This window comes from Enhydra lutris, unplaced genomic scaffold (genome assembly GCF_002288905.1).
Source record: "Enhydra lutris kenyoni isolate GAN:26980312 unplaced genomic scaffold, ASM228890v2 scaffoldscaffold19, whole genome shotgun sequence".
Taxonomy (NCBI): domain Eukaryota; kingdom Metazoa; phylum Chordata; class Mammalia; order Carnivora; family Mustelidae; genus Enhydra; species Enhydra lutris.
This window is the reverse complement of record NW_019154103.1, coordinates 1,580,649-1,652,737: the sequence shown is the minus strand read 5'-3', so window position 1 is coordinate 1,652,737 and position 72,089 is coordinate 1,580,649. Positions and strand designations below refer to the sequence as shown.

Here is a 72,089-nt window from a genome sequence, read left to right as displayed (position 1 = left end):
CATTTCACATTTCTTAAATTAAATACCTTTACTTAAATACCTATTATTAGACGTTCATGGTATTTATACATTTTGGCTTTCTTAAAAAAAAAAAATACTTCCGGGGCACCTTCCTGGTTCAGTTGGAGGAGCATGTGACTCTTGATCTCGGAGTCACAAGTTTGAGCCCCATGTTGGATGCAGAAATTACTAAAAGAAATAAACTTTAAAAAAAAAAGGTTAAAAAAAGTGCTTCAGTGACATCTTCATGAGCATAACTTTTTTCCTCTTCCTAAAAGATTCCTTCAGAAAGATTTCCGGGAGTAGTATTGTGGTAACACATTCACATTTTCAGAACTTGTGATATGCATCACTAGTTTGCTTTCTGTGAAGTACAGAATCCTCATTCTAATTTTAGGAGCCTTCTCTAAATCCTGATTTTTCTACTTGTTTTTAATTAAAAATGAAAACCATGATTTTACTTTCCCTTGTATTTTTTAAAAATAATTTATTTACTTGTTATCTAGAGAGAGAGAGAGAGAGAGAGCATGAGTCTGGGGGAGCGGCAGAGGGAGAGGGAGAAGTAGAGGGAGGAGGAGATGCAGACTCCCCACTGAGTAGAGAGCCTGACAAGGGGCTCCATCCCAGGACCCCGGGATCACCACCTGAGTCGAAGCAGAAGATTAATCGACTTGAGACCCCCAGGTACCCTTTCCTGTGTATTTTTTATGTATATTGTGTGGTGATCACTTTGGCCAGTAACTTTGTTTCTAGATGATTATAGTCCTTTGTCATCCTTTCTCACAGTGATAGTAGAGACTGAGGTCATGTACGAAATATGTTAAAATCAAATGCACTATATATGATTAAATATAAGATACTCTTGGGGCACTTGGGTGGCTCAGTCCGTTGAGTGTCCGACTCTTGATTTCAGCTCAGGTCATGATACGGGGATCGTGAGATTGAGCCCTGCATCAAGCTCTATGCTGCCTGCTCTCTTCCCCTCCCCCATTTTTTTTTTTTTTAAGATTTTATTTATTCGACAGAGAGAGATCACAAGTAGGCAGAGAGGCAGGCAGAGAGAGAGAGGAGGAAGCCTGCTCCCCACCAAGGAGAGAGCCCGATGCGGGGCTCGATCCCAGGATCCTGGGATCATGACCTGAGCTGAAGGCAGAGGTTTTAACCCTCTGAGCCACCCAGGCGCCCCCCCCATTTCTAAAAGAAATAATTAAAAAATAAGATATTCTTTTCATAGTCAAAAATTGGTGTTCTTTCTTTCCCACTGTTAGGTAAGTCACAAAGAGCACTCGTTTCTGCAAAATGCAGTTACTTAATACAGGAGCAAAAATCAAAGAAGAGTATTATGGTTATATACTATAGAAGAATGCTTATTTTTATTTATTGTATTTTTAGATATATCAAGAAGATAGTGTTTAACTTTGACTTCTAGTCAGGACTGCATTTGTTGGCAAGTAACAGAGAAGACTTGGAGGTAGGCAGTGTGCAGCTTGTGTGGGCAGCTCCGTAATGTCGTCATTGTCCCGGGTTCCTATCTCTTGGCTCTATACATGGATTTCATTCCCATGGTCAGCTCATGGCTTCAAGATGGCTGCTCTAATCCCAGACTTAAGTCCTCCTTCCAAGCAGGAAGAAGAAAAAAGTACAAATGGCAAAAGGCAAAGGGATATCTGAATCCGTCTTTTTTTTTTTTGTAATCAGAAAACATAGCTTTCTTGGAAGCCTTACCTATGATCTTCTGCTTATATTCCACGGGCCAAAAATGATCATATAGCTATCCCAGTTGCAAGAGGAGTCTGGAGAGGAAAATAGTTTTAGTTGGGCACATTGTGAACAAAATTGGGCTGGTCAGAGAAAAGGGGAGAACAAATATTGACCAGGCAACTTTGTAGTATCTGCCAGAGATGTAAATATGTAATTTTTCATTAGTAATATGAAAAAATACCATGTTTTTTCTTTTAAACCTAAACTAATCAAATACCCTGTGATTAAACTTCTGTTTCATATTAGAACAAACCAAAAGAAGAAACAAGTATAACCTAGCTTCTCAAACCTGTTATTTCTCTTGTTCTTCAGGTTCCTTCTACATTCCTCCAACCCACTGTGCAGAGTATTACTCAGGAATTTGAAATCTGTAGATAGTTGTAGTGCCTGACAAAGAAAACCCAATCAAACTGCTGCATTTAATCCTGAAAGCATTCCTGTGACATATTTTATACACTGGAGAAAGAAACTAAAGCATTGTAGGATATGGAGTCTTTCTTCTAGTGTAAGGAGGAAAGATTGCGTTCTCATTTCTCCTTTGCCTTGGCTGACATTACGAGCTATTTAACTAATTGGCTAATATTTTGGATCTGTAAGTCCCCAGGCTGCCTCAATCATTAAAACTTCTCACTGTAATTTTTATGAATTTAAAACACAGGTATTCTATAATTAGATCCTAACTCTACTCATGAAAATTTTTTGAGAGAGACAACACAGAGAGGGAGAGGGAAAAGCAGACTCCCCACTGAGCAGGAAGCTCCATGCGGGTCTCCATCCCAGGACCCTGAGACCATGACCTGAGGAGAAGGCAGATGCTTAACTGACAGAGCCTTCCACGTGCCCCATCTACCCATGTAAATCTAATAGAGGGTTAAAGACGGTAACAAATCTCTTCTGGGGAATCGTGTTTCTTTCATACACTAAATAAATATAAATAAAACTTATAACTGTGCTCTGGAACCTGAAAAGAACTTGGAGAGCAATTACCCTTAAATGATGTGAAAAGTGGGGCACCTGGGTGGCTCAGTTGGTTAAGCTCAGCTGAGAGCCTGCTTCTCCCTCTCCCTCTGCCCCTCCCTCTGCTGGTGCTCGCTTTCTCAAATGAACAAATAAAATCTTTTAAAAAAATGTGAAAAGCTCCTCCCCCTTTCAAAAGCCAACAGATTATACGATTTTTCTTAACATATATGAAGTCTCACAGGTTTTCTAACTAAGGGTTTAACTTCTCTCTTCACATCCAGGAATATACTAGTAGATCTAAGAAATAATTCAACCGTGAAGGCATTGAGTATTTGCTGTGTTTTAGGGATTCAAAAGCAAAATCCAATCATATGGTCATATGGCATAGGATTCTATGCACATGAAGGGTGGGATAGGATCCTGGTTAAGGGAGTATGCTCTTGGGCCAAACTGCCAGGATTATTAGCTGTGGGATCATGGGCTGTTTACTTAGCTTCTCCGTGCCCCTCAATCTCTATCAGTCAAAGGGGTATAACATTAGTATGTACTTCGAAGGATGATTATGAGTTAATTTCCACAAAGAAGTTAGTACAGTGCCAGGCCATTTGTTAGCAGTGAAAAACATTAGCTATTATTTTAGCCATTAGAGATTCCCGTTTTCCAGAGCAATTTAAGGACCCTTCTCTGGGTCATTTATGTCAGAACCTCCAAAATCCAGTTGTGGCAAGTTTCTCTTAACACGGTTCCATTCCCCTTTTAACATATACTGAAAATACAATGGAAACTCTTACTGCGTTTCCTTCTACTTATAACTTAAAATAATTAAAGCAAACATATGCAAAACAAAAAACAAAATAATAATCCTTTTACACTCTACAAAACTTTTCAGACAAAAGCCTCAAACATATTTCAGAATGTTTTGGTAGTGGTTTACAGCAGGTATTAATCTGATAAAGACTCACTTTTTTATGGCTTCGCCCAGTAAGGGCTCATGGATCCTCAAGAGTATGAGTAAACAGACCACCAAGATTTAATGAATCTCTGCCAAAATGGTGATTTTTTTCCCCTTAAACACTCAAGGCCACATAATGTTGCAAGTAGAGAATGTTGCAAGTAGAGAAAAGAGAAGGCAGAGTGTCCTCATCAGACACTCCTCACATAAGTAGGAGACAGCAGTTCTTCAGTGGGTCTTAGATGGTAGGATCCTTGCCATAGGAAGAGAGCTGAGTTTAGCTGCTTGAATGGGTTGGGTTAATGTAGTTCTGATTCCCACCACAGTGGCCAGACATGACAGGCCTTTCAGGCGCAAGTACTCACCTATAAAAATTATAGCTAAAAGTCAGTCACTCCCATGCATTTCAAACATGAACAGATTGCTCTGGTAGCTTTACACTGAGACCTACGGCTTCAACAGCTGTAGCCTCTGGTAGCAAAAACAAACAAAAAATCTTCCCAAAGTGGCAATTGTTCGGGATTATCATGGGAACTCTTACTTACATACAGCTCTAGAAATATAAATTCAAAAGTTTTGTGAGTTCAGTCATTCAATATTTGCTGTGCATAAAACCCAACTCTTCAAAATTCCTGCTCAAGTAGGTCTAGTCTATTAAGGCCCACTACAAATGGTAAATGTTTGATGTGTAACATTTAAGATTTCTGCTAAATTTTACAAATTAAACAGAGTAGATGTGAGGTTAAGAGAAACTTGAGGCAGCAAAACCTATTTGATTTAAAAAATCTGAGTCCAATATGTCTCTTTCAACAAGTATTCTTTGAAGTATTTATTGATCTTATTGATCACTATTAAATTTGTTAAAGATTAGTATTGTGATTGCTAAATATCTCCAAAAAGTTGATTAATTTCAAATTTACTGGATGAGGTGGAAAGAACGCTATGGCTCCTGGAGGATGAGTTTATTTTCCAAAATTTATGTATAAAAGGAAGTCTTAAAATTACATACAATACTGTTTCTCAATACGTTTCTTAAACATACTTAAACCATGGCATGCATTACTTTTAAGAAGTCTACGATGCTTTAAATGCGAGAGTGTATCTTTCTTCCGTGGGAGGGTAATTAACAAAAGGGCCCTTAAATGGGGTGGGAGGGGAAAGGGAGGAAAGGAGGATGGGGCCGCCTTCCTTCTGGGTCACTGTTCGTTTGCGCGTGCTAGATTCCGAAAGAGAAAAGGTCAGCCCAGGAATGTAGTGATTCCTTATTATCTCAAGATGGAAGTCGGGGCTCTTGGGCTTGTCCAGGTTATGAATGGAGAGCTCGACTTCCTTCTCCCTGGCGTCCTCCTAGGTGGCAGTGAGTTTAGAAAGGAAGTGATAGGGCGCAGGCCCACAGTCCTCGCCCGCGCCCCCCGCAATCGAGTCGCGAGGCCGGGACGGTTCAGCTCACCCCAGTGTAAATTCTGGGAGGGCCCGCTGGAGGAGAGCTCCGCCGGGGTGTGCAAATGTTGACATTAAAGGAATACGCAAATTCAACGTCGTAGTCCCCGCAGCTTACCCGCACCTATTTTTATATCTAAGCCAAGGTCACTCCTTAATACCGGGCCACAGCCCTGAGCTGGGGCGTCGCGCTCTGCCTAGTGACGGCTGCCCGGGCGGAGAGCGGGCTCCGGGGGCGAGGCGGGAGCAGTGCGGCGCCCCCCACTCCGTCCCGCTGTCGGAGCCCGCACCTGCCCGGCGGCCGCCTGAACCCCGGGCCCGGAGGGAAGCAGGGCGGCGTCCCCGGCGCCGAGGAGGGGCCGCGCGGCGCGGGCGGGGGGATTCGCGGTGGGCGCGGGCGCAGCGCGGCTGCAAAGGCTGGAGGCGCTGCGGCGCGAGTGCGTCACGCCGGCGGAGGGCACGGTGGGCTGCGGCCGACCCGCCAGCGGGAGCCAGGCGTCCCGGGCGAGGGGGAGGCGGCCGCACCCGCCCTAGCAGCCGGGAGCTGCGAGGCCCGGGACCGGCCGGGGGTCGCCAGCGAGCAGCCGCCGGCTCCATTCATTCCCGCGGCTCCGCCTCCTTTTTCTGGCTCGGGTAGCTCCGGAGGCGCGTCCGAGGTAAGTGCGCAGCCTGTCCCGGGCGGGGGCCTCGGGCTGAGGCCGAGGCTGCAGCGCCGGATCCCGCGCCCCGCCGACTCTGGACCCGCGTCCCCGCGGGCGGCGACGGGAGCCGCCGGCTGAGGGCCGCCCTGAGGACTCGGCCGAGGTGCAGGCCCACGCCGGCCTCCCGGGCCCGGGGCGCGCGTCCAGCTGCCGGCGGCTGGCCGGATTCCCCGAGGGGCGTGGGGCGCGCCCCCAGGTGCGCCGGCCTCCTCGTCAGCGCCACCATTTTGTGTGAGGGAATGCCGCCTTCTTCCCTGGCCGGCCTCGGATCGCGTTCGGCTCCCCAGCTGCTGCGTGCCGAGCCCCCTCCCCTCCCACTGCGCCCCACCTGGAGCCTGTCTGCGCTCGCCGTTGGCCCTGGCTGGGTGAAAAGCGGACCTGGTGAGGCGGCGCGCCGAGGCGTTTAGACTCGGGTTCAGCCACGCAGGTGGCCTCCAGAGATGCTCTGACCACCTCCCTTACCTTCAGCCTCTCTAGGAATAGATATCGTATAGGTTCTCTTCTAGAATGCTGGTCGTTGCAATTTAGTTCTAATTCTTAGGTGCCCATTGTGCAGTTTTTCGAGGCCTGTGCCCCAGGAGATCGATGGGTGAAGCAGTGTGCCCTGGGTTGTTTATGCTTCAGGGACCTGGATTACATTTACTCCCATTATTGTCCTTTGGGAGAAATGATGAAACCTCTTACTCCATTTTCGGCTCCTGGAGATTCGTGTGGGTATCTTAAAATTATTTTAGATTATTAGAGTAGATTCCAAAATAACCACCTGATGCAGGCCCCCTTCCCCCTTTGAGAGATTATTTCGAAACGTCAGTGAAAATGCTCCCTTGTGAAGATTTTTGAGGGGTTTGGGGCTGGCGGAACAGATTACTCGAAGACTACCAGGAGAAGTTGTAGTTGTGATTCAGAACTGTCACACAATTTGTCATTTTCAAGGTTCCTGAGAAATTGGTAATTGGGTTTTGATTTATCTTCTCACGAATGTACCTAAGTACCTAGTGGATTATACTTGAGCCATTTGTATTTTATCACTGCATCACAGGGATTAAAATCTGGTATGGTGGCTGTTGCATAATACACACGTTTGGGCCTTGGAGGGGATTCACCAGACTGGATCCAGGCTGATGTGCCCTGTATCATCTGCTTATGTTGATGGATTGATAGCACCTAAGGTGTACTGGCTTTGTTTGCAGATTGTATAGCTTGTTTTTCTCCTACCGGAGGAGAGAGATTTTAGTGTCAATATGGACCTGGCTAAGTTTTCATGTTGTGGGGAGGAGGAGGAGGCCGGGGAGTGAAATAGTGAGAGGAGCCTGGGAAATGACCATTTGTTATAAGACTTCTAGTACAAACAAAGATAAAACGGGAGTCTTTCAGTGAAAGCTTCTAGGTGTCATAGTCACCTCTTCTCTTTGAATTTATGATGACGATTGGTTTAGGGAACTTAGAAATAGATTATGAGTAGCAATATTAGCTTGCTGCATGAGTGATTATGATAACCCAAGATGCTTTACCTGTGGATTTAAGGTCTCATATTAGTCTGACCTGAAATTAGTCCAAAAGAGTATTGGAATCATTATAAGTGGTATCATTTTCTAATAAAGGTACAGTATATGCCAAACAGAGGGCTTAACTCTGATTTGGATAAAACAAAGTATTTTATAATAAGCTTTTGAGAGTAAAATTTTATTGTTACCCTTCTTAGGAAATCACTTTTAACTTTTTTTTCCCGAATAGTTGAAGACTCTTCCAATAATTCTTGTGACAAACAAGTAATATTTTTTCATGGACCGTTCCTAGCAGAAATGTCGTGCCTCTCATTAATGACAGGTTCCAGGAGGAGAATTATGGAGGTGAAAGGGACCTTGGACATGGAGAGATGAGTCTTGTTTTAGGGAACTTAAGCAAGCACAGATTGTCTGCTAGGGGGTTGTAGTTGCCTTGATTGGATCCGTCTTGGGTTCGAGGGGAACATGATTGATCCTCCCAGAAACTTCATATTTGAGCCATACACAGTTCCCACACCTTTGCATTGATTCTGTTAATACACGGATTACAGAGGTTCATTGAATCGGTACTATTGTATTTTATTAACTCCAAGTTGGACTAATGTGCTTTGAGATTTTGAGCATCAATTTACCAATGTTTGAGAAATTAAAAAGGAAAAAAAAAACCTTTTAATGATTACCTCCCACTGCCCCCCCCTCTTTAAAAAGATTTTAAAGATAGTGGGGGGTGGGTTGAGAGAGAGAGAGCAAGCATGAGCATGGGCAGGGGCAGAGGGAGAAGCAGACTCCCCACTGAGCATGGAGTCCAGAGAGGGGCTCCATCCCAGGACCCTGGGATCATAACTTGATCCAAAGGCAGATGTTTAACCTTACTGAGCCACCCAGGTGCTGGCTGGCCCCCCTAGGAGAATTATGGAGGTAAAAGGGACCTTGGATGAGGTCTTGTTTTAGGGAACTTTTACTTTGTGGAGTTGAGGGGGAGGGTCAGAGTGAGAGGGCAGATGGTCTCAAGCTGAGTCCCTGCTGAGTGGGGAGCTGGAGGCAGGGCTCATCTCACCACCCTGAGGTCCTGACCTGAGCCAAAAATCAAGAATCTGCCACTTAACCTACTAGCACCCAGTCTAACTCTTTTAAAACCTTATGTGTGTTATGTTCAGTTACGTGCCTAAAGATGCAGAGATGTACTTTTTAAAGGTAATTAGAATATAAGAGGATTGAGTATTCAGGCACAGGTTCCAAAAATACTTATGAAGGATTCTGTAGAAAGGATTGTTGGTTGAACAGGAATTGAAACAAAACCTTCATGTTTCTTCTCATTTCTAAAATTTTGTGATTATAACATGAAAAAGGAATTGTGTGATTACTGTGTTCAAGATGATTTTCTCGGGGCGCCTGGGTGGCTCAGTGGGTTAAAGCCTCTGCCTTCAGCTCAGGTCATGGTCTCAGGGTCCTGGGATCGAGCCCCGCATCGGGTTCTCTCTGCTCGGCGGGGAGCCTGCTTCCCCCTCTCTCTCTGCCTGCCTCTCTACTTGTGATCTCTCTCTGTCAAATAAATAAATAAATAAAAATCTTTTAAAAAAAAAAAGATGATTTTCTCTTCATACATCTTAGGCTTTTGATTCATTGTATATTTAACACTGCAATTAAAAGTTCTAAATTTAGTATGCTTCATGGGTAGTAGGATATTTCACAATTCTTTCCAGCAACAATGACAGCAAACTTACTCAAAGTTGAATTTATTAAGAAAAAGGTGTCATGGCTTAAAACAATTAGGGAAAAACTGATAATTTACTAAGGACATCCTAAAATAATTAGACTTATTCAGTTTCAGAGCTGGTATATGAGACCTTAAGGGTTATCTGCTTTGTGGGGGGGAATTATTCGTTTAGCTCCACCTATTCTTTGTCTAGAAAGTTTGTGACTTATCACATATTTTTAAAAATATGTATCGTTTTTAGGTACTACCTGCTCCAGTGAATGTTAGTTTTATGCTACACCAGAGGTAGCTTTCATTTTATTCAGTCAACACCAAGTGTCTATTTTATAGTTAAAGGAACACAAAAACAAATAGACCTCACTTTCATGGAGTTTATAGTTAAGTATTGTGGATTAAAATGTTAAAGAGTCCTTAAAATTTAAATACGTACAGAGTTTTGCAACTATGGATTGTGCAGTGGAGGTGGTTTATTTGCTCAAAGAAACTGTAGAGGGAAGGAACGAAGAAGTAGAACTGAGAGTGTGTGTGTCCTGGGAAGGAGAGGAATATTGATGCATCAGATAGTTGGTTGGCTTTGGTCTGTCACAAGGTCAGGAGGGGTGGGGGTGAAAATAATCCACTGGGTGTTGGTACTGGAAGTCTTACGAGGAGTATTGTCAGGGCACCTGGGTGGCTCAGTTAACTATCTGCCTTCAGCTTGGGTCATGATCCCAGGGTCCTGGTATCGAGACCCCCCTCATCAGGCTCCCTGCTGGGCGGGAAGCCTGCTTCTCCTTCTCCCAGTACCCCTGCTTGTGTTCTGCTCTCACTGTCTCTCACTCTGTCAAATTATAAAGAAAATCTTTTTTTTGGATTTTATTTATTTATTTGACAGAGCGAGACACAGCAAGAGAGGAACGCAAGCAGGGGGAGTGAGAGAGGGAGAAGCAGGCTTCCCGCTGAGCAGGGAGCCTGACGCAGGGCTCGATCCCAGTACCCTAGGATCATGACCCAAGCCAAAGGCAGATGCCCAACGACTGAGCCACCCAGGTGCCCCAAAAAGTAAATAAAATCTTTAAAAGTAAAAAGTGCTATTGGGGCGCCTGGGTGGCTCAGTGGGTTAAGCCGCTGCCTTCGGCTCAGGTCATGATCTCAGGGTCTTGGGATCAAGCCCTGCATTGGGTTCTCTGCTCAGCAGTGAGCCTGCTTCCTCCTCTCTCTGCCTGCCTCTCTGCCTACTTGTGATCTCTCTCTCTGTCAAATAAATAAATAAAATCTTAAAAAAAAAAAAGTGCTATCAGTGTCATGATGAGGGGAGGAGCCAATTGAGGAATGAATAGGAGTGTTGAAAAGGTCAGAGAGCTTGACTTTTTGTTATACAATGATTGATAAAGACTATTAAATAATTTTATAGTGTAAAATCTTTTACACATAAATACCAGTGCTTTCAAGTTATTAATACCTGATAAACTTACTCTCTTCACTTAACAGTAGTTGTTATTCAGAGGCAGTATAATCAGAATTCAAGGCAAATAGACATGGGTTTGAAACCTGGCTTTGGTGTTTCTAGCCACCTTTTAAAAGATACGAAATCTCTCTGGGCCTCTGGTTCCTCATCTGCGAAAGAGTAGTTATAACAGAGCCTGTCTTAAAGTGTAGGCAGAAATAAGTGTGATCATATCTCTAAAGGTGAGCTATTAGTATTAGTATCATCAAGGAAATTAGGATAGTTTTCAGTACCAAGTTCAGCATTCCTCATTTTTTTCTCCCTTTTGCTATCTTCTCATACTCACCCTGTGTATAACACAATACTTTGTTGAGGTATATTTCGAAGCAACAATTTACTTTTTCACCTTTAAAATTAATTGTGATCTGCCGCTGGTCAGAGCTTTGGCACTGCATAAAGTATAAACCCTTTAAACCCTTTGTAGCTTTTGTGGATTCCAGACTAAGAAGCTGTCTTGTTTTTTTTAATTTACTTATTTTTTTAGCAATCACTACACCCAAAGTGGGGGTTGAACTCATGATCCTGAGATCAAGAATTGCCCGCTCTTCTTACTGAACCAGCCAGGTGCCCCAGAACCTATCTTCTAATTTTAAATCTGGTCCTGTTTTCTATTATTTGTGCTCAAATGAAAAATACAGCTAAATTTAGCAAAAAGCAAGCACGTTTGAAGTCTCGATATTTGGCTTTGGGATAGGATGTATATCTAAAAGTACTTGAAATTAATTTTAAGGCTGGGGAGGTTTATTGATAATGTTTTTTAAGCTATAAAAAAGAAATTGAAGTGATTCTGAATAAATTTTGTCCAGAGAATACTAACTTTTTGTATCTGAGCTGCTTCTCAGAATGGCCAAAAAAAGAGCGTAGTTTTTATAAAATGATTCATATGGTTTTACAGTTCGATGTACAAATGACTGCTCAGCTGGGATCTGTGCTCTCTCTGGTGTCCTTTCTAGAACTCTGACACTGGCTTGGATGGAGACAAGGGACAGACATTCTTGTGCATGCACTTACAGAGGGGTGGAGAGAGGTTTCTACTATCCTGAGGTTGAGTATACCTCAGGATAATTGAGTAACTAACAGTAGTCTTTGATTAGCTAGTTGGCTGTGCTTTCCTGTGGGTGTAATACATTTGTGGGTAGCATTTATTTTGGAATGGCTCCTTCTTTTTACCCTAGAGATACATGCAGAAGAACTTTTCTACGTTTTCATCTGCGTGTTGACTCTTCACGTTATTTGAAGGGCAACATTTTCTTGCCTCTCTTCCCCAAGACTTTCCTTTGCTAATTTCTCCCAATTCCTGTTTCTCATCTATTTTACCATGGTATCTAGATCCTTTGCCATCCTGGCTGTTTTCCATTGGAGGCACTCCAGTTTTTCAGTGTGATTTTTCTTAAAATGTGATCATCCGAATGGAATCAAAGACTGTCAATGCTGTCTGACCCATGAAGAGTGCAGGGATATTTTTCCATCTCTGGATCTGGACAGTCACAGCCTTAATAGAGAAGTTCTATTTTACGGTTATTTTGCTTTCACTTTAGAAAAAGTTGCTCTTGGGGTGCCTGGGTGGTTCAGTAAGTTAAGCATCTACCTTCAGCTCAGGTCATGATCCCAGGGTGCGGGGCTTGAGCCCTGCATCAGGCTCTGTGCTCAGCGGGGAGTCTGCTGCTCCCTCTGCCTCTCTCCCTGGCTTCTGCTCTCTTTTACTCACACACACTCTCTCCCTCTCAAATAAATTAATAAATCTTTTTTTTTAATTTTTTTTTAAAGATTTTATTTATTTGTCAGAGAGAGAGAGAGAGGGAGAGAGAGCAAGCACAGGCAGACAGAATGGCAGGCAGAGGCAGAGGGAGAAGCAGGCTCCCCGATGTGGGACTCGATCCCAGGACGCTGGGATCATGACCTGAGCCGAAGGCAGCCGCCCAACCAACTGAGCCACCCAGGCGTCCCTAAATCTTTTTTTTTTTTTTTAAGATTTTATTTATTTATCAGAGAGAGAGAAGGAGAGAGAGCGAGCACAGGCAGACGGAATGGCAGGCAGAGGCAGAGGGAGAAGCAGGCTCCCTGCCAAGCAAGGAGCCCGATGTGGGACTCGATCCCAGGATGCTGGGATCATGACCTGAGCCGAAGGCAGCTGCTTAACCAACTGAGCCACCCAGGCGTCCCAAATTAATAAATCTTTAAAAAAAAAAATAACAAACTTAAAAAAAAAACTTGCTCGTGGTTCATGTTGAATCTACTGTTGTCTAAAGCTCAAGGTCTTATTTTGTCTCTGTCCTTCAGCAATGAATAATTTAAAAACTATAGTGTAACTAGTGAATTTCATTTTTTCTTTAGCTCTGTTTTGTTGTAATTAAAGAAATATTTGATAGGCATTTTACTTTGTCAGTTTTTATGTTCCCCCCCCCCTTTTTAACTTTAAAACAGTTGGCTTTGTTTCTTATTTTTGAATTTTTATTTATTTAATATTTTATTTATTTATTTGACAGAGAGAGAGATCACAAGTAGGCAGAGAGACTCGATCCCAGGACCCTGAGACCATGACCTGAGCTGAAGGCAGAGGCTTTAACCCACTGAGCCACCCAGGCGCCCCTTATTTTTTTGAATTTTTAGAAGCTATTTCATAGCATTTACATCCTCTGAGGCCTGAAGTTTTTACTCCCCATTCCTTCATGTGCCCATTGTGAGGTGTGGCGGCACTGACTGCATGAGTTACCTACCAGCCTGTCATATTACTCTCAAGTTTTTGATACTGCAGAGTGTTGCTCAGAATATTTTCATGCATGCACCTAGAATATATCTAGTTGTGTACATGAGCAACATAATTATCAAAACCATTATTATTTCTCAAGTGTTTGAATCCATTTACATTCTTACCAGAGTGTCTCAGTGGTCCTGTTGATTCACTACCTCTCCAACACTTGATAGATTTCTTAATTTTTGCTCATCTAGTGGGTGCAAAATGGTATTTAATTGTGGTCCCAATTTATATTTATATTTTACTGATTATGAATAAAGGAAAAAAAAGTTGGCTTTGTGTTGTGTAATAACCATTTAAAAATTCTCAAGACAGTGGATCATAGTTATTGAAACAGGCATTAAACTTTGAGGACAGAATATTGCAAGATTTAAAAAAATCTTAACTCCTGAGGAGTGACTAAACAATATGTTTGATGTATTCTATGGTATTTGTGTGATCAGAAATATCCTGGCTTATACCGGCCTATTGTCTTGACCTGGGAGTCTGGGCACCAGGTTAAAGCCTTTGGAGACAGATTGCCTAAGTTTAGAGCTTGATTGCTGATTACTAGCTGTGTGATTTTGGGCAACTTATTCAACCTCCCCACACCTGAGGCTCCTCATTGAGCCTCCTCATCTACAGCCTCGTGGAGTCATTTGGAGGAATCCGTGAGATAACGTGTAGTGCATCATGCCTGGTGCAAGGCAAACAAGCCAGAAATGATTGTGCTGTCATCATCATTGGAAAACATGTTTGAGTTTTAAAAAATAATTATAAATGAATTTTTGATGATAAAAATTATAAATTGACCTTTTTTCCCCATCTTTTTTCTTCAAGTAATCAAGTATAGACACATAAGCTTTTTTTTTTTTTTTTTTTTTAAGATTTATTTATTTGAGAGAGAGTGAGAGAGAGCATGAGAGGGGAGAAAGTCAGAGGGAGAAGCAGACTCGCCGACGGAGCTGGGAGCCCGAAGCGGGACTCGATCCTGGGACTCTGGGATCATGACCTGAGCCAAAGGCAGTTGCTTAACCAACTGAGCCACCCAGGTGGCCCAAGACACGTTAAGTTATTAGTTAGAAGGCACATCAGGTAATTTGACCCAAATGGATTATGCTTCCCTGGAGTTCTGAGCCTGGTAGTATAGACAGATGAAGAAAAAGAAGTCACATTAACAGGTGATAAGTATGTTAAAAAGAAATACACACAAGATACTTAATCAGAGTTCCTCAACTTGTCTCCCTTAAGTTCTACCTATAAATCCATTTTGTACAGCTGTGGGACAGATTGTCTAAAAGTATAGCCTTGAATGTCTCTTTCCTGCTCAAGATCCCTTAAATTGCCTCCTGTGTCCCAAATAAAGTCCAGTGCTTTAGTCTGGTGTTCTTGGCCTTTTATGTTCTGTCCTCAGTTGATTTTCCTTGTGTTCCTTCCACTAATCCTAATACATCTTAAGTCTTCTGGTAAATCCAACTGCTTGCAATTTTCAGCATGTTTCCTGGCTTCCACTTAGTGTGTTCCCATCTTTTCAGAGGGTTTTCTGTGCTCTCTCTACCTGTTGAAGCTCCATATATCGCTTTTCATCCAGCAGCAGAACCTTACCTGTCTCATCTGTGGCGGTTCCTCCTCCTAGCACCATTGTGTGATTTGTTTTTACAAACTTTTGTTCATTAACTCATTTGTTCATTTATTCAGTAAATCTGTATTGAAGTCAGATAGGAAAGCTACTACTGTCACCTCATTCTCTCCTAGGCTTATTGCCGGTGAGAGGTAAGAAAACAAGTTTTCTCAATCTGGGTGAGCAGACACGTCTGAGGTTGCAAGAGGTTTCCAGGGACAGGTGTGTGGGGCCATGGATTGAAGTGCAGAGTCGGAGAAGCCTGAAGGGGAAAGAGGTGTGGGGAGCCTGTGGTTCTGAATCTGCTTTTTCCAAGTTGGTATTGTACTCTGTGTGTAGTGGCAACCTTTGGTTACATTTCTTAGTTGCCTAGTGAAAATATTAGGCGGTGGGGTGGTGGTCGTGGTGATTGTGACTCAGTAGAATAGTTCATAAATTGTATGCCAAAATTAAGCACCATGTTTTGTTTTGTTTTTGCTTTTGTCTTGGGCTCTTAGATGTATTTCCTTCAAAGTGAAAGCATCAGTCTTCTTTGTGGTTCGAAATGAGGCAAGCTTCTGTGATACTTTATGTTGAAGATATCTACAACATTTTGCACATTGTTGAGACTCCTGTTCTTAACAATTGCCTGTGTCCTTGAGTTTTACTGTGTCAAACTCCTGTTAACTTTGATGAATACTATAAAATTAGATCTGTTATGGGGTAAAGAAGCCAGGTGAAAGGATTTTAGTTGTTGCTCTGATGTTGAAAGACAGAATTTTATGGCATATTTATTTATTTATTTATTTCATAAGAAGGCAGAGAGACAGGCAGAGAGAGAGGGGGAAGCAGGCTCCCTGCTGAGCAGAGAGCCAATTCGGGCCTCGATCCCAGGACCCTGAGACCATGACCCGAGCTGAAGGCAGAGGCTTAACCCAGTGAGCCCCCAGTTACCCCGGGCATATTCATTTAAACAGTTGTTTTGTTATTTTTTGTTTTTTCCCTGAGTTTGGAAACTGCTTCTGTGAGTTTATAAACAGTGTTCGGTAGTCCAGGTCATGAAGTACTAGAGTAGCTGGCATGTTCTAGAGGAGAATTTCAGCCATGTAAGCCCTGTTTTGCCTCTCCAAGATAGAGCCCGCTACTCCCCAAGTCCCATTCTCTCTCCCGTGCAGTTTGGATGCAGGCACGTAAACTCAGTTCGGTGTCACATGCATCCAAGAGAGACTGCATGTTCATGTTTGAAGGACTTCTTAGATCTAAGACCATCTTCATGAATATGAAGAGAGAATTAATGTTCCTAGAAAGAAAATTTGTTAAGACTTCTCCTGATAGGTGTAAGCGGTCTTTAACCATGTTGGGACTCCTAAAATGCTCTGCTTTTAGACCCAGAGTTGTGATAAAGAGTGGTTAGGCATCAGAGACATACTGCCTGGGTTCACATACTAGTTCTGCCACGTTAGAGTGTGTCCTTGAACAAGTTTCTCAGCGGCTTTGTGTCTTAGTTTTCTCTGCTGGCAAGTGAAGATCATTAAATTCCTCACTTAGTGTGTTAGTGATAAAAACCAGGCACGTAGTCCATTGTTGGTTCAGTGATTATTACTTCAAAAGAAGATTTTGCTTCCTATGTAAAATAAAAATAAGCAACAAATACGAAATCTTTCCAACTTCCTGCCCCATTAGCCATAAACTTACAGGCAGTCCTCATCCATAAGTAGTCAGCATTTTCATTTCTCAGAAGACAGAAGAGGGTTTGTGAGCAGCATTGAGCCCACCTGAGATTTGATAGTTGAAGTGGCTTTTTCCCTCGTTTCACTTTGTCATATTCAGAATTTCAGCTCTAGTACTGGAGAAGGATTTAATGTAGGATTTAGGGCCTTGTGTAGGGCAGGAGGGATACAAGAATAAAGGGTAAAGATAAAGAGATCCTTGTGCTAATGTAGTACAGGGGCTAGGTTAGTTAGGGAAAAAATGATGTTAGGGAGAAAAGTGAAAAGGGAAGATCAAGAGGAGAATCAAAATAAGGTTCAGAAACAGGCTTTTTGTGAAAAGCTTGAGAGCATTACCGATTATGTTGCCTGGATACCTAACCTATTTTCAATGTTGGGGAAACATCAGGAGAGGTAGGATCATGACTTGGATTGGTTGAGATAATTATTTTTTTTTCTAAGAACTCTTCTAGCTCTAGAATGTCTGTATTTGTATTTATATTCCTCTCCCCCATAAAGCCTCCAAATGATGATAATCTATAAGAATCTTGAAAAATTAGGAACCGAATTTATAAAATACATTCCTCCCTTTAAGAGTATAGTTGACATCTGGGACGCCTGGGTGGCTCAGTTGGTTAAGCGGCTGCCTTTGGCTCAGGTCATGATCCCAGCGTCCTGGGATCGAGTCCCACATTGGGCTCCTTGCTCAGCGGGGAGCCTGCTTCTCCCTCTGCCTCTGCCTACCACTCTGTCTGCCTGTGCTCATGCTCTCTCTCTCTCTCTCTAACAAATAAATAAATAAAATCTTTAAAAAAAAAAAAAAAAGAGTATAGTTGACATCTAATAATTAACCTTAAATAGGGCAAAAAAAATAGTAAGAATAACACTGTTTTCTCTTTTTCATATTCTCTTCCTAAGAGCATTTATTCTTTCAAATAGTTATATAATTTTTCAGGGAAAAGGGGTGGAATTATTAAAAGATGGTTGTAAAATAGCTGATGGGCATCTTAAAATTCTTACATAAGAGATATTAGTATTGTGTTTTTATACAACTCAGCCAGGATTAATGAGCATAACATTTGCTTCATTTATAAATTAATTTGGACACTTTTTACACTTCATTATCCATTCTGCGTAAATTTTTTGATGAGTTAGTTTGCTTAAGGCAACACTAAGCTTTCTCATTCATGGAGAATCTAGTTAGCCCTTTGGTTTATCTCATGGGTAGAGCATAAAGTACTTGACAAATTTGATCTGACAGTTTTACAGTTATGTAACACAGAACAGAAGCTTAAAAACAACAAAAAAGAGAAGTGAGTGATTTATCATAGCAACTTACATTTCTCTTTAGAGCCTTACCATTTTTCTCTTGCCTTTAAACTATAGGAGACCCACCATAAGGCTAGCAATTTACAGTCATAAGTTAACCAATATTTTTTTATAAACAATTATAAATATTTAGAGGTGAAAAGGTCCTTAGGATTATCTTGTCCAGTTGCATCACATTACCAATGAGAATATAGAAGCTTAAAGAGGGTAAGTAACTTGCCCAGGGTCACTGATTTAGCTAGTGGCAGAGCTGACCGAAGAACCAGGGTCATACATAGAATTCCAATTCCAATTGCTCTATTCTTGTGTAATATGTGAATAGAATATTTAATAACAAGGGAATTATTATAATATTTTATGAAATAGTTCATATAACCATGACAAATAAGATTTTGCATATCGAGTAAAAATGATAATATTGGAAGGTATATTCAATTGTTTGGATTCCTGTTCTTTTAGCCCTACTAGCAGTATGACATTCTGTTTCTTCATCTATAGACTGGGGCTAATTGAAATATCTCACTGTCTTTTCAATGTGGCTGTCTCTTTAAAGTGTGGTATATGGTCACTTCTCAGTAAATGTTACTTGCTATTGTTAACTGATTTGTAATGATTTCTAAGTTCTTTCATCTTCATTTAATTGCTATCATGTGATCATTTAGCCAATGAAACAGAGCATTGAGAGCAACTGGTAATAAAAGTAATGGATTTAAGGACAGACTTGCAACCCAAAAACATTTTAGAAGGAGTGTATGTTGAGGGGGAGGCTTTGGAATTAGAGAAATATTTTCTAATTTTTATTTTATTTTATTTTTAAAGCTTTTATTTATTTGACAGAGAGAGAGATCACAAGTAGTCAGAGAGGCTGGCAAAGGGGGAGAAGGAAGCAGGCTTCCCGCTGAGCAGAGAGCCCCATGTAATGCGGGGCTCCATCCCAAGACCCTGGGATCATGACCTGAGCTGAAGGCAGACACTTAACCCACTGAGCCACCCACGCGCCCCTCTAATTCTTTTCATTTTAAAAACTATGATGCTATAGTTTTTTAAACTGAATTCAGGAGTCACAACTACTTAGTGGCGTTTCTCTCCTCAGTAATGCTCTTTATGCAAATTTCAAAGCTTTTAAATTGTTGGACTGTGGGAAAACAGAATTATTTCATTTTGTATAAGTATGTGAATATTATTTAATAATTTAATATTTAAAATTAAAAAAATAATTTAATAATTATTTTATATATAAAAGTTATTTAATACTATAAGCCCAGAGACAATTATTTTTCTGTTTAAAAATAGCCATCTAAAGAGGTTTAAGAATGAAAGATAATGAATTTCTGTTTTTACACCTTATTTAATTTAGTCATGTTGTACTTGCCTTTGATTTATAATAGTATTTTCTTATGGTAAGCACTGCTATACCTATGGTGAAATGTTTTCTAAAATAAATAAAATCTAAAAATCACCAACATACTGGTGATTTAGGAGATTTTTTTAAGTGGTACTCAGGTGAACATTTAAATGATGATAGTTAGAAATTTTAATGCTGATTAGGAAAATGTATAATCTAATATATCACATTGGTGGTTTTATAGTTAAGGATGAATAAAATGTTTCTTAAAAAGTGAACTGAGAGGGTGCCTGGGTGGCTCAGTCCTTAAGCTTCTGCCTTCCACTCAGGTCATGATCCCAGGGTCCTGGGATCGAGCCCTAGTGGGGCTTCCTCCTCAGTGGGAAGCCTGCTTCTCCCTCTCCCATTCCCCCTGCTTCTGTTCCCTTTCTCGCTGTCTCTCTATCAACCAAATAAATAAAATCTTAAAAAAAAAAAAAAAAAGTGAACTAAGGTTCTCCTACGTGCTACAACACGGATAACCTTAAAACCACTATGCTAAGTGAAATAAGCCCTGCACAAGGGGACAGCTATTGTGTGATTCCACTTACAAAGTTCTTGGACTAGGCAAATTCATAGAGACAGAGAATAGAATGGTGGTTAGTAGGGGATGAGGGAAGAGGGGATGGAGTGGTGATTGTTTAGTGGATACAGAGTTTCTATTTGGGATGGTGAAAAACTTCTGGAAACCAGAGAGTGGTGATGGTTGTACAACAGTGGGGGTATTCTTACTGCCACAGAATTATAAATCTAGGAATAGTTAAAATGCTAAGTGTCGTATGCATATTTACCACATTAAAAAAGAGGAGGGGAGGAAAGATGGAGAGAGCTGTGTGTATATTTTATTTATTTATTTATTTATTTATTTATTTATTGTGTGTGTATATTTTTAAAGAAGTGAATTGAGGGGCACTTGACTGGTTCAGTTGGTAGAACATTTGACTCTTGATCTTGGAGTTGTGAGTTCAAGCCCCACTTTGGGTGTAGAGCTTACTTAATAAAGAAAATTAACAGAAGTGATTTGAGAAATACATTAGTTAAATAGTGGTAGAGACATTTAACACCCTAGGAAAAATGTTAATGGTGGTATGCAAATTATTGAAGGTTGGGCAGCTTTAGGATAGAGGACACATCAATGGCTTAGGGAGACAGGCTCTTGTTTCTGGCTCACTCTGCTGTGGACTAGTGGGTGGGTCCACACATGACTCTTCCCTGAAGCGTTTTAGATAAGAAACCAGGATGTCCAAGACTGTTTACTGCTTTAAAATTGTCTTATTCTGGGCTGTATCATTGGGCTCTTTATTCAGCTCACCTACTTTGCCTATTTATTAGAATTATCTCCAATAATTGAACCGAAAACGTGCACTTAAAGCATGACATTAGCAATTAAAATCTTTAAAGAACCGTAATTATCATAGTAACAGTAGATGAAAAAGAAAATCACCAAAAACTTGCTGTTCAGTCCAATTTTTTCCTTCTACGTCCATTTTGTATTCTTTATCTAGAATGCCATATTATTTTTGTATGATTCTAATCAACTGCTTTTTGTAGGCTAAGTTTTTGACAGCTGACTTCAAACATAAGTTTTATCCTTTAGATTATGATTACTGTTAGCAAATGAAATTTTTATTTTTATTACCTAAAAAAAATTTTTTTAAAGATTTTTAGGGGCACCTGGGTGGGTGAGTCAGTTGGGTGTCCAACTCTTGGTTTTGACTCAGGTCATGATCTGAGGGTAGTGGGATCAACCTGGCCTCTGCTTGTCCCTCTCCTCTGCTCCTCCCCGGCTCACTCTCTCTCTTTCTCTCAAATGAAAAAATCTTTAAAAAAAAATTGAAAGATTTTTAGGTAATCTCTTCAACCAAGGTGGGGCTTGAACTCACAACCCTAAGATCAAGAGTCACATGCGCCACCTACTGAGCCAGTCAGGTGTCCCAGCAAATGAAAAAAAAATTTTTTTTTTAAGTAAGCTCCATGCCCAGTTTGGGCTCCAGCATGGGTCTTGAATTCACAACCCTGAGATAAAGGCCTGAGCTGAGATCAAGAGTTAGAACTGACTGAGCCAGCCACCCAGCACCCCCAGCAAATGAAATTTTCAAATGTATTTCATTCATAGCTTGTTCTGGTAGCTAATTTTCAAGAGAGTCTTTTGAGTTGGTTTAAGGGAAATGGTGTAATAGTAATCTTTCTTGAGCTTCATCTAGTCAGTGGTATGGTATGTTAAATGTCTCAATATTTTACTTGGAGTTAAGCTAGGATCTTGTCTGTAAGAGAGTAAAAACAATACATTCTCTTAACTAGCATCCTAATTATGCTTCTTTCATCTACTACTATTTGGTTTATGTTTTTAGTTTTACCTAAAAATTTTTTAAAAGATTTATTTATTTATTTTAGAGCTTGAGAGCAGGGGGACGGGACAGAGGGAGGGAGAATGCTGAAGCAGATTCTCTGCTGAGCTCAGAGCCCCATGCAGGGCTCCATCCTAGGATCCAGAGATCCTGACTTGAGCTGAATTTAAGGAATTACTCATTATTTTCTATTTCATTGCCTATTTTTAATATAAATGAATGTTTCAAAGTTTTCTTATTTTTAAAGATTTTATTTATTTATTTGAGAAACAGAGAGAGAGAGAGAGAGAGCATGAAGAGGGAGAGAGGCAAGGCAGATAGAGAGGGAGAAGCACATTCTTGCTGAGCAGGGAACCTGATGTGGGTCTTGATCCCAGGACCCCGAGATCACTACCGGAACAAAGGCAGATGCTCAATCAACTGAGCCACCCAGGCTCCCCACAAAGTTTTCTTTTGATGTCTATATTCAGTCAGCAGGCTCAAATTGTTGTCTGTCTTGGCATAGTGAAAGTGAAGTTTCCTTAAAGTACGGTGTTAAAATAAGTTTTTCCTATGAGTAAAGAAAGATAACATTTCATATGCTGAAACATTTGTCCTGTGTTGGTTGTTGTAGAGGATGGCATTCCCTGTGGATATGCTGGATAATTGCAGTCATGAGGAATTGGAAAATTCTGCTGAAGATTATATGTCAGATCTAAGGTGTGGGGACCCTGAAAACCCTGAATGTTTTTCTCTTCTTAATATTACGGTAAGGTGTGCAAAAATGGTTTTTGTCAACCTTTTAAGTTGAGTTTACACATGAAATCAGTATCTTATTTTTTAATCATTTAAAAATGTTAACTGATCACTTTGGAAATTTGCATCAGAAGACTGTTCAGTAAAATGGTTAAGTACTGATTGGTTAGTACAGCAGCATGATCAAGTCTTAAAAAGACACTCTATTGGTTATTGCTTAATATTTATATTTTGCCTTTAAAATTACATACAAGTTTTGCTGAGATGCGTTACTATATTTGAGCTAACTAAATTAAATTTACTTAAAAAATTAAATTTACTTTAGATTTGGAATTTGTGATTTTAGAAATTTTTTTTGACTATTATAAAAGTTTATTTAACAAAAAAAGTTCAGTATGAAAATGCACATGGACCTGATTTTTATATTGTAGTAGAACAGGTGCTGTGGAGAGGGGACATGTGGAAGCAGTTGATTCTTCTGATGAACACATCCATTTTATATACTCGTCCTAAGGCTTCTAACATGATGATACTATTTCCTCATATTACCACCATTCCGATATTGTTCTGTTGCCCACTGGTTGTCATGTCCACACATTCATCTATCACAAGATTCATAAATGGATCGAACTCCCTCAATATTCCTTGGGCATGTCTGCCACCATTTAATTTCATTGATAATTTCTTGTCCATAAATTTTTTCAACTCAGGAGAGTGAGCTTTGCTCATGGGGTCTACTTGGGAAGCTCAAAGATGCCTCCAATCAGAATTCATGGCATCCCTTGGGCTCCCGCGGTAGGCCTGGCCTAGAAATTTTTTAATAAAAAAATAATCAAAACATTGAATAACACATTTACGTGTCACAAATCTTCCTTTTTCTATCAAACTTCCTAATTAGTAAGCATGATATATTGTGATAGAAGGATTGTTAGCATTCCACTGTGAACCAGATAGTTCTCTAGCCTCTCTAGGCCTCAGAGTTTTCTCCTAGAAAATGATGTTTAAAGGCTTCTTTAAAGTCTGTTCTTCTAAAGGCACCATATTTTATAATTATCTGAATTGTAATATCTGTAAATGGGGAATTATGGTCAGATTAATGAAGGTAGAAAAATCTTAAAGTATCATATGTATCTCAGTGGAAAAACAAAGGTACCTTTCTGATGTCTTTTACTATAAAATGGAATCCCCCCCCGAAGTGTCTGAATAACAGACGATAAACTATAGTTGTTTTTTAATGAGTTTATGTACCATATCATGCCTTTGTTTTTATTCAAGTGTGTGGCTAGAGCACAGTGGTAATATTTGTTGAAATAAACTTAAATTTTTTTATAATAAAGTTTAAATAAACTTAAACTTAAATTTTTTCCCCCAAGATAGTAAAATTCCTGCAAAAAGGAAGTCTGATTTACTTTTTTTATACTAGAATTATCTTCTATGAAATTAAGTTACATAATTAGCATTAATGTAGAGAAAGTTTAATATTTTGATAGAAGCATGGTGTTTTTGTCCTATATTTTCTTAACAGACTTCACTAATCTCTAATCAATTGTCATTTCAGATTCCTATTAGCCTGTCAAATGTAGGCTTTGTACCTCTTTATGGTGGAGATCAGACTGAGAAAATTCTTGCTCTTTTTGCACCTGAGGACTCACTCACAGGTCTCTTTTCTGCTTAATCTTTATCAATTGAGGAACTTTTCTCCAAACAGTTATTAAAAAGTAGCTTCATGAGGGGCGCCTGGGTGGCTCAGTGGGTTAAAGCCTCTGCCTTCAGCTCAGGTCATGATCCCAGAGTCCTGGGATCGGCCCCCCCCCCGCAATCGGCAAGGGCTTTCTGCTCAGCGGGGAGCCTGCTTCCTCCTCACTCTGCCTGCCTCTCTGCCTACTTGTGACCTCTGTCAAATAAATAAATAATATCTTAAAAAAAAATAGCTGCATGAAAGAATTTAAAAAAGTGTTTCAAACTAAATTTTGGAAAATAAAATTTTCACTTGCTTGTAATAAAATGTTTAATGAAATAAGATAAAGTGGTATAAAATGGGGCCACATTGTATAATAAAGTGTGGGTATATTTAAAGTTACCTGTATAAACTTTTTCAAATAATATTATATACTGTAAAGCTTAAGTGTTAATAATCATTTATTCTGTTTTAGCTGTGGCACTTTATCTTGCTGATCAGTGGTGGGCTATTGATGATATTGTGAAAACATCTGTCCCTTCTAGAGAGGGGCTTACAGGTAACAAGATCCTGTAATTTAAAAGTGTTTTTTCTGAGATCATTTCACAATATATTTCCCATAGACACTGATAATTGTTGAAATTATTGAGTACTTCTCCATTTTAGTATAACCAGGTTGTAGTAAACCATTTGAGTTTCATTGTTGTGATGAAACTGGTAGTCTGATTGGGCTTCCTCAATATTACATGGTTCTAAAAGTATCAGAGAATTATGTGATGAAGAGCAAATACCTACGGGTCACTTGAACTAGAGTGACCTGTATTGACGTTAGCTTCTGATTTTCTCACAGGGTAGAGAAAAAGTTGTTCTGTCTGTATATTTGCCGAGGTTCTCGGTCTCTAGGAGAGACTGACCAGAAAACTTCCCTGTCAGTAGGGCCATGTCAGGTGGTCTATTCAAGTGTACTAATCAGTGGACCAGAAGGGAGATCCTTAGTGGCATACTGCCAGACTTTCTCCTTTTTTCTGCCTCAGTCATCATTTTATCGTTTACTTAGAGAAAGACACAGTGGCATACTGTTCATTTCTGCCTGCCACAGTTCTGAATGGGAGAACAATCTGTGAAAGGCAGAATTAAGAAGCAAAGAGCGTGATGATCAAACATGATGAAAAGTAGTACCCAAGTGTTCAAACAATTAACTGCACATGTATACCATGAAAAACAAGCTAAAAGAGCATATAGGAAGATGATTGGGCTTTAGTTAATTAGAAGTAAAACCAAGGTAAGCAAAAAAGCTAATAAAAAACACTTAAGCTTATATAGGCAAAGCCCCCGCTGTCTTAACAACATCTTCACTGTTGAGTTCTGTAATATCTGCAAGTCCCAGTGGAGAGATTAAGGATGTGGGGCAGTTTCAAGGGAGAGGACTAGAATGGCCAGAGTGCCCAAAATTGCATTAGATCAGTCTTTTCCTTTAGTTGTTCCTGTGGTATGAAATTTAGGGGAATGTCGTTTTTTTTAGGCTGTGTGGTTCCAGGGTATCAAATTCTAGTCTTTGGCTGTGGTCAGCTCAGGATGAAGAAGAATTTTATACTGGTCACAGCTGTTCAGGGAAGGAATGGATTGTCCTGAAAGCTAGTGAACTTTGTCATTTCCTATGTTGTTTGGTATCTGACATCCTGTAGTGTGTAGTATGGTTAAGGTGAGAGTAGAGTGTGTCTAGTTAATGCTTTTTTCCCCTTCACTCACCTAATTAGAGGGCACTCTTGTGCTTCTTTAAGGAGACTTGAGGAGAAATAAACTTTATGGATAGAACTCTTGTTTTTAGTGATGAAAGATGTCTATAGGGGAAAACCCCATCATTTGATGTCAGAAAGTTGGTGAGGGGGTCCCAGTGACCATGTGGCCTTTCATGTAGGAATTGAGGCTCTGCTTCCATTCTGTGATTGCCCCAAGTTTGTTTTTATCAGATTTGCTTGTGCCGCTGTCATCACTCATATGATATAGCAAGAAGGGTCTGTGGGTTTGTGTGTGGAGTGAACTGGCAATTCCTTATAGTTACACAATCAGGACATGACTGTTAAATGAAAATTTTACCTGGAAAGATGAGAAAGGCCTTGCTCACCAAATAAGGTAATTGTTCTTAAAGTCTTAGAGGATTACATGAAGCTTCTCCCCCCCCCCCCCCCGCTTTTTATTTACTATTGAGGCTAAAGGAGTGAAAAAGTTGAAGCAGTAGAGGTGGTGGGGCAGCAATTAGCTTGCGGGGAGACCTCAGATCTGGGCAATTGGAAGAAAAAAAGAACACACTTGAACACTGAGGAAGAGATGCAGGGCATTGGTACATTAGATTCTCGTTTTACCTGTTTTAGAATTTTGCTGAGGCAGTATTTCATGCATAATATGTGTTTGTAGAAATGGATTATTACTCTTATGAATGATGGGTCTCATCTGTGTGATGAAGGGTTTAAGAAATCATTTTGAGTGAATTCAAAGTGCTTTGAATACTAGTCTGAGGTATGGAAGCAGGGAGCAAGGTAGGTAGCATTCTGAATGGATATATATCATAACTGTTGAGCCTGGTATCTGACTCTCTTTCCAGGTGAGAACTCTTGGGGAGAGAGTGGTTCTGTATGTTCTGAATCGAATTATTTATAGAAAACAGGAAATGGAGAGAAATGAGATACCATTCCTGTGTCACAGCAGTACTGATTACGCCAAGATTCTTTGGAAGAAAGGAGAGGCCATTGGGTTTTATTCAGTTAAGCCTACAGGTGAGTCTTTAAAAGTTATTTAAACTATTTATTATGGAAACCTCCTTTTTAGACCTCATACTATATTGGTATCTTTTTGAGTGACTCTTTAGAGTTTAAATTGAGGGGCGCCTGGGTGGCTCAGTGGGTTAAAGCCACTGCCTTGGGCTCAGGTCATGATCCCAGGGTCCTGAGATCGAGCCCCGCATCGGGCTCTCTGCTCAGCAGGGAGCCTGCTTCCCTTCCTCTCTCTCTGCCTGCCTCTCTGCCTACTTGTGATCTCTGTCAAATAAATAAACTCTTTAAAGAAAAAAAAATAGAGTTTAAATTGAGGTGATTTTACTTAATATTTCTTGGGAGTGTTTCTACCTTTCTCTGTAAATGAGGGTTGTTAGGAGAGTCTTGAGGAACAAAACAAAAATAAACGTTTGACAGAGGGTAAGATTTCTCCATGTATGTACAAAGAAAGTTGTGCATTGAGCCTCCTGTTTGACTGTCTTGACTCCCTACCACATCCTTCCCTTTATTTAAAGTGGTTGATTCCTGCTGTTGTCACTGTTCTGAGCTGCTTTTAAAATACTTGTCTACCCGTGGACCAAATGCGTAGCCTTTGTCTCCCTCACACAGCTGATTCAGCCTGGCTTATTTTTATTTTTTTATTTTTTATTTTTTTAAAGATTTTATTTATTTATTTGACAGAGAGAGATCACAAGTAGGCAGAGAGGCAGGCAGAGAGAGAGGAAGGGAAGCAGGCTTCCTGCCGAGAAGCGAGCCCGATGCGGGACTCGATCCCAGGACTCCGGGATCATGACCCGAGCCGAAGGCAGCGGCCCAACCCACTGAGCCACCCAGGCGCCCCTCAGCCTGGCTTATTAAGGGCAGCTTTGCTGATTACCATGAAAAACCAAAATAATATATTTAGAGAATTCAAATAGCTTTGAAACTGTTAATCTATAAAGTTTGGATTTTTGATCCTAAGACCCAACTATACCCTATTCCTAAAAGATGGGTGGAGCTTCATTCTGCGTTACCTATTTTCCTGCCATTTCTGCTCTCTAGAGGTACTGGAGCCAGAAAGATTTAACTTGCTTTGATCCATGTACACATACACCCTACACCTTATAACCTCACAAAACAAAGTTGGCCTTTTCTGTACCTTGACCAGAAGACCTTTCGTAGAGAACACTCAAATTATTTTCAGCCTTTCTCACATTTTACACCTTCCATATTCAGCCCTTTTGGTCAGATCAAGTCTGAAGATGATACAGAATTCACTGTTGGTATACAGAACAGTTGTGACTGATGCCTTAATCACATAATTAGTACACACTTAAGAATTAGTTAAAAAAAAAGATAAGAATTAGTGCATGTAGTTGGTGAGAAGGTCACTTTTTCTCAAAAATAAAAAACCGAGATCTGTATACTTTAAACTGGTTTGCTGTTTTATTTTTTTCCAAGATTCATTTATTTAGTGTAGAGGGAGAGAGAATGCACACCTGGGGGCAGGGTTAGAGGGAGACGGAGAGAGAGAATCTCAAGCAGAGACTCCCTAATGAGTACAGAGCCTGACTTGGGGCTCCATTCACAACCCTAAGATCATGACCTCAGCAGAAATCAAGAGCTGAATGCTCAGACAACTGAGCACCCAGTTACTCCAGCTGATTTGCTGTTTTAATAAATACTTTGGTTCTCTCATTTATTTTTGTATAAATTTGAAGTAGAATCAATAATTTATGTAACTTCAGAAAGATCATTATACAGTGGCAGGAAAATAATGTTGGTTAAATGGAAGCATTTCATAAAAGGCATCAGGTTTTTTTTAATGTTTTAATTAGTTTGGGGTTGAGATATGTTTTAATTGCATTATGCTTTATTTTATACAAGGTGATTCCTAAGGTAATTGGAGGATTCCCCTCCTCCCCCCCACTTCTCATACTGGCTCCAGGGGAGTTCTTACTGAAACTAGCTCATAAATGTTCGGAGCACGTATTAGTCTATACTTATTTAGAGCTTAAAGTTACACAGTTAAAGGGCATAGCATTCCTCTTTCAGTATTTCTGATCAGTACTTGATCCAAGAGTGTGCTTCTCTTTCTGTCATGTGCTTTTAGGACTCCTTCTTTCCTCTATGACCTGTCCTCTCTTTATGCTTGTTGTGGTAGTTAACTAAATTTTATATCCTTGAGTTTCCAAGTGCTACTTGTCTACCACTTTTAGCCCCTTCCATACTTCTCTATTAATTGCATCACCTTCTTACTGCTTATTTTAGTTCTTTCCCACTTTAAGCTCTGGCTGTCATCTATCAGGTAACAGTGGAATTAGGTGTCCTTATACTAGCCTTTGAATTAATAGCCATTTAATTCAGTCTAGAAGCATTTTTTTTAAAGGAAACCCAGATGTACAATATTTTGAAAAAACTGTCCAAAACAAATACTAAAACATTTTGTGGTAGAAGTATTCCTAATATATGTTTCAGGGGAAAAAACTGTACCAGTAACAAAAAGATTAAATCTTTATTAAACAGATTTGGCATTGAATGAGAGCCTTATGGTATAACTTACTATTTATGATTTTTTTAAAAGATTTTTATTTATTTATCTGACAGACATAGATCACAAGTAGGCAGAGAGGCGGGCAGAGAAAGATGGAGAAGCAGACTCCCTGCCGAGCAGAGAGCCCATTGTGGGACTCAATCCCAGAACCCTGGGATCATGACCTGAGCCAAAGGCAGAGGCTTTAACCCACTGAGCCACCCAGGCGCCCACTATTTATGATTTTTAAATCGAATAGCAAATCATTATATTGGGATCATCATTGGGATGTAAAAAAGAGTTTTGATGTATAAAAGGAGACTATGGTTCAAATCCCATTAAGTACAATTAAATTTGAGAAACTACATAAGTTCTTTTTAGCCTGAATTAAAGAGATCACTGTGGGGGACTTAGAGATGTTTGTATGTTTTTGGGTTAGGTAGATGTCAGATTATTAAAAATAGTTCTTCACAGTAGATTGTTGTATGAAATCTGGCACCTGACTCTGAGGGAGCTCACAGAATTGAATAATGTCATCATAACAGAAGGTTTTCTGGTCTCTTCAATGGTTATTAAGCACTTTGATCTATAAAAAAATGGAATAGGATTAATGCTAAATCTTGTCTCCTTCTGGTATTAAGTAATTTTCACTCACGGAATCATAAACCCAAAAAAAAGTGAGCTCCATTTGTTTCATAGGAGATGTATGTTTATATTTTTGTACAGGTATGCTTTTGCAGTGAAGAACGGTTGGATAATAAATATGTAATCCAGGTATAAAAATATATTACATCAGGGTAACATTCTGTAGAGTAAGTACAATAGAAATAGAAGTTCAAGAAAAAGGAACATATAAATTTTTTTTTAAGATTTTATTTACTTGACAGAGAGTAAGATAACAAGTAGGCAGAGAGGCAGGCAGAGAGAGAGGGGGGAAGCAGGCTCCCTGCTGAGCAGAAAGCCCGATGCGGGGCTTGATCCCAGGACCTGGAGATCATGACCTGAGCAGAAGGCAGAGGTTTAACCCACTGAGCCACGCAGGTGCCCCGGAACATTACAAAATTCTTGAGTGTTAAGGAGGTTAGTTCAATAGTAAAGGAATAGTTTGTTCAGTGGATGATGAGGGTCATCAAAGTAATAATAGTTTTTAGGGTCCATTTGATACATTTAGAAGAGTGATAAAATAATTTTTATCTTTAATATTGTTTATTAAACAATAGTAATTGTTTAATTGAAAAGAGAAAAATAGTGTATTTACATAGAGCATCATGACAGACACCGTGTTTACTAGATCACAGTTAATACCACCAGGAATAAGACCCGTCAGTATCATGGACTCCTGATCTATAATGTACTGAGAAAAGCATAACATCTTTTTTTTTTTTTTTTTAATTTCTTTTCAGTGTAACAGTATTCATTGTTTTTTGCACCACACCCAGTGCTCCATGCAATACGTGCCCTCCCCAATACCCACCACCTTGTCCCCACAACCTCCTACCTCCAGCCCCTTCAGAACCCTCAGGTTGTTTTTCAGTGTCCATAATCTCTCATGGTTCACTTCATAACATCATTTTTGGTATTTTTGCCCAAAACCCATAACCTTAATTTTATAATGAGAGGACATTAGACAAAGCCAAACTGAAGGTTATCTACAAAATAACTGATTAGTAATCTCTAAAAGTGTCAAAATCATGAAGGACTAAGGTGGAGTAATTCTCAAAGACCAGAACTAAAAAGATACTAAACTAAATCAAGTGTGGAATCCTGATTGGATTCTGAAACAGAAAAAAAGCATTAGTGGCAAAATTGGTGAATTTTGAATAAGGTCTGTAGTCAGTAGTACTTTGTCAATATTCATTTTCCTGTTTTGATAATAGTACTTTGGTTGTGTAAGATGTTAACATTAGGGAAGCTGAATGAAGGGTATATGGGACTCTTGTGTATTTTTGCGACTTTTTTATGAGTCTAAAATTTGTAAGATAGTTTCTTAAAAGTTAAAAGTGGATCATGGAGGCAGTCACAGGACTGCTTTTTTTCTTTGCAGTCTAATAGGGCTGTTGTGCTCTAAACAATGTACACATTAAACTTTGATTAAAAACTAAAAGTGAACATTTAGAAAAGTGGAACTATATCCAGAATCTTATCAGTGTCTACTGCAAAACTGGCTGAACTTTTTAAGTCCTCACAGGATCTGTAATGATAAAAGGGCTGTGCTAACTACAGAACTGCTAATGAGAAATGTCCACATGCAGCTGAAAAGCAAGAAGCCCCTTTGTTAATTCAGTGGAAATTTTATAACTCTTTGCCCTATGTCAAGAAATAGAGAAGGTGAAAATTTGTGTAAATCAGATACCACATTGAATATAGATGAGCTGGAGGGAACAAAATTGAGGACACCCATTAGCTGCTGTTTTAGAATTGTCCATTATTATCTGGCTTCAAGTATGAACCATCTTGATGAATTCGAAAACCTGTATTTTGTGAAAGCCCAATCAAAGAACTGTACGAAGGAAGCACAGTCTAATAAATAGGTACTGTAAATCATATTGTTGAGTTACAAGGGATTTACAGTCACTGCTAAGAGACACGTTTTTGATTTTTGTAATCCTCATTTGAAGTAATTCATATTGAAAGTATTTTTCCCTCTCATCATTTGCTAGTCAGCTTTCCTTGTGATTTTTAGACTTTTTAACAGAGCTATGTCTGTGGTCTTCCCTCCTTTTGGACAAATCGCTCATGTGCTGTTCACTGAAATTCAGCTCTCTAGCCCTTCTATTTAAAGATTTTTTAAAAAGGAATATCAGAACTGATATAAAATGATAAAGACTAGTAGTACAGCAAAAGGCAAAACAGTAGACGTTTGTGTTGGAAGAATGAGGTTATATTGTAGGGTCTTCAGTCTGTCTAGGTGTAATCCTTTTTCTGAAGGAAATGAGCAAAGACATGGGAAAGTCCCAGCAACTGTTTTGCTACCTGAAATGTGTCATTTGGAAATGGTTACTTTGTTTGCATGTGAATTTCTAGCCACCCAAAGGGCCACTTGCTTTCCAATAAGCATTCTCTTATGAGGGTGATTGCTTCTCTTAGGGCTGATTGCATTGTCAGTGTTGACACAAAGATAGCTGGGCTTGCGTTCCTGTGCCTTCAAAGCACCAAAAATTTTGTGGATGGAACAGGAAATTACAGTCATTAAATAACTACTTATAATTCAGTTTGATAAATGCTGTATTTGAGGTATCAATAACAGTAGTCATTGAAAAATGGGACAGTAAGTTTTGCCTAGAGGAAGGTGTCACTGAGAAAGTGCTATTTAAAAGTGGCTTTGAAGGGGAAGGAGAATGTCAGAAGGCAGAGAAGGGGGAAGGGAAAGAACAATCTTGGTGAACATATAAATGGAATAGAAATATATGAAAGAAGGCAGAGTCATGAAAGTTCAAGGTGTAGTTGGGGTGCCACCTTAGGTAAGCTAAAGGACTTTTAGGATAAGCTAAAGGACTAAAGGATAGCGATAGAGTGGGAAGAGGTAAAGATGGAGGGTCCTCTTATTTTATTTTGTTTTTTTAAAGATTTTATTTATTTATTTGACAGAGACAGTGAGAGAGGGAACACAAGTGGGGGGAGGTGGGAGAGGGAGAAGCAGGCTTCCTGTGGAGCACGGAGCCGGATGTGGGGCTCGATCCCAGAACATTGGGATCATGACCTGAGCTGAAGGAAGACACTTAACGCTGAGCCAACCAGGCGTCCTGGAGGGTCCTCTTATGAAGGGTCTTAAATGCCATAAAGAAGTTTGTTTGGAATTTCACTGGCAAAGAAGCGATCAGTGAATTTTATGTAGAGATAACAATTAAATATTTTAGTGAAGTAATTTTTTTAAACATTTACTTATTAGAGAGAGAGAGAGAGAGAGCGAGAGCGCACAAGCAGGGGGAGTGGCAGAGGGAAAGGGAGAAGCAGGCTCCCCGCTGAGCAGGGAGCCCACCGCAGAGCTCAGTCCCCGGACCCTGAGATCATAACTTGAGCCAAAGGCAGATGCTTAACCTACTGAGCCACCCAGGCTCCCCAGTGAGATAATTTTTTGTAGGGCTTTGTGATTGGGTAGGGAAACTGTGTTCTGAAATCAGTGAAGTCTGTTATTTGGGAGCTATTTTAGTAGTCCAGGTGAAAGAAGGACCTATACTAGGAATGTAGCAATAGGGACAGAGAAGGAAACAGATTTGAGGGAGATTTTTGGGTGGACAGAGTGCCCTGACTCTAATGTCTGTATGTCCAAAGGGAGGGAGGGTAACCAGTGGTGACTCCTGGGGATTTTGGCTTGGGTGCGTAAGTGGGAGGGTGTTAAGATTGGGAATACAGGAGGAGGAGTGGATTTGGTAATACTGGAGTTCAGTTTTGACATGCAAAGTTCTATGACCCTAAGGGACAGTAAGTTGAGATACAATGTAAGAAGTGTAACTTTGATCACATGGGGGAGGTTTGGATTTTGACAAAAGTTACTGTAACTTTATATATTTATTTATGATTTTATGATTTTATTTTTAAGTAATCTCTACACCCAACGTGGGGCTTGAACTCATAACTCCCAAGCTAGCCTCAAGAGTTGCAGGCTTCACCAACTGAACCAGCCAGGTGCCTCAGAAGTCAGTATAACTTTGAAATGTAGATGAGATCAGTCAAAACTCTTTTATATAAAGTGAGTGTTCATGAATATTGGTGTGAGGATATAAGTTACTGGAAACAGCCTGAGATAACCAAATGTAACTGTGGAGGGAGTCTGCCAGCAAAAGGTACTATCTTCTGAGATGTGCTCATTGATTTCCTGACAGTTAAAAAGGAAGTGTTAATCTACCAGAAGATAAGAGAAAGGGGAAAGTTAGCTGAGGCTGCCGACTGTTGACCAGAGATTTGTGCTTTCTCTTCTGTATTCTAGTCATTGGCCAGTAGCTGTCCAGTCAGGGATTATGTTTTCCTCTCACTTTCACAGCTTGGTGGGGCTGTGTGACTAGTTCTTCCTAAGGTAATGAGAAATGATACATATGGTGTTGGGTCAAAGTGGTTAAGATGCATTCTTTTCCTCCCATCTGCTGAATGCAGTGGATTGTAAACACCTGGTCTGTGGAGAAGCCATGAGACCGAAGGAACCTGAGTTCTGTCACTTTGGTGGGCCCCAGTGAACCATGTTTCCATTATGTAGATGCTTGTGCCCTCTGCTCGAATCTGGGCTGTCCCTGTGACATGGTTTACCAGTAGGAGGCAGCACAAGTGACACTGTGCTAAACTTTAAAGAAGGCCTGAATGTTTGCATTTTGGTACTGTTAGAAGCTAAATCACCGGGTAAGAAGTAGATTACTTCAAGACTGCCATGTGATGAGGAAGCCCAAACAGCTGCATTAAAGAGAACTGAAGCTATGCTTCCAGTCAGCAGCTGATACAAACTGTATCACGTGGCAGTGAAGCCGTTTGGACTGTTAGCTGTTTCAGTTTCCCATATACATATGAAAGTTGTGATAAATAATGAAAATTTTTATTTTCAGCTGGTACATTCTGGGATGATTTGTTGGGCCACAATAGATAACAAACAGTTCTTGGCTGATGGTGCCTCAGAAAGACATCCACTCTGCAGTAGCACCTGTGTGGGACTGTTACCTAAGTAAAACTGAGTCTTATATTAAGTTTTCCATATTGGTTTGTTATAACAGCTGACGTTGCTATAACTGATTTATAAAGCATCAAGACTGTGATGAGAATACTTGTCTAGTGGTAAATGACAAGGTCTCTCATGTAGGTATAATCACATTATTTGTTTAGAATTCACATTATGCATGTGTTCTGTGGAGATAGTCACCTACTGATGACTTTGCGAGGCATTAAACCAGTATTTATGAAGGTGAGGGAAGACCTACTCCCAGTGGACAAAGAGGAAGTAGTGATTTCGTGAAGAGAGAAAGTCACTCAAGTGTGGTAGAATATCTGTGCTTGAATTTGAATAGATCTGAATAGTTTTGTGAAAATTTACTCATCTTTCAGAAGCTGTTTTGGAAGATGCTATATAGATAGGGAAGGAAAGAAAAGGGGAAGAAGGTGAGTAGGAGAAAGAGCAAGAGGGAGAAATTGAGAGAGAGTAATAAAAATTGTGTAGACTCCCCTCATAGAACTTAGATTCTAGAGGAGGAGTTGGTGGTGAATAGGCAAGTAGACAATGCTATGAAGAAAACTGAAGTAGATAAGGGAGAGTGTGTGTGTGTGTGTGTGTGTGTGTGTGTGTGTGTACTGTTTTAAATAGAAAGGTCAGGGTAACCAACTCTGAAGGAAGTAAGGGGATGATGAGATAAATGAAGTTTCAGGAGAAGAGGTTTTGAGGCAAAGCACTGAAATGGAGAAGCCCTGAGGCAGAATTGAGTTCAGGGTGTTTGAGAAATAGCAAGAGGGGCCAGGGGCTAAAGTAGAGGGAGTGTGTGATACAGGGATGGAGAAAGGCAGGGCTATATCCTGAATAGTCTTATAGGCCAAGGAAAGAGTTTGGATTTATTGTGTGGGTAATGAGAATTCATTGGGTCTTGAACATGGGCATAACACAATCTGATTTGCCTTCAAAACAGGTAACTAACACTGTTGTGTGTACAACCGGGAGAGGGGATACTGGAATTGAGTTCAATTAGTTAAGAGGCTATTGCCCTGGTAAGAGGTGATGGTGGCTTGGACAAGGGAGATAGGGTAGAAGTCATCATATTTGAGATAGATTATGAAGCTAATGATGCAGGATTTCTGATGGATTGTACATGGGATATGAAAGAAATGAGTTAAGGATGAGTTCTTGACTTTTTGCTATAAGCAGCTGGGTGGGGGGTGATGAGATTTCCAGAAAAATTGATCAGCTAAGGGAAGATCAGATTTGGGGAGTATCTGTGAAAAATGTGATTATAAATGGTTTATTGGAATGACACATAAATTACTTTTTTTTTTAATTTTTAAAAATATTTTGAAGATTTAGAATGTTTTGAGAGAGTGAGCATGTGTGTGGGGAAAGGCAAAGAGAGGGAGAGAGAGAATCTCAAGCAGACTCCCTATTTAGCACGGAGCCCCATGTAGGGTAATCTCACTACTCTGAGATCATGACCTGAGCTGAAACCAAGAGCTGGCTACTTAACGGACTGAGCCACCCAGATGCCTTTGTTCTTTTTAAATTTTTAAAAGTTTTATTGAGGTAGTACTCACATTCCATACAATTCATCCATGTAAATTATACGATTCCATTTTTTTTTTAGTAGATTCACCAAATTGTATAACTGTCATCATTATCAATTTTAGATCACTTTCAACAACCCCAAAAGGAAATCCTGTACTCACTGGCAGTCACTTTCAGCTCCCTCGGCACTGGCCTTGGGCATCCAGTAGCTTGTCTCTCTAGATTTCTGTCTCTGTAGATTTGTCTGTTCTGGACATATAAATGGGATTATACAGTAATACAATCAGACAACAGTAGTTTTTTGTGTCCGGCTTCTTTGACTTAGAATACTCTTTCCAAATGTCATCCATGTTACAGCATGTTATCACCATTTCTTTCTTTTTAATGGCCAAATAATATGCCCTGTTATATGGATGTACCAATATTGTCTTTCATCATTTGTTGGGCTTTTGAATTGTTTCTGCTTTCTGGCTGTTACAAATAATATTTCTGTGAATATTTGTGTGCAGGTTTTTGTGTGGATGTCTTTTTATTTCTCTTGGGTATATACCAAAGAATGGAATTGCATGGTCATATGGTAACTCTAAGTTTAGTCTTTTGAAGAGTTGCCAAATGGTTTTCCAAAGTGACTGCACCATTTTGCATTCCTTTCAGCAATGTACCAGGATTGCATTTTCTCCACATCCTCACCAACACTTGTTTGGACTTATCTTTTTGATTTTAGGCTATGTGTATGAAGTGTCATGGCATTGACATTTTCAGTTGTATTTCCTTAATGGCTAAGGATGTCCAGCATCTTTTCATGTGTGTATTGGCCACTCGTATGTCTTCTTTGGGAAAATGTCTGTTTGATCCTTTGCCCATTTTTAATTTGGACTTTTTTTTTCCCCTCCACTTTTCTCTCCCTACCTTTATTATGGTATAACTGACATAAAAAAAAAATTGCCCATATTTAAAATTTACAGTTTGTTGTGTTTTGGCATATGTTTACAGCTGTGAAACTATTACCACAATCAGGATAATAAAATAACCATTATCCCCAAAAGTTTCTCTTGCTTCCTGTAACCATTCCTCCTCCCACTATGAATCCCCAAGCAAACACTTTTCTGCAGTCTGTTACTATAGAATAGCTTGTTTTTTTGGAATTTTATAAGATGTGATCATTACAGTATATACATTTTTGTTTGTTTTAGCCTGGGTTCTCACTCACCTCAGTTATTTCAGGAGTCACATATCATAAGATAAAATTCACTCTGTTACAGATTAATTTTTACTTTATTGGTTTAAGAACACTTAACATTGGGGCACCTGGGTGGCTCAGTAGGTTAAAGCCTCTGCCTTCGGCTCAGGTCATGATCCCAGGGTCCTGGGATCAAGCCCTGCGTGGGACTCTCTGCTCAGCAGGGAGCCTGCTTCCTCCTCTCTCCCTGCCTGCCTCTCTGCCTGCTTGTGATCTCTGTCAAATAAATAAATAAAATCTTCAAAAAAAAAAAAAAACCCACACCATAAGATCTACTCTTAACAGATTTTTAAGTGTAGAATACAATATAGAATAACAGTTGACAAACTATGGAAATAATATTATACAGCAGATACATAGAATTTACTAATCTTACATTAATGAAGCTTTAAACCCAAAGATTGGCAACTTCCAATTTCCATCTCCCTTGCCCTTGGTGAACACAGTTCTATTTTCTGCTTCTTTGAGTTTGACTAATTTAGATACCTTACATGGTTGGAATCGTACAGTATTTGTACTTCTGTGGCTGGCTTATTTAACTTAGCATAATGTCCTCAGGGTTCATCCATGTTGTCACGTATTGCAAGATTTATTTTTTAAATGACTGAATATTATTCCATTGTATGTGTGTACCACATTGTCTTTATTCATTCATCCCTCAGTGGATATTTAGGTTGTCCTAACATCTTGGCTATTGTGAGTAGTGCTGCAGTGAACATGGGATTGCTGATATCTGAGACCTGATTTCAGTTCTTGGATAATACCCAAAAGTGGGATTGCTAGATGATATGGTAGTTCTATTTTTGATTTTTTGAGGAACTTCATACTGTTTTCCATAGTGGCTATACCATTTTGTATTCCCATCAACAGTGTACAAGGGTTCCAGTTTTCCATATCCTCATGAACACTTGTTATCTTTGTTTTTTGTTTTGTTTTGTTTTAGTAATAGTCATCCTGATAGGTGTGAAGTGATATTTTGTTGTTTTGATTTGCATATCCCCGTTGGTTGGTGACATTGAACATTTTTTCATATACCTGTCAGCCATTTGTATGTCGTTTTTGGAGAAATACGTATTTAAAATTGGGTTTTGTCTTTTTATTATTGAGTTATAAGCATTCTTTATATATTTTAGGTACAAGTCTCTTGGAGATATAATTTGGAAATACTTTCTCCTATTTTATTTATGTATTTTTAAAGATTTTTAAAATCTTTTTTTAAAAATTTATTTATTTATTTTATTGACAGACAGACAGACACACACACACACACACACAGGGAACATAAGCAGGGGGAGTGGGAGAGGGAGAAGCAGGATTCCTGCTGAGCATGGAGCCTGATGTGGGCCTCGATCTCAGCACCCTGGGATCATGACCTGAGCAGAAGGCAGACACTTAACGACTGAGCCACCCAAGCACCCTATTTTTAGGATTTTATTTATTTGACAGAGAGAGAGAGCGAGCACAGGCAGGGGGAGCAGCAGAGGAAGAAGCAGGCTCCCCACTAAGCAGGGACCCCGATGTGGGGCTCAATTCCAGAACCCTGGGATCATGACCTGAGCTGAAGGCAGACATTTAACTAATTGAGCCACCCAGGCGTACTCCTATTTTCTTCCATTTTATAGGTTGTTTTTTCACTATCTTGATCGTGCCCTTTGAAGCACAGAATTTTAAAATTTTGATGAAATCCAATTTATTTTCTTTATTGCTTTTGATATTTATCTAAGAAAGCTTTGTCTAATTCAAGGTGATAAAGATTTACTGCTGTGTTTTCTTCTAAGAGTTTTATAGTGTTAGGTCTTATATTTAGGTTGACAACCACTTACAGTTAATCTTTATATATGGTGTGAGGAAGGGAGTCCAGCATTGTTTTTTCCCTCTAGGTGACTATCTTGTTGTCTCAGAACTATTCAGTGAAAAGACTATTGTTTTTCTGTAGAATTGCCTTGGAACCCCTGTCAAAAATCAGTTAGCCATAAATAAGAGGTTTTGTTTTGGACCCTCAGTTGTATTCCAGTGATCTTTGTAACTGTTCCAATATGTATGGAAGTATGGTATGCCAGTACTGTAATGTTTTGATGAGTGTAGCTTCATAAGTTTTAACGTGGCAAATGTGAATCCTTAAACTTTGTTTTTCTTTACGATTGTTTTGGCTTTTTTGCAGTCTTTTGCATTTGTGTATGAATTTTAGGATCACCTTGTCAGTTTCTGTAAAAAGATTTAGTTGAGAATTTTGAATCTTTAAGTCAATTTGGGAAATATCTATACACACATACATGCACACATACACACATCTTTTTTTTTTTTTTTTTTAAAGATTTTAGGGGTGCTTGGGTGGCTTAGTAGGTTAAAGCCTCTGCCTTCAGCTCAGGTAATGATCCCAGGGTCCTGGGATCGAGCCCCGCATGGGCTCTCTGCTCAGCAGGGAGCCTGCTTCCTCCTCTCTCCCTGCCTGCTTCCCTGCCTACTTGTAATCTCTGTCAAAAAAATAAAATCTTAAAAAAAAAAGAAAATTTTAATTAAAGATTTTATTTATTTGACAGAGTGACAACAGGAGAGGGAACACAAGCAGGAAGAGTGGGAGAGCGAGAAGCAGGCTTTCTGTTGAGCAGGGAGCCCAGGTGTGGGGCTCCAGCCCAGGTGTGGGGCTCGATACCAGGAATCATGACCTGGGCTGAAGGCAGACGCTTAATAACTGAGCCACCCAGGTGTCCCTAATTTGGGGAATATATTAATGTCTAATAGTGTTAAATCTTCTGATCCATGAATGTGGATGTCTTTCCATTTATTTAGAAGTTCTTTTATTTCTTTTAACAATGTTTGTAGTTTTTTGTATGCATATAAGTTTTATACTATCTTGTTAAGTTGTAAGAATTTTATTATTAATGCTGTGATAAATGAAATTGTTTTCCTTTTTTTTTTATTTAAGATTTTATTTATTTATTTGACAGAGACAGATTACAAGTCAACAGGCAGGCAGAGGGGTGGGGGAAGCAGGCCCCCTGCTCAGCAGAGAGCCTGATGTGGAGCTCATTCCCAGTACCCTGAGATCATGACCTGAGCTGAAGGCAGAGGCTTAACCCACTGAGCCACCCAGGCGTTCCTTGTTTTCCTTTTTTAACGAAAGATTTCATTTTAGGGGGAGAGAGCGTGCATGAATGGGGGAAGGGGGTAGAGGGAAAGAGAGGATCTTAAGCAGACTCCGTGCTGACTGTAGAACCTGATGCAGCGGGGCTTGATCTCATGACCCTGAGACCATGACTTGAGCCCCAATCAAGAGTTAGATGCTCAATTGAGCCGTTCAGGTACCCCTGGAATTGTTTTCTTGAATTTTATTTTCAGATTGTTCATTGCTGGTGTATAGAAATACAATTGATTTTTGTATATTGATCTTGCAACCTTGCTGAACTGCCTTTAAGTTTTAGTAATTTTTTAGTGGTTTCCTTAAGATTTTGTATATACAAAAGTATGTATCTATAAATGTAGCTTTGCTTCTTTCTTTTTAGTCTGGCTGCCTTTTATTTCCTTTTCTTGCCGAATTAGAACCTCTAATACAGTGTTGAATAGAAGCAGTGAGCATGGGGGTGCCTGGGTGGCTCAGTGGGTTAAAGCCTCTGCCTTCAGCTCAGGTCATGATCCCAGGGTCCTGGGATCGAGCCCCACATCAGGCTCTCTGCTCCACAGGGAGCCTGCTTCCCCCTCTCTCTCTGCCTGCCTCTCTGCCTACTTGTGATCTCTGTCTGTCAAATAAATAAATAAAATCTTAAAAAAAAAAAAAAAAGCAGTGAGCATGAACAGTTATGTTTTGTTCCTGATCTTAGGAAGAACCATGCAGTCTTTTACCATTAAGTGTGATGTTAGCTGTGAGTTTTTCCTAAGTACCTTTATCAGGTTAGGACATTGAGTATTTTTTATCATGAAAGGTATTGGATTTTGTCAAATGTTTTTTTCTCTTTTGAGCTAACTGTGTGATTTTTGTTACATTCACATTTATGTGTGCTCTTCTATTCTTGATTTTGGGAAAGTCTCATGCATTATAGAAATTAAAGACTAGTGATTATCAACATTTGGATACATGGTAACAAGCCTTGAGAGTAGGTGAGATTTCCCAGAGAGAATATATAGAAGAAAGTGGTCAAAGAGGAAAATTTGAGGATTATAAATAAGTATTCAATATACCATGTGCAATGCTTAATTTAATTTAATTACAGTTAGTAAATTTAATTCAATGAGAACTTCATCTAAGTTAGGTTATGGTTTTGCTTTACTAGTTAATTGTGCTATTGTCTACAGCTGTTGATGGGTCTGAAGAATGGTAACATGGGAAGTTTTTGTGCTCTTTATTTGGTATTTCTGTGTACTGATAGAACACTTAAAGTACAGTTGCCCCTTGAACAACACAGGTTTGAACTCCATGGGTCTACTATATGTGTTTTTTTTCAATAAATACAGTACAGTACTACAAATGTATTATCTCTTACGACTTTTTTAAGATTTCATTTATTTATTAGAGAGAGAGAGCATGAGCGAAGAGAGGAGCAGAGGAGGAGGAAGAGGGACAAGCAGATTCCGCACTGAGTGTGGAGGCTGACACAAGGCTCAATTCCAGGATCCTGAGATCATGGCCTGAGCTGAAAGCAAGAGTCAGATGCTTAACCAAATGAGCTACCCAGGCGCCCCTCTTAGGACTTTATTAATAACATTTTATTCTCTCTAGCCTACTGTATTGGGAGAATATAGTATATGATAGATATAACATACAAAATATATGTTAATTGACTGTTTTCGGTAAGGCTTCCAGTCAGCAGTAGGGTGTTAGTAGTTAAGTTTTGGGGGGTTAAGTTATATGGGGATTTTCAGCTCCTCAGGAGGTCAGTGCTCCTAACTCCCAAGTTGTTCAAGGGTCAACTGTCTAAGTTTTTAAATAAAGGAAGAGAATCAGCATCTTATTTTGCGATGAATATATACATGACAAATAAATATAGAAAAACTTGAAACTTTGTGAATACTGCTAGTTCCATAAATTTACCATTTTAACAATATAAGATGCTGGAATTTACCTCCTCTCTGGTAGAAGAAATGTTTGTGTGGAAAAAAAAAAATCAAATTGTGGATTATTTCCATCATGAAATTATTATACCTTCGTAAGGAACCTGGAGCATGTACATTAGGAAACAGCCGTAAATCCTCAGACTCTGAATTGAGAATTAGAACTAGATAGTGCTTTCACTCTTCATTTTTGCTTTGTTCTTTGAACTACTAGTGCTTATAAGGTAATGTCTTTTTTTTTTTTTTAAAGATTTTATTTATTTATTTGACAGAGAGAGACGACAAGTAGGTAGAGAGGCAGGCAGAGAGAGAGGAAGGGAAGCAGGCTCCCTGCTGGGCAGAAAGCCAAATGCGGGGCTTGATCCTAGGACCCTAAGATCATGACCTGAGCCAAAGGCAGAGGCTCTGACCCACTGAGCCACCCAGGCGCCCCTCTTTTTTTTTTTTTTTTTTTTAAAGATTTTTTACTTATTTGATAGATCACAAGTAGGCAGAGAGGCAGGCAGGAGAAGAAGGGAAGCAGGCTCCCTGCTGAGCAGAGAGCCCAATTCGGGGCTCCATCCCAGGACCCTGGGATCAGGACCTGAGTCGAAGGCAGAGACTTTAACCCACTGAGCCATCCAGACGCCCCTAAAGTAATGTCTCTTGAGTTTTGTAATCACTACTAGCAGTTACTATGAAAAAACTCTGATTTCAAGGCATTAAAAATTAATTATGGTCATAGTAGTTACTGGTGAGACTACCTGTTACACTCCACAAGTAACTTGTTTATATATTTCAGCTTTATTCAGTAAAATTGACAGTTAAAATGATACATAATTCAAGTGTACGGCTTGATAATTTGATATATGTATACATTGTGAAATATTCACCAAAATCAAGCTAATTAAAAGAGACTGCTGCACAGTTACTATTTTCTTTTTTTTTTCTTGTAGAGATAACACTGAATATTTACTTTCTTAGTAAATTTCAAGTATATAACTTTTTTTTAAAAAAAGATTTTATTTATTTATTTGACAGAGATCACAAGTAGGCAGAGAGGCAGCCAGACAGAGAGGAGAGGGGGGAAGCAGGCTCCCTGCTGAGCAGAGAGCCCGATGCGGGGCTCGATCCCAGGACCCTGGAATCATGACCTGAGCTGAAGGTAGAGGCTTTAACCCACTGAGCCACCCAGGCGCCCCTCAAGTATATAACATTGTTAACATTGTAGAATAGCCATTCTATAAGACCTTTTAAACTGTAGAAATATCATAGCTGAATGTCAGCATTTAAGATCTAAGCAATGAGAATTACCTATTCTAAGCTTAAATTAGTTGATAGTCTTGGAGAGTATTGCAGAAAGTTACTGAAATTCTCCAATTTAGTCATGAATAACCCGAATTATTTGGTTCAGCTAAAAAAGATCTTGTTATGTTGATCAAGTCATCAATGGTATGATTGGTTAAAGTCAATTTGTGGGATGTTTGTTACCTGAAATTTTATGTTTTCCTTGAACTGCATTATTAGAATTATCTGAAATCATATGAATAATTGAAGAACAATAGGTTTTTTTAATTTGAGGCACAAAAAGAGTAGAATATTGACTGATTAACTATGAACTATTTCTAAAGTTAATAGAGAGTGGGATGCCCCATTGTGATGCCCACAACCTATATACTGTCTTATAATGTGTTAAAGGAGCTAGCACATCTAACTGGAGGGTCGGAACACAAATTAGCATTCTTTTTTTTTTTTTAATTTTTTTTAAGATTTTATTTATTCACCCGACAGACAGAGATCACAAGTAGGCAGAGAGGCAGGCAGAGAGAGAGGAGGAAGCAGGCCCCCTAGTGAGCAGAGAGCCCGATGTGGGGCTCCATCCCAGGACCCTGGGATCATGACCTGAGCCTAAGGCAGAGGCCTTAACCCACTGAGCCACCCAAGCGCCCCACAAATTAGCATTCTTAAAAAGACAAATCAACATAGCTGTGTAATAGAAGACGCATATTTAGTGACTGTAAGTTATTTCTTCTGTTTAAGTATTCAAGATATTTTAAAAAAATGCATGTACAGCAAAAAGATTGTTGACTTAGCCATTTCTAAGAAATGTTTCTGTTTAGTCACTTTTCTAAAAATTTTATTTATTTATTTGAGGTAGAGAAAAAGAGCAAGAGGGAGCAAGCAGGAGCTGGGGAGTGGGCAGAGGAAGAGGAAGAAAAGGACCCCCTGCTGAGCAGAGAGCAGGTCGTTGGGGCTGGATCTCAGGCAGATGCTTAACTGGCTGAGCTGCCCAAGCGTCTCTGTTTCCATTTAGTCCTATTCTGTAGTCCTTAAAAATCTGGAAAACTGACTTCTTTCTTTGCCATCATGGAGTAGATAAAAATGAGACTACTCACTAGAGAAAAACGGATAGATGATTATTTAGGTACTGAAGTTGTAATGAGGTACTTCACGCATTTTACACTATATACAGTCATCACATACACTAAAAACAGTCATCACATACACTTTTTTAGTTTTAAAATGTAATAGGTGATGAGTTTTAAAGTTGTGTAAGTCTGTAGATAGCAATGCATATTCTAGTATATACTTAAAAAATGGTAATAGTGACTTCTATTAGATGATTCTGTGACAAAATACATAGTTCTATCATCATCACATGTATACATTGTGAAGTATGTGTAACAGCAGCTGGGAAGCATTTTATATTATGAAATTGATACATTTCTTTAACACTCTTAAGGTAAGAAAAACTAACCATTTTTAGACTGTTAATTATGTTCTTTAAACATATATACATGTATGGCCTTTTAATGTGAAAAATTACTGGGTTTCTTTTTTCATGACTGCAGGAAGCATATGTGCCTCATTTCTTACCCAAAGCTACCAACTGCCAGTTCTTGATACAATGTTTGTAAGAAAGAAATACAGAGGCAAAGATTTTGGGCTTCATATGCTAGAGGACTTTGTTGATTCCTTTACAGAGGATGCTCTTGGCTTGCGGTATCCACTCTCCTCTCTCGTGTACACAGGTAAATTAAGTTTAACAATGTTAAACTTGTTTCATTGTCCCTTTTAAGTTGTTTCTGAGGAATACTGTAAATGTGCATCTATCACTATTAACTAAATTTGGATTCTTTGGGTCCCTAGGGCTTCATTTTGCAGATATGTCCTAGTCTCATGTATATGGCAATTTTTGGAGGTGTGGTGGCTTTTTTAAAAAGTTGACATATAATTCATACACCATCAAATTTCACCCTCTTAAAGTGTACAGTTCAGTGATTTTTATTACATTCATAGCATAACATGTACCCATAACCAGTATCTAATTCCAGAACATGCTCATTACCCCAAAAAGAAACCCTGCACCAACTAGGAGTCACTCTTCATTCCCCAGCAACCACCAGTCTGTTTTCTTCTGTATGGATTTACCTGTCCTCGACATTTCATATAAATATAATCATGTGATATGATTATATTATAAGCCCTTTGTATCTAGCTTCTTTTATTTTGCATAAATTTTGTTAAAGTTCATCTGTGTTGTAGCATGAATCAGTGCTTCATTCCTTTTTATGGATGAATAATATTCTCTTATGGATATGCTGCATTTTGTTTATCCATCATCAGTTGATGGACTTTTGGGGTTGTTTCCACTTTTTAGCTGTTAATGAATAATGCTGCTGTGAACATTTGTATAGTTTTTGTATGGCTATTTCTCTGCACTTAGTTGTGGATAGAATTGCTGGGTCATATGGTGACTCTGTATTTAACATTATGAAGAACTCCCAAACTATTTTCTAAAGCACGTGTACCATTTTACATTACCATAAGTAGTGGATGAAAGTTACCATTTATACTGTCACACTTGTTACTGTCTTTCTGTTTTTAAAATTTTTATTTTATTTTCATTTTATTTATTTATTTTTATTGATATATAATGTATTATTTCTTTCAGGGGTACAGTTACTATCTTTTTGATTATAGCCATTCTTGTGGGTGTAAAGTGGCATCTTATTATGGGTTTGATTTGCATTTCATGTTGAGCATCTTTTCATATGGTAGTTGGCCATTTCTGTATTTTGGGGGAAATGTATATTTAGATCCTTTGACCATTTCTTTTTTGGGTTCTCTGTTGTGGTAGCTTTTAAAATAATAAAAAAAAAGGGGTGCCTGGGTGGCTCAGTGGGTTAAAGCCTCTGCCTTCAGCTGAGGTCATGATCCCAGGGTCCTGGAATCGAGCCCCGCATCGGGCACTCTGTTCAGCAGGGAGCCTGCTTCCCTTCCCCTCTCTCTGCCTGCCTCTCTGCCTACTTGTCATCTCTGTCAAATGAATAAATAAAATCTTCAAAAAAATTAAATTAAATTTAAAAAAATAATTTCAGACGTATACAAAGATGTAAAGAATAAGACAACAAAAACTCATGTACCATTCAGCATGTGCCATCCATGAGAAATGGATCATTGCTAGTCAAGTTGTACACCTACCCAATTAACTCACTTCCTTCCCTGAAATAAGCACCACCTCCTTTCGGCATTATTTCCCCCGTATATTTCTTAGACTTTTTGTTTTCGAGAGAGGAAGAGAGAGAAAAAGGAGAGAAAGAAAGTGTGTACACAAGCACGTGCTTGAGGGATTGGGGCTGAGAGGAGAGAGAGAACCTTAAGCAGACTCCATGCCCAGTGCAGATCCTGATGCGGGGCTGATCTCACTACCCTGAGATCATGACCTGAGCCAAAACCAAGAGTTGGGCACTTAACCTACTGAGCCACTCAGGTGTCCCTCTTAGACTTACAAAGCTTATTTATATATCCTCCAACAATATGTCCTATTGTTTAACATATTTAAAAACTGGGGCTTTGGGTGGCTTAGTTGGTTAAATGTCTGCCTTTGGCTCAGTCTTAATCCCAGGGTCCTGGGATGGAGCCCTATGTCAGGCTTCCTGCTCTGTGGAGCCTGCTTCTCCCTCTCCTTCTACAACCCCTCCCTGCTTGTGTGCTCTCTCTCTCAAATACATAAATAAAATCTTACAAAGACTTTTATATAAATGATACATACTGTATGAATTCTCCTGCAGTTTGATTTGTATATTTATGAATTCATTCTTGTGGATTCACATAGCTCTATTTATTCATTTTCAGTGCTGTTTAGTATTCCATTGTATGAATATACACTGTGGTGATATTTAAAAACTATTGGTGGAGGGGCGCCTGGGTGGCTTAGTGGGTTAAAGCCTCTGCCTCAGCTCAGGTCATGATCCCAGGGTCCTGGGATCGAGCCCCGAATCAGGCTCTCTGCTCAGCAGGGAGCCTGCTTCCCCACTCCCCGCCACCTGCCTCTCTGCCTACTTGTGATCTCTGCTTGTCAAATAAATAAATAAAATATAAAAAAAAAAAAACTATTGGTGGATTTATATTTGTACCTATAAATGTAACTCCCAAACCACTTCTTTTCTCTTAATGAAGTAAGATTTAGTCCTAGAAGGTAATTTACTTGAAAGCTTTATTAAAACATAATTGACCATTGATTTTCATCTAACTAGAGATCTTTATTTCCACTGACAATATGGTTTTGTTCTTAGTTTGCTCCCCCTTTTTAATATCAGAAATCCAGAAAACAAGAACCAAGTGTTGCATGCCCATCTTGAATCATAGTTTCTGTGTAGACCCATACATGAGAATGAAATGAACCCTTTATACCACTGGATAATCTGAAAATAGCGTTCCCCTTAAAATCTGATTATAGCTTTACTGAATTTGGGAAGGAATGTAACACACCCACTGTAGGCAGAATCTCTTAATACTTACTCTTTTCTGGGGTGCCTGGGTGGCTCAGTCGGTTGGTCAGCTGCCTTTGGTTCGCTTGGGATCCCAGGGTGCTGGGATTGAGCCCCATGTCAGGCCCCCTCTATTTCTCCCTCTGCTCCTCCCCTCTGCTTGTGTGGGCTCTGTCTCTCAAATAAATAAATAAAATCTTAAAAAAAAAAATACTCTTTTCTAATTCTTTTTTTAAAAAAAGATTTTATTTGACAAAGATTTTATTTATTTATTTGACAGAAAGAGATCACAAGTAGGCAGAGAGGCAGGCAGAGAGAGAGGAGAGGGGGAAGCAGGCTCCCTGCTGAGCAGAGAGCCGGATGTGGGGCTTGATCCCAGGACCCTGAGATCATGACCCGAGCCAAAGGCAGAGGCTTTAACCCACTGAGCCACGCAGGCACCCCCTCTTTTCTAATTCTAATGATAAATTGAATACCAAATGAATTATAGGTGTATGTCTATTTTTGCATAGTCTAAGTGGGCTTTAGCTCAATTTATCCTTCTGTTTAGGCAGGAGGTTGCCTGATAATGTTCTATTGATTTCATTTGTATAATGTTTATGAATGTAGTGTGAAAGTAAAGGAATATACTGAAAACAGAAAATTTTAGACTATATGGCATCTCTATTTTCTGTTTCTTGCTCTTCTTTCTGTCTTGTACAATACTTATTATATTTGAAGAACTTGGATTTCCATTTGATTTTCTCTTACAACTTAATTAGTAGTTCCTTATGGCTGCTAGGTGCCCAGTATTCTTTGATGACCTTTGCTTGTTTCCATGAGTATTTTTAATGATCCAGGAAAGATTATAGTGCTGTATGTTGTAAGCTTTAGAAAGAGAATTTGTTTATTCCACAAATAGGTAGTGCGTGCTGAGTATGAATGGGGTTGGCCTCAGGCTTGAGTAGATGATTAGGTACCTATGAAAAGTTGATTTATATAGTACTATCGCGTACTGGTACCTAGACACATGGGATGAATAAGGTCTCATGAATCTTACCCATTTGGCATTTATCCTGGTGTCCCATATGAGGTGTGGTTCCAGTTTTATTTTACCTGACAGGTATAGGATTGCTCTAGTATTATTTGTTGAATAATTTATCTTCTGCACTGATTTGCATTAATATCTATATCAGATCAGCAAACAGTGGTCACTGACTTGCTAACTCTTTGTAAAAAAAAAAAGTTTTATTGGAACATTTACATGTTCATTTACATGTTGTCTGTTGCTTCTTTTGCGCTAAAATGTTAGAGTTGGTTTGTTACGACAGTGCCTATATGGTCTGTAAGTCTAAACTACTTATTGTCTGCCCCTTTAAGGAAAAGTATCCTAACTCTTAATCTAGATCATATATTAAATTTGTATATGTATATGTTTGTGTATATATATATATATATATATATATATATATATATATATATATTTATTTTAAGATTTTATTCATTTGAGAGGGAGAGAGAGTGAGCATGCAAGCTCAGGAGCAACTGCGGGGGTGGGGGGTGGTGACCCGGGGGAGGGGTGGGAAAAGCAGACTCCCTACTGAGCATGGAGCCCAATGCAGGGCTTATCTCAGGACCCTGGGATCATGACCTGAGCCGAAGGCAGATGCTTAACCGACTGAGCCATCCAGACACCCCTGTTTCTGTATATTTCTTATCTGCTTATTTATTTCTATTAATCTTTTAAGTTCCAGTACTTTGCTCTTATATTTATTTTAGCTTTTGGTTATCTAAAAGGACGAGTATTCTCCCCCATTTCATGTTTCTGACCTTACTTGTTTTCCTGTATAGACTTCAGAACCCACTTACTAGATTAAAAAAAAAAGTTTTGTTGGAATTTTATTGGGATTACTTTTAAACTTACATATTAGCCCCTAATAAAATGTAAGACCCACCAAAAAACTATTAGAACAAGTAGGAGTGCTTCAGTCAGTGGAGTATGTGACTCTTCATATCAGCGTTGAAAGTTTGGGCCCCACATTGGGTCTAGAGACAATTTAAAAATAAAATCTCAAAAAAAAAAAAAATCTCTTAGAACTGATAAATGGATTCAGGGATGCCTGGGTGGCTCAGTTGGTTAAGTGTGTGCCTTTGGCCCAGGTCATGATCTCAGGGTCCTGGGATGGAGTCCCACATTGAGCTCCCTGCTTTCAGGGAGTCTGCTTGTCTTCTGCACTTCCTCCTGCTTGTTCTCTCTCTCTCTCTCTCTCTCTTCCTCTCTCTCTCTCACTCTGTGTCTCTCTCTCAAATTAAAATAGATAAAAAAAAAAACTGATATGGTTTCAGTAAAGTTGTAGGATGCAAAATCAATGTGTGGATATCCATTTCATGTCTGTACACTAACAATGAGGCAGCAGAAAGAGCAGTTAAAAAAACAATCCCATATATAGTCACACCACAAATAATAAAATACCTAGGAATAAACCTGACCAAAGAGGTGAAAAAGATCCATACTCTGAAAACTATAAGACACTGATGAAAGAAATTGAAGATGACACAGAGAAATGGAAAAGACATTCGATGCTCATGGACTGGAAGAACAAATATGTGAAAAATGTCCATACTTACCTAAAGTAATCTATAGATTTAAATGCAATTCCTATCAAAATATCAACAGAATTTTTCACAGGACTAAAACAATCTGCAGTCAAATGCTCCACCCCTGAGCTATACCCCTGACTAAAACAATCCGAAAAGTTGTATGGAATCACAAAAGACCTCAAAAGTCTAAAGCAACCTTGAAAAAGAAAAACAAAACTGGAGGTATCACAATTCCAGACTTCAAGTTACATTACAAAGCTATAATAATCCAACCCCCACCCTCCAAGAAACAAAGCTGTAATAATCCAAACAATATGGTACTAGCACAACAGTAAGACACATAGATCAGTGAACAGAATAGAAAGCCTGGACATAAACCCACAATTTATGGTCAGTTAATCTTTGACAAAGATTAAGGCAAAGGAGGCAAGAATATGCAAAGGGGAAAAAAAATAATCACTTCAACAAATAGGATTGGGGAAATTGGACAGCAACATGCAAAGGAATGAAACTGTACCACTTTTGTATACTATATACCCAAAATGGATCAGGGACCTAAATGTGAGGCCTGAAACCATAGAAATCCTAGAAGAGAACATAGGAAGTCATTTCTCTGACATTGGTTTTAGCAACATCCTTCTAGATTTGTCTCCTGAGGCAGTGGATACAAAAGCAAGAATAAACTATTGGGACTACATCAAAATAAAAAGCTGCACAGCGAAGGAAACAACCAACAAACTAAAAGAAAACCTACAGAATGGGAGAAGATATTTGCAAATGACATATCCGATAAAGGGTTAGTATCCAAAATATATAAAGAACTTTCACAACTTAACACACAAAAAACACAATGCAGTTAAAAACGGGCAGAGGATGTGAACAGACATTTCTCCATAGAAGACCTACAGTTGGTCCATGGACACATGAAAAGATGCTGAACATCACTCATCATCAGAGAAAGGAGAATCAAAACCACAATGAGGTATCAACCTCACACCTGTCAGAATGGCTAAAATAAAAAACTCAAGAAACCATTGTTGGCAAGTATGTAGAGAAAAAGTAACCTGCTTGCATTGTTGGTGGGAGTGCAGACTGGTACAGCCACTGTGGGAAACTATGGAGGTTCCTCAAAAAATTAAAAATAGAACTACCGGGGCGCCTGGGTGGCTCAGTGGGTTGAGCCGCTGCCTTCGGCTCAGGTCATGATCCCAGGTCCTGGGTTCGAGCCCCACATCGGGCTTTCTGCTCAGCAGGGAGCCTGCTTCCTCCTCTCTCTCTGCCTGCCTCTCTGCTTACTTGTGATTTCTCTCTGTCAAATAAATAAATAAAATCTTTAAAAAAAAAAAAATAGAACTACCTGGGCCACATGGCTGAAAGCAAAAAGGTAAACTAAATAATGCCTTATGGGGTTTATGGACATAGATCTCAGTATGAAACTATGGACAGGAAGGATATACACAACTTTAGGGTCATAGTTACCTCTGGGGAGAAAAGGAGAAAGGGGGATGGGGTTAGAGAGGGGTCCAAAGAGAACATCAGCTGTATCTACCAGGTTTTATTTAGTTCTCCCTAAAACTAAGTTAAAACGATACGGCAGGGGCTGCCTGGGTGGCTCAGTGGGTTAAGCCTCTGCCTTCAGCTCAGGTCCTGATCTCAGGGTTCTGGGATCGAGTCCCGCATCGGGCTCTGCTAGACAGGGAGCCTGCTTCCTCCTCTCTCTCTCTCTCTCTCTCTGCCAAAAAAAATCTTAAAAAAAAAAAAAAAAAAAAAAACAAACGATACGGCAAAATTTTAGTACTATTAATCTGGTTGATGGATATACTGACACTACGATATTATTCTCTCGTTTTTTTTCCTGTATGTATAAGCATATAAAACATGTTTCTTATGTTTTTTGGTTTTAGTTTCCATACATATTTAAAAGGGAGAAGCTGGAGAAAACAAGCACAGTAGGCCACAACATTGAGTTATTTGTCTGAATTTAATGACTAAAATAGTAAGGAATGCCTTCCATAGTCAGTATGAGGTTTAAAAGGAGCACTTGAGAAAAGGTGACTAGAGCTCCCACTTCAGATTTGTCTGTCCCACAAGAAGGAACCTCTCCCAGCTAAGCAGCATGAACTATTCCTTAAACCAGTTGTGGAGACTTCTACTTACAGACATTGAATGCGCAGCACTAAGACATTTACCCTTGCGATGAAATTCTTTTAAAGCCTAAGCTGTATGGACCCTTCACTTCTCTACAGATATTCTTCTGGGCTAAATGTCTCCCAACTATTTTAACGTTCTTTGCCTCATAGAACCTTTTTTCATAGCCATTTATTGAGCACATTCATTCCATGCAAAGAACTAGACAGAGTGCTGTCACAGAAGAAGAGATATTCATGGAATCTATGCACAAGGAACTCGCAGTCTAAACTGGTACTAAAATGAAAACCTAAAGAAATAGATTGTCAAGTAGAACATATTTAAGGAGCTTAAGAGCACTACAGGTAAAGCACCACAGGATTTAAAGGAGGACAGATGTACTTTTGTTGGTAGAGATCACGAAAGGCTTTCAGTCTTGGCCCTAACAAAGAAGCAGATTGTCGAAAACTCAAGAAAATTAACCCTAGACAAAATTAATACGTAAGTAAATCAGTATCTTTCTTGTATATGACCACTAGAAGAAATAATGTTTAAGAGAACACAGTATTTATTATGGTAACAAAAGATAAAGTTCTTAAATGTATACATTTTTCCTATGTTAATTAAGAACTCTGTGGAGAATATGTAAATGCTAACTGATTTGAACAGAATCATACAGCTGTACATATTATACAATTATAATATTGTTGGACAGAAAAAAAGATAATGATGTCAATTTTCTGTAAGCTAATTTGTGAGAGGTTATTTTTTTACATTTTTAAAAATTTTAATTCCAGTATAGCTATTTTAGGTGTACAATCTAGTGATTCAGCAGTTGCATATATTAGTCAGTGATCATGAACATAAGTATACTCTCTTTTTAAATCATTTTTATTTTTAAAGATTTTATTTTTATGTGATCTCCATGTACAGTGTGGGGTTTGAACTGAAACCCTGAGATGAACAGTCACATGTTCTACTGACTAAGCTAGCCAGGTGTTCCAAGATAACTGTACTCTTAATCTCCTTCACCTATTTCGCCCACTCCCCCCCCACCTCCCCTCTGTTAACCATTTGTCTGATCTTTATACTTAAGGGTCTATTTTTGTTTTTTTTTCCCCTTTGTTTCCTTAAATTCCATATATGTGTGAGATCATAATGACATTTGTCTTCTCTAACTTACTTTGCTTAGCATTATACCTTCTAGATCCATCCATGTTGTTGCAAATGGCAAAGTTTCATTCTTTTTGATGGCTGCATAATATGACATGGTATATACATACCACATCTTTATCCATGCATCTGTCCTGTGGACACTTGGGCTGCTTCCATATCTTGACTATTGTATGTAAATAGTGCTGCAGTAAACATAGGGGTACCTATATTCTTTTATTTATTTATGTTTTTTTTTTTAAAGATTTTATTTATTTATTTGACAGAGATCACAAGTAGGCAGAGAGGCAGGCAGAGAGAGAGAGAGAGAGCGAGAGGAGGAAGCAGGCTCCCTGCCGAGCAGAGAGCCCAATGTGGGGCTTGATCCCAGGACCCTGGGATCATGACCTGAGCCGAAGGCAGAGGCTTTAACCCACTGAGCCACCCAGGCGCCCCTTATTTATTTATGTTTAAATATTTTATTTATCTGTGAGAGAGAAATAGAAAGTGTACAAGCAGGGGGAGTGGCAGACCCAGAGAGAAGCAGGCTCCGGGATCATGACCTGAGCCAAAGGCAGATGCTTAACTGACTGAGCCACCCAGGCATCCCATCCCGCCTATATCCTTTTAAATTTAATGTTTTCATATTCTTTGGGTAAATACCCAGTAGTGCATTTACTAGGTTATAGGGTAGTTCTATATTTATTTTATTTTTATAAAGACTTTTTTTTATTTGTCAGAGCGCATGCATGCACAAGCAGGGGGAACAGCAGGCAGAGGAGGAGACACTGAACAGGGAGCCTGATGTGAGGCTTGATTCCAGGACCCTGGGATCATGACCTGCACCAAAGGCAGAAGCTTAATGGCTGAGCCAACCCAGGTGTCCCAATTTTTAAAGATTTTATTTTTAAGTTATCTCCACACCCAGTGTGGGGCTCAAACACACAATCCCAATATTAGGAGTTGCATGTTCTACCGATTAAGCCAGCCAGGTACCCCTAGTTTGCTTTTTTATTTTAAAAATTTTCAAGTTTTGGGGGGGCTGTAATATATATATAACATATTTATCATTTGAACTATTTGTAGTTGTGGAATTCAGTTGCATTAGTCACATTCATTCTCAGTTTTTATGAATTTGCCTATTCTAGGTACCTCATAGAAGTGGAATCAGACAGTATTTGTTGTTCTGTGTGTGCTTTATTTCACTTGGCATAGTATTTAAGGACCATCCATGTTATAGCTTATATCAAAATTTCTTTCCTGGGGTGCCTGGGTGGCTCAGTCAGTTAAGTGGTGACTCCTTTTTTTTTTTTTTAAAGATTTATTTATTTGAGAGAGAGAGAGTGTGTGCATGCATAGAAAGGGGGAGGAGCAGAGGAAGAGAGAAACCCAAGCAGATTAATGCACGGAGCATGGAGTCCCATGCGGGGCTTGATTTCACGCCACCTGTGCCAGAACCAAGAGACACTCAACTGACTGAGCCACCCAGGCACCCCACATCCAACTCTTGATTTTGGCTCCAGTCACAATCTAAGGGTCATGGGATTGAGCCATGTGTCTGGATCCTTGCTCAGTGGGGAGTCTGCTTGAGAATTCTCTCTCCCTCTCTGTTTCCCCTCCCTCTGCTCACACGCATTCTCTCTCTCAAATCTTTAAAAAAAATTCCATTCCTTTTTATGGCTGAGTATTTTTTTTATTGTGTATATATGTCACATTTCATTCATAAATCTAATCATCTTCTGATGGATGGACAGTTCTACCTTTTTGCTATTGTGAACAATGTTGCCATGGACATTGGTGCATAGATGACTGAGTTCCTGCTTTCTGGCTGAGAGTGGAATTGCTTGAGTTATATAGAATTCTGTGTTGAACTTTTTGAGGAATTGCCATATTTTAATGTGTTTAAACACATTTAACATGTTTACTTGTTAATGTGTTTTTACACATTAATTTGTTTAATGTGTTTTCAAACTTTATATAAATGACATCATTTGTACATATACTAATTTGTTTTTTACTGATCTTTTAGATTTATCATTGTTAATATGTAGCTGTAATTTGTTGTAGTTTCTGTATAGTATTTTATTGTATACATTTTGTAATTTAATCATGTATCCCTTAATGGTGGGCTCTTAGGTTGAACTCCGCACCTCTGTAAAAACAGCTCTATAGTGAATATTACAGAAATCTTCTTTTGCATATGTGTAAGTCATTAGGGTATATACCCAGTAGTAGAATTGGAGCATACAATATGTTTTTACAACTCTACTAACTGTTGCAAAATTATTCTCACACAAAGAGAATGTGGGAGTTTCTGTTTTCCTTATTCTTTGAATGCTTAGGTTATCTGATGGGTGTGAAATGGTATTTAGTTGTTTCATCTTGCATTTCCTTGGCACCTAGTGAGGTTTGCCGTCTTTGCCTTTGTTAAGTGACTTGTCAATTTCATTATGTGTAAATATCCTTTTCATAACATCTACCAGTTCTTTTTGGGGTCATTTTATCTCTCTAATTAAATTTTAGGATTTTTTTTTTATATGCTGAGATACTAATCCTTTGTCTTATTCTGAAAACCTCCCAATTTGTGTTTTTATGGTATCTTTTTAATGTAATACTGTGCAGTCCAGTTTGGCAGTCACTAATATAAATTAGATTTAATTTCAGTTTAATTAAATTATGCATTCATTTCTTCATTAGCCACATGTGCCTAGTAGCTACTCTACTGGACATTGCTGATATAGGACATTTCTATCATTAGAAATTTCTGTTGCAGGGCGCCTGGGTGGCTCAGTGGGTTAAGGCCTCTGCCTTTGGCTCAGGTCATGATCTCAGGGTCCTGGGATCGAGCCCTGCATCGGGCTCTCTGCTCAGGGGGGAGCCTGCTTCCTCCTCTCTCTCTGCCTGCCTCTCTGCCTACTTGTGATCTCTGTCTGTCAAATAAATAAATAAAATCTTAAAAAAAAAAAAAATTCCTGTTGCCTAGTTCCTGATAGAAAGTTTTAAACTGTAATGGGTTTATCATAATATTTCATTACAGATTGTGGTTTTTATATCTTTTATGAGAAATCTTTAAGCACCATTTAGGAGGTATTCTCTTAGATTTCTTTTAAATATTTTGCTTCTCTTAGTAGGTCTTAGACGCCATCTAAAATTTAATTTTATGATGTGAGGTCAGGATCTGCCCTTTCTATATAGATTTTTGTTCTAGCATTATTTTTTTTTAAAGAATTTATTTATTTGACAGAGATCACAAGTAGGCAGAGAGGCAGGCAGAAAGAGAGAGGGGAAGCAGTGTCCCTCCTGAGTGGAGAGCCCAATGCAGGGCTCGATCCCAGGACCCTGAGATCATGACCTGAGCCAAAGGCAGAGGCTCTAACACACTGAGCCACCCCGCATTATTATTTTGATAGTTAGTCTACTCTGCCAGGAGATGTAATGCTGCCTCTGTCATTTGCCAGGTTCTTGGTGTGTCCTTCTTTCCTCATGGGCTTTTTCCCCTGGTATTTCAATTTTTCTTTTTCCTTTTCTTCATCTTTTTTTTTTTTCCATATCCTTTTTCTTAACCCTTTCTTCTTTCATTTTGAATTTGGGGTCAAGTTTTGACAAGTTCCCTTAAAAAACAAACTTATTGGGAATTTGTTTATAATTGCATGGAATTTACCAAATGATTGGTGAGAATTGGTGTTTTTGTACTATTGAGTCTAATAATCATTTTATTGTAATTTTATGCCCCTCAGTAATATTTAGTAATTTCCTCCTTAATGGCGAAACACATCTTCTAGTAGGATTTTTATTGTCTGTTCAGGTTAAAATTTGCATGAATGAGACTGATGTGTAAATGAGTTGCATTGGTGTTATGCTAGCCCCATTAAGTGAGTTGGGCAGCTTACTTTGTGTCTTCTTTCTGTTTTCCAAAATAACTGATAATTTGGGGTTTCTAGAAAATTTTAAATGTATTTTTCAGCTTGCAAGCAGTACTTTGAAAAGTATCCAGGAGATCATGAACTCCTTTGGGAGGTTGAAGGTGTTGGACACTGGTACCAGCGGATACCAGTCACCAGAGCATTACAGAGAGAAACACTTAAAATTACAGGTAAGAATTACAGGTTTCAAGTTGAAACACATGTCAGGGTTAAAGAGCAGAGCCTTTTAATGTTTGTGGCTCTTAGTCTGGAGTTATGGTATATTGTAATGTGACCTCTCTAGTAACAGATCCTCTTTTCTAAAGTTTGAATTTTTGTTATGTATTAACATTTGAGTCACTAATAATAAGAGGATTTAGAATTATAATAGCCCAGCAGAGTCTAACATTCTAGGAATTGGTGGGTAAGAAGGAAACACAGATACTAAAGCAGCATAGAATAGGCATCAAGGAATCAGAGAGTAGTCCCTGGTCTTTCCTCAAAGTCACGAAATACAGATAACTAATACTTTTATAATTGCAAGTTTTCATTATAAGATATTGGTGAAGGAGATATTCCACACCTAGGTTTTCAACACCTTTCTGTTCAGGATGCTATTCAGGGCTTTTGTGAAAAATCAGTACAAACCATGTTGTAGTTAAAACCAAATACTGATTGGGTTACAATTTTTAAAATTCTTCTATACACAGCAGTTTCTCAAAATGAAGCTAAAAGACCTATGTCTGGAGAATATGGTCTTGCATCTGTTCCAGAATATGAAGCAGAAACTGAAGACAATCAGTCTAGTGAGATGCAGCTAACTGTAGGTACACTGTGTGTTTATTGTAGGAAATAATAATTTTTGTTTCTTTAAACTAGATTCAGCTAATATTTAATTTTGTAAATGTTAGTGTTCATCAAGTTATGTAATTTTAATTTTTTACTGTGTTAGTTTTCTTGGAATCTCCTGTTAATGGCTTACTAAGGACTTAGTTTTCTTTGAAAAATAATTTGGAATCACACAAAATAATATAGAAGAAATAGAAGAAAATAAAAATCTCTAATCCCACTACCTCAGATACAGCAGCTGTTTAACATTTTTCTATTTGTATTTAATATATATTATAGAACATTGTCTGTATATATTTTTGTTTCCTGTTATGCTGCTTCTGTTTTTCCTCCACTAACATAATATTATAAGCATTTCCATGGCCTTGTTTCAAAACATGATTATTAAATAGCAGCATACTATTCTATGTAAATACCATTGTTTAGTTCTATAATATATTACTTAAGTTTTTTGCGTAAGTGGCTCAGCAGTGAACACATTCATATATGCATCTTTTTGCCTATGTAATTCTTTCCTTGCACTCATAAATTTCTAGAAGTGAAATTAGTAGTAGGTCAAAAGTTATGAAGTTACTGTGGAAAGTTTGAGTCTCTATGCTAGGTCTTTGTAGAATGTAATACATTTTGAAAGTACTAGGCAAATCTTCCAGGGACAAGTGCTTTGGGGAAATATTTGTGCCTCTTATTTCTGTCTTGATTAGTGTGAGTGTTGACTGAACTTTTTGGAAACGTTTTTAAGGATAATGTAAATCATACAATCACATGTAAGGAGTTAGATTTTTTGTTATTTTTTTTCTACATTTGGAAATTCAAGCTCAATGATAACCCCAGGTTTGATTGTATTGAGGTCCAAATTCCTCAGATACTCTTAAACTTAATTAGTATTGGTCAGACATCATAAAATCAGGGAAGGTAGAAAAAAAATCTTTCCCCAAAATGTGGTGAGAACAGTGATTTACCTTAATAATAAGCCAATTTAATAATTTTAAATGGGTTGTGTAAATGAGAATATATATTAAACCATGTCACAAGGGTGGCAGCATAAATTCAGTTTTCTTTCATTTTAGAAATTCATACTCTTCAAATTACTTTAAGATTTTAATTAGTTCAAGGGAAATATTTTTCACATTAAAATATTTTATCTCTCAAAAAAATATTTTCTCTCTCTTTTTATTGCTAACCAAATGGGGAAGTGGTCTTGTTTATTTTAACCACATTGTTTTTAGCTTTGCTGAGGTATAATTGACAAAGATTGTACGTATTTAAGGTGTACAACTCGATGTTTTGAGATACACTGTGAAACAGTCACTATATGATTTATTCTTCAGGCGATGATGGTATTTCTACTTGCTTTTTCCTATTTTGTGACATAAAACATTACATGTACTTATACTCTTTGTACCATTTTAAAATGATTTTTATATGTGTGTTAACCTTGTCTAGTTCAACTGCAGGCTTCTTGAAGACAGGATTTTTGTCTTATCTGTCCCAGTTTATCCTTGTTTGTGTCCTGTCAGTAGACCTTCTTAAAGTCTCAGTGCCTGCTGTGTCGTAGGGTTTCAGTAAGTGTGTGATGAACAAATGAATAGTAATTTATATAATGAAGTAGATACTTTGGCAAATGCTAGATATACAAAGATGTGGTTCTTATAAGCATGGGAGAAGTAGATGGTCCGTTATTGGAACCAGATTAAATAAACAAACTACAGGATTATAATTGCCTTAATAGGGCAAATAGCAAATGACAAAGGTACATAGCAGAGTGAGTAACTCTACCCAAGGAGTGGAGTAGGTGAAGCAGCAACCAGTCTGACTTTAAAGGGGCAGGTGTGAGTTTTGTGACAAAGGCTAAGGTTTTCCAAAGGCTAGTGTGTTTAAAAAAAAAACCCAAAACCAAACAAGTGTAAATTGGTTTTGAAGAGGTTGAGAGTTTATATTCTAGGCAGTAATAAACCATTAAATGTTTTGATTTTGTTTTTGTTTTTTTTTAAAGCAAAAGAGTAGCACAGTTTGTGATTTGGAAGCATCTTTGCCATCAGGTTGGAAGGGATTACAGAGCATGCGATGGAGTGAGGGATACCAGGGATGAGGCTCTTGGAATAATCACATTAAAGGTGATAAAGGCCTAAGCTAGAGAATCGGTAATATAAAGGAGGGGGCGTTTGTGAGAGAGTCTTCAGAGTCAGAATTGAAGGCTTTGCAGTTCACTTAAGGGCGGTTAAGAAGTCATTACTGACTCACAGGTTTTTGGCCAGAATGGCTGACTGAACTGTTACTGCCATTAACCAAGATAGGGAGTAATATTGGGAAAAGAGTTTAATTTGGAACAGGTTGGTTGTGAAATTGGATGGAGCATCCATATTTCTTTGGAAATCAGGAAAGAAGTTGGGGAGATGAAATTACAAACCTGGATTCATCAGCAAATAGATGTTGAAGTAAAGGTAGTACATAAAATTACACAGGGAGAGCATGTAGACAGAGAAGAGGAGGTAGCTGAGGACAGGACACTAGGAAGCTTAAGTGAGTTGCACTGTAACGTATTAGATGGCTTGGTATGGGCTCAACATCAGGATAAACTGAGGCTGTAACGTCACCTTTTAATTTCTTCAGGTGAATGGTGAATAGTGAATACAAAAAGTACTATTTGAAAAATGTTTCATAAGATTTTCTTTGGCACTGACTAAAATAGATTCATAGGGAGAAAAAAATGAACTAAAATGTTTGGTTTTAATCTGTATTTCTATTTTAGATTGACTCTCTAAAAGATGCCTTTGCAAGTACTTCTGAAGGTGAGAAATTGAGCTAATCTACCAGTATTTGAGATGATTAAAATTTAGGGGTGGGAGATGTCCCGTAGAGTAAGTGAAGACTTACCCACTAAGAATAGAGCTGAGTTCTAATGCCACCACTACCACTGGTCTTGCTATGTGAACAAAGTAAGCTACCGTACCTCTTTTTTCCTAATTTTCTTACCTGGAAAATAGAGTTATGTCTGCCTTGTTTATGTCCCAGGATTATTGGGAGACAATATAAGTAAAAATGCAAAAATACATTGCTGAGCTCAGGGCAATATGGAAATGTGAGGAATGAATAATGTGAAGTTACTTCATAAGTTAGAAAAAATACTGACATTGTTTCTTGGCCTGATACAAGTGAGAGAAAGAAATGTGTAATTGTGGGAATATATGTAAGCTGTCATAGTTCTTACATTTCTGTGTATTGTAACATAATCCTTTCAGGACATACTGAATTAATTGTAGTTTTGCTGTTTTTTTCTCAGGTCACGATAAAACACCGGTTTCCACTCGTACTCGAGGTAGTCATCTGAAGCGACCAAAGATTGGGAAGCGGTTTCAGGATACTGAATTTAGTAGTTCTCAAGGAGAAGATGAAAAGACAGCGCAGACTTCACCTACAGCTTCAATAAACAAGTAAAGTATTGGTTATTTTACTGTCATTATTTCATTATTCTTATTTTCATATTTTTTAAAGGTTTTATTTGAGAGAGAGAGAGAGCACAAGCAGGAGGAGGGGCAGAGGCAGAGGGAGAGGGAGAAGCAGGCTCCCCACTGAGCAGGAACACCCCCAACCTCATGCAGTGCTCCAACCTAGGACCCTGGGATCATGACCTGAGCCAAAGTTAGATGCTTACCAACCCAGCCACCCATGTGCCCCTTATTTTCATATTATTAGTATTTAGTATTTAAGGTAGAAGTTATTATTATATTATTTGTGTAGCACATAACCTTGGTGTAAGACTTTGTATTTGAATTCTTGTACAGGATTGCTGATTGTACTCACTTTGATGTATTACAGGGAGAAGTTGCTAGTGAGAGAAATAAAATAAATCCACAATTCAATCTCTTATGTCTGAAAATCCAAGAGAATATTCTAGTAATTATATTATCCCAACTTTTATAGTAGCTATAGATTTTAGTACTGCTGAGGATTAGTCAGTTTTTTAAAAAACCCTAAGTTCTATTTTATAATGGATTCATTGTACTGGGTTACTGGATATAACACAAATTAGCGATAACCGTAAGCCCGTTTGGTCCCCTTCTCTAGGAACTTAATAGCCAGCTGAGACCAGAGAAAACTCAGATCAGAACTTTATCCTCTATCTTCCTTGGAACCTTAAAGAAAGCAAGACTTCATATTTTATAAAAAAAACTTGACTTTTTTGTCCTAATAGTCCTACCAGTTGTTCCTGAGTTAACCATTCATAGCTTTGGCATTTTATCTGTGAAATTATTTTCCTCAAGTAGAAAATTCTGTAGGTATGCTAATTTTATTATGTAAATAATCTAAAATTTGGATAATTGGGTAATTATGTAAATGTTTTAGTGATAAAGGCAAATATAACTATTTAAATCCAATAATTTGTGAAAAGAGGTTAATTAGTTTTCTTCCTGTGTAACATTTTGATGTAACATCCTTTTTATTTTATTTATTTATTTATTTATTTATTAAAAGATTTTATTTGTTTATTTGACAGACAGAAATCACAGATAAAGAGGCAGGCAGAGACGGGCAGGGGGAAGCAGGCTGCCCACTGAGTGGAGAGTGGGATGCGAGGCTCCATCTCAGGACCCTGGGATCATGACCTGAGCCGAAGGCAGAGGCCTTAACTCACCGAGCCACCCAGATGCCCTGTAATATCCTTTTTAGAAGGGAATGTAACAGTGCATTTTATATTGAACATCCCAAATTATTATGGAATTTTGTTTTTCCTAAGTAGAACAGTAACATAAGACTAAATGGTTGAATGCTTGCTCAGCTGTTATGAAGAACAAAATTTCATCTTTGTCCTTGAAGAATTTACTGTCCGGTTTCTAATTCATTAGCTATACCTGTGACATAGGTTAAGAAACTGCAAGGTATGGGGCGCCTGGGTGGCTCAGTGGGTTAAAGCCTCTGCCTTCGGCTCAGGTCATGATCTCCGGGTCCTGGGATGGAGCCCCGCATCGGGCTCTCTGCTCAGCAGGGAGCCTGCTTCCTCACCCTCCTCTGCCTGCCTCTCTGCCTACTTGTGATCTCTCTGTCAAATCAATAAATAAAATCTTAAAAAAGAAAGAAAGAAAGAAAGAAACTGTAAGGTAGATTGTAGTAACAGAAGTACAAAACAGTATAGATGCAGAGGAGAGATATGATTAAATGTGAGAGGATAGAGAGATTTGGCATTTGGACCAGGTCTTCAAAAACAAGTTGGAGAAGGTGTTCTAGTCCAGGGTTCCACAAATTATGGTCTGTAGCTCAAATCTGACCTACTGACTATTGTTGTAAATAAAACTTTGTTGTAACAGTTCCATGTTCATTAACTTACATGTTTGTATGGTTGCTTTTGTATTACAGTGGCAGAGTTGAATAGTTGTTTGGAGACCGTATCGCCCATAAAACCTAATGGAAAAGTTGGTTGACCCCTGCTGTATACCAGGGTTGTCCAGAGAACTTATTGTGATGATGAAAAAATGTACTTTATCTGCCCTGCCCAAAATGGCAGCCCTACTTTAGTATGCCCATTGAGCACTTCAAGTATGGCCAGTGCATGGAACTTAGGAACTGAATTTTAAATTTCATTTAATTTTGATTAATGTAAATCATGACATGTGTTGTGGCTACCATATTGTACCATGTAGATATAGCATGAGCAAAGACAAAAAGCTAAGAGTAATATTAATAAGGATAACTGATGTATGATGTAAATGTTACCATCTAGTAGGAAATAAAAATATGAGAGTCTAGGTCCAGGCCAGCTGGGCGTTGTAGCAGCATGAGTGACTCAGTGAAGTATTTAGCAATAGGATGAGCAAGAAGACCACCTTTGCCTGGTGGATGAGGCCTGGTAAGATAATTCATGCAGGGGAAGCAAGTAGCCATACTCTGAGCAGCCCTATGAGGAGGGACCATGTGGCAATAGTCCCCAAGGAATTGGGCCCTCAGTATGTTGGCCTGCATGATGAACTGAATGCTACCAGCAACCACATGAGTGGGGGGAGCTCAGGGTGGTTGCGGGGAGCACTGCCAGTCAGACTTTCAGATGAGACTGCATCCCCAGTTGCTGGGTTGATTGCGACTCCATGAGACCGTGAGACAGAGGTACTCAGCTAAGCCCCACCTGGATTCCTAACCCCCAGAAACAAGATAATAAATGTTCGATGATTTCAGAGGCTAATGTATAGATATATATGAGGCTTTGGTCATGTTAGCCTTTGTAAGGAAATACACTTTATTCTCTAAGCTGTAGAGAACCATCAGAGTTTTCTGAGCTGGACTGTCACAGGTATGGATGGATTATAATATAACAGCTCTTACAGCTTCACTAAAGAATGTATGTACTGCAAGTTCAGAGATGAGTTGGGACAAAATTAATGGTGGTCCAGGGAGGGCCTAAAGGAGGATCATGAAAATGGAAACAAAAAAGTAGGGATATGTTTGAAAGGCATTTGGGAAGTAGAACAAAACCGTATCATTTACTGTCCAAACTGGTATCTTTGAGACTGAAAGGGGCATTATTAGTGATTATGCCGATGCTGGGACAAAAGCTGTGAACTGGACTGTCTCAGGTAAATTGGGATGTGTTTTCTTTCTAATAGAATGAGAATCAGTGAGGTATGGTTAGAGTAAAAGAAGATTCTAGCTTACATGATTGTGGAGATTGTGGTGTTACTATTCAAACTAGAGAACAAGGTAGCAAAGAGGACAAGTTTGTAAGAAGAGGAGATTGGTTTTGGACCTTTAATATGGGAAGTTGTTCATTGAACGACACTTGGTTGATTGTCTAAAGTGTTACTGTATTAACAGACTCCTGAAATTTTATATTCATCCTTAAAACAAGTAAGAGTGGTTTTCTTTCCTAGATTGGAATCTACTGCGCGCACATCAGAGAGCTCAGAAGAATTCCTGGAAGAAGAACCTGAACAAAGTGTGATTGAATTTGAGGATGAAAGCAGTGATAAGGATGCCCGGCCTGCACCAGAAACCCAACCACGCCTGGAAAAGCAAGATGGTGAAAAGGTATGAGATCCTGCTTATTACTAAATTAAGTGAATTGAAAGTAAACTAAATTTAAACTTTCTTAATCATATATTGTTAGAAAAATGTGATCTATTTTAGAGTCCTAGTAGAAATTGTGCTTGATGCTAAAAAGCATAGCTCTATACTAAGCAAGGTCAGGTACTGGAGTTGGGGAGAGGATAAAGTTACAAGTATTGTTGTGTGTTTCACTGAGTTTTTTTTTTTTTTTTACTCTAATTGATGACTATATATATAGACTATATATGACTCTAATTGATAATTTGACTACAATTGATAACTGAATTCATTTTTTTTTAAACAGTGGAAAACAAATGGGAAAATCCTTTGTGACCAAGTAAATTCTTTTTTTTCCTGATTTCTGCAGCTCTTCTAGTACTTGTCCTTAACTTTTTTTTTTTTTTTTTCTTCTCTGTTCATTCCCTGTTCTTCTCCTCTTTATCTTTAATATCTTCCATCTTTGGCTCTGTAGAGATTTCTTATTTCTTCTTTCCTAGGTGCTTAAGATTCTTTAAGTCTTTTACCTGTTTGCCCAGTCTAGCCAGCATCCAAAGAAGTGTCACTATGTTACCAATTTTATTTCCTTAGCGTATTCCAGTTTAGCTCTTGCTTTCTCTGTTTCATGAAACTATATATATTTTTTTAAGATTTTATTTATTTATTTTTTTGAGAGAGATCACAAGTAGGCAGAGAGTCAGGCAGAGAGAGAGAGGGAAGGGAGCAGGCTGCCTGCTGAGCAGAGAGCCCGATGCAGGGCTCCATCCCAGGACCCTGGGATCATGACCTGAGCTGAAGGCAGAGGCATAACCCACTGAGCCACCCAGGTGCCCCCATGAAACTGTGTTTTTAAGTGGCATTTTTTTTCTTGTGAAAAATTTGGACAGTAAAGCACATGTTTAAAAATGTGCATCCAGACATTTGTGGGAATATATGTTATTTTTCTTGTAAAACCTTAAGATTATGCTGTATATACTTCATGTAATGGGTTTCATTTGTCCAGCTGTACGTTGAGCACATACTCTTATAGGTCACCAGTGACACTTGCATTCATTTCCAGCGGTTTTCCTCACCTAGATTGACTACTGTGTCTTCCTTAATATTCTCTAGGCCCCCATGAGGTAAGTTTTATAACACCACTCACTGTACTTTGGTTTCTTGGTTTTCCTACCTGAAGTTTTGTTTTGGTTTTATTATTTGACTCTTATGCTTTTTTCCCTTTATTTGTGGACATTCTAGAAGTCTAGAAGTCTAGAACTCCATTCTTGGCTTTCTGCTCTTGGTTCATGTTCTCTACATGAAAATGCATCCAATCTAATGGTTGAACTCTCATTTCTGTGGGACGACCAGCAACTCTAGACTTTGAATATTAATTGAGACTGTAATGCTATAATATTACTTATCTTTTGAATATTCTATGTAGACAGATGTCTTTTATCATCTTAAATTCAACATAATCTCTGTTCTTATCACTCCTATATTAGACCTTTTTGTGTGTGTGTGTGTGTGTGTGTGTGTGTGTGTGTGTGTGTGTGTGTGTTTAATCTTTCCTTCTATTCCCAAACCTAAAACTTGAAAGACAGGTTTTTCTCTTCTGTTGCTTCTCACTTTCAGTTAATTACCAGTATTCTGGGGTTTTTAAGCTTTTGCTGTGTTTTTCTCATTTTCTTCCTTTCAGCATTTTTTCTACCGTAGCTGATCCTTTTATGAGCTTTATTATAATTACCTTCTGTATGCAGTCTATTTTTTTATATTGTCTGGCCAGATAAATTTTTCTAATCCCTGATTTCAGTGTCCCTATGACTTTAGAGATCTTATGTAAACCAGACAAACCTATTTCTGAGCCCTTGAGTGCATCATTTTCTAATTTTTACAATGGTAATAAAATGCCCTCTATTAGAATGTCACTAAGATTCATTAGAACTATTAAACATTAAATATAAGTATTTTATATTGATAAACATTGGCAGAAGAGTTTCAGAATTGGAAGGTTTGTGTTACCTCCTCACTGATACTTCCGTATTTAATGTGATATAAAGAGTAGGATTGTTCAAAAAATGACCCAAAATTGACTGGACAATGAGGAAACTGAGACAGAGTTTTCTTCTTCCAGCAAGAAGCTGTATCCAAACTGAGCTTCCCACAAGACTGGTAGTGCTTCCTCCCTCTGGCAGCGTAACCTGTTAACTTCCCACAGGCCCCAGAGATTCCAAGTGCTCATCAGCCGGTGTTCTGTAAAGAGCTGGCATCAAATCTAGAGTCTCTGGTGCCTTTTTACTGAAAAGATTTCACTCCTGATGGCCCTGTAAAGAAGAACAAGAAGGGGACAGGGTGTCTTCACTGCATCTCAGACCTATCCTGTGTCTACAGAGCATCACGGTCTGCTGTCTCCATAAGAAAGAGGGAGTTTGGATTACTTGTGCCTTCTTCTCTTTTACTGACCCTGCCTGAAAAATTTAATCTTTTCTCAGTAAGACTGTTCCTTAACTCATGTCCTGCAATGTGGTAGACTTTATCTTGAGTCCTGGTGGAGACCAAGAATGGACTCACTTTTCATGACAAATAAATTAGCCTGTAATTGTGTCTTGACTTATTTTTCCCCCCAATGATGTAGGAATCTGAATTAGAGCCTATGAATGGTGAGATAATGGATGATACTCTTAAAACCTCACTTATAACTGAAGAGGAGGACTCCACTAGTGAAGTTTTAGATGAAGAAATAAAATTGCAGTCTCTTAATTCCAGCGAAGACTCTACTGCTCTTGTTCCACTGGTGGTAGAATCTTCAAAACCCCCTGATACTGTTGCACAGGATAAGGTAAGAAGGGAAATAATTTAATTTTTTATAGTCAGACTGTTCCAGTGTTGGTTACATGGAAGAGGCATAATAATATATATATTTTTCTCTGCCTTATATATAGTCTTTCAGGAAAATAAATTCTGTATTAATTTTTATGCTAGATTAGGTATTTTAAGAAAATACAGTCAGTAATATTCCACAAATTCACATCTTTGTAACCTTAAAATACATACCTGACTTCTGCTAACAAAACAAATTTTATTTTGTAGATTTAGAGAAATGCTTAGGCAAATAGATAAAGCATTATTTACCAAATACTTGAATACCTATTGCTCACATAGTCCATGACGAATAGTCATTTTAATTTGTTTTAAACGGAGACAGATTAGATTAGTGGGAAAAACCTAATAGACTTTTTTTTTTTTTTTAAGATTTTTGTTTATTTGACAGACAGATCACAAGTAGGCAGAGAGGCAGGCAGAGAGAGAGAGGAGGTGGAGGCAGGCTCCCTGCTGAGCAGAGAGCCCGACATGAGGCTCGATCCCATGACCCTGGGATCGTGACCCGAGCCGAAGGCAGAGGCTTTAACCACTGAGCCACCCAGGCGCCCCACCTAATAGACTATTTTTAAAGAAACTTCATTTTTACTTTCAGATATTCCAATTTAAGGCTAAAAAACTATTGTATAGCATTAATTTATTAGTGTCGCAAATAAATAAATGAATAAAATCTCCATTGCCCTTCCCTGTCATCTAATGAAACTGTAGTCAAACTTCGTGTGGTGGCACAGTGTCAAGCCCCAGAGGACTCTTGGTTCTGGCTCCAGTAATATCAAGAAACTAAAAACTTTTAGTTGATTCATGGTTTAAAGAACTTTGATAAGATGTTTGAAATGTTCTAATACTTTTTGAGGTAAAAGAATTACTTTTATTATATCTTTAAAGCAAGAACCAGGTTATCATGTGACAGTTTTGAAATAATAGACTTGTATTCAGAATATGTACACCTGATGAATGAAAGTAATGAGTCCTGAATTCTTGAAAATGCAGTTCATTATCATTGCATATTAGTGTGTAATTTATATAAGAGCTACACTGCAAAATTTTGCTCACTGAGTTTTTTATTTTTAGATCTCGCATATAACTGACACAGAAATGTTGCTGGACGAAGGCCCATCTGATGAAAAGGGACACACTGAAGAGAAACTGCCCCTAGTTTCAAGAAAGAAAGCGCATTTTGGAAGTTCAGACAATGTAGCTACCATCCCAAATGAAGAACGATCCGACAGTGGTTTTCCAAACTCTGTGATAGCTGAATTTTCTGAGGAATCAATCTCTGAAAATTTATCACCCAACACTACTTCTTCATTGGAAGACCAGGGTGACGAAGGGGTGCCTGAGCCCCAGGAAACGTCTACAGCTCTTTCTCAGAGCTCTTTGATAGAGGTTGAACTTGAAGATGTGCCATTTTCACAGAATGCAGGACAGAAAAACCAGTCAGAGGAGCAGTCCGAAGCGTCTTCTGAGCAGCTGGATCAGTTTGCGCAGTCAGCAGAAAAAACTGTGGATAGCAGCTCAGAGGAAATAGAAGTGGAAGTGCCTGTGGTAGACAGGCGGAATTTAAGAAGAAAGGCCAAAGGGCATAAAGGACCTGCGAAGAAGAAAGCCAAGCTGACATGAATGAAGAAGATATGCAGATGATAAACCCTCTTCTTTGTAATGTAATTGTTGTTTTTAAAATATGGTAATTAATAAATGGCATGGGGCACAGGGCAAAAATTCCAAAATTTCACTTTGAACTTATTTATGATGCCGGTTTTCCGTCCCCCTTAGGACCTAGAATTCACCCTTCTTTTTGATTTTTCAGGCTATTTTGTGTAAATACAATTTTTTTATTTTTATTAACCATGTTTCAACTTTGGGAAACCAGATCATACTATATTTTCTTTAGCAATTGGGGATGTCTGACCATTAATATTTCAGAAAATATAAATTACAGTGAAAGTAGTAGGCTTTACATTACTTGTAAGGATCACAGAAATCTTTTATACTATGGATTTTAATAGTAAACTTGGTGAGGGTTCTAGTAGTTTTATCTTAATAATCAAAACTAATCATTTTTTTAAAATGTAGGCATGTCTAAACAAAAATGTCAGTAAATGAAAACATACTTCAACTAAATGAGAGCACAAATAGAAATTTATGGTGAAAGGTTTGTGAAGGTGGTATTTTGGCCTCTTAATTCTTAGTTGTGTAGGTGCAGTTTCTTCCTTTGACTTCAGTGTCTGAGGAAAGGTATAAAATCTGTTTCCACCTCAGTTTTTATGGCATCCAATATATACAGTACTGCTAGGGATTTAACTCTGGCATGTAGACACTAATATAATTATATAAAATATTATTTGAAGCTGGGGACTATTACTTTTGTCCTCATTCAATTAGCATATATACTTCAGAAATGTGAGGGCCCTTCTGAGGCTTCTCCTTAACCCTGCCACTGCCTTTATTCTAGAATCGTATATTCTCCTCAGCTTTCATCCACTTCCCTAACTTAGAGTGATTCCTGCCAAAAGATCTGCCTGCCTGTCTGCCAGCTTATGCCCTTGGCATCCATATCTGGGTAAGTTTGGACTGTGCCCCACAATCTTAGATCTAGACGGCAGGAATGGATCTGCCCAAGGAGCTATAGCTAAAAGAGCTTAGATGGAATTGGAGGCTTTGGTTGTTGCTCTGGTCTTGCTCACTCTTAATTTGTTTGAGTACAGGTTACAAACTAGCCTGAGTGTATACATTGTGGTACTACAGCAAAGCCTTTGCGTAGGAGAACTTAAAAAACAAATCCTCCTGTTAATTTTTATATAGTAATTTATTTAAAAATGAACAAAATTGTTATTCTTGGAATCCAAAGAGAATCTTAAAACACTCTTATTACTCTTTGGAAGTACTGTGTGTACTCAGATTTGCAGTTAATTTGGAGAATGTTTTGAGACCATTTAGATTGTTTTTAAAACAGCTTGGTCCTGTGTGAAAAAACCATGTTATGATGTCATGTCATTATTTGAGGTACTAAGGATTGATGTCAGAGGTTTATCCAGTTTACAGTCCGG

At 38.7% G+C, this 72,089-nt stretch overlaps 1 protein-coding gene and 1 pseudogene across 1 annotated transcript; one reads left to right on the top strand and one right to left on the bottom strand.

Annotated features, from left to right (window-relative positions):
* Positions 1–22,242: 22,242 nt before the first annotated feature.
* Positions 22,243–70,722, top strand: LOC111148406 (soluble lamin-associated protein of 75 kDa-like). Its single transcript, XM_022504928.1, is given in 12 exon segments — positions 22,243–22,374; positions 23,920–24,019; positions 24,515–24,624; positions 26,642–26,813; positions 45,623–45,802; positions 58,368–58,496; positions 59,016–59,128; positions 61,904–61,943; positions 62,435–62,585; positions 66,012–66,168; positions 68,798–69,001; positions 70,114–70,722. Coding segments are annotated over 12 exon segments (2,037 nt in total). The 3' UTR covers positions 70,663–70,722.
* On the bottom strand, positions 22,902–23,090 carry LOC111148407 (annotated as a pseudogene).
* Positions 70,723–72,089: the final 1,367 nt, after the last annotated feature.